At 41.1% G+C, this 72089-nt stretch overlaps 1 protein-coding gene across 1 annotated transcript; it reads left to right on the top strand.

The window, feature by feature from the left end:
• The first annotated feature begins 15461 nt into the window (after nt 1-15461).
• SRD5A2 (steroid 5 alpha-reductase 2) lies at nt 15462-64191 on the top strand. Its single transcript, XM_027554953.1, has 5 exons — nt 15462-15742; nt 45634-45797; nt 54381-54482; nt 55985-56135; nt 61935-64191. The coding sequence occupies exons 1-5, from the start codon at nt 15462-15464 to the stop codon at nt 61999-62001; spliced, it is 765 nt and encodes a 254-aa protein (XP_027410754.1). The 3' UTR covers nt 62002-64191.
• Nucleotides 64192-72089: the final 7898 nt, after the last annotated feature.

Raw genomic sequence — 72089 nt, 5'->3', positions numbered from 1 at the left:
TATCTTCAGCAAGGTAGCCTGGGATGGCAAAAATGGTCCTGCCAGTGTCTCAGTCTCCAGGAATCATTTCAACTGGTTTCTACCTCTCTGGCTGATGTTTTGAGATTACTAAGTGGGTGTCATTTACCTATGGCCCATGTGCTTTTCAATTTGGTGTTTCTATCCTGAAAGATAATGCTGTGAAAGTGCTGCACTCAATATGCACATTTGGAAAACTCAGCAGTGACCACAGGACTGGAAAAGGTCAATTTTCATTCCAGTCCCAAAGAAAGGCAATGCCAAAGAATGCTCAAACTACTGCGCAATTGCACTCATCTCACACGCTAGTAAAGTAATGCTCAAAATTCTCCAAGCAAGGCTTCAGCAATACATGAACCGTGAACTTCCAGATGTTCAAGCTGGTTTTAGAAAAGGCAGAGGAACCAGAGATCAAATTGCCAACATCCGCTGGATCATGGAAAAAGCAAGAGAGTTCCAGAAAAACATCTATTTCTGCTTTATTGACTATGCCAAAGCCTTTGAGTGTGTGGGTCACAATAAACTGTGGAAAATTCTGAAAGAGATGGAAATACCAGACCACCTGACCTGCCTCTTGAGAAACCTGTATGTAGGTCAGGAAGCAATGGTTAGAACTGGACATGGAACAACAGACTGGTTCCAAATAGGAAAAGGAGTACGTCAAGGCTGTATATTGTCACCCTGCTTATTTAACTTCTATGCAGAGTACATCATGAGAAATGCTGGGCTGGAAGAAGCACAAGCTGGAATCAAGATTGCAGGAAGAAATATCAATAACCTCAGATATGCAGATGACCCAACCTTACGGCAGAAAGTGAAGAACTAAAGAGCCTCTTGATAAAAGTGAAAGAGGAGAGTGAAAAAGTTGGCTTAATGCTCAACATTCAGAAAACTAAGATCATGGCATCTGGTCCCATCACTTCATGGGAAATAGATGGGGAAACAGTGGAAACAGTGTCAGACTTTATTTTTTGGGCTCCAAAATCACTGCAGATGGTGACTGAAGCCATGAAATTAAAAGTTGCTTACTCCTTGGAAGGAAAGTTATGACCAACCTAGATAGTATATTCAAAAGCAGAGACATTACTTTGCCAACAAAGGTCCATCTAGTCAAGGCTATGGTTTTTCCAGTAGTCATGTATGGATGTAAGAGTTAGACTGTGAAGAAAGCTGAGCGCCAAAGAATTGATGGTTTTGAATTGTGGTGTTGGAGAAGACTCTTGAGAGTCCCTTGGACTGCAAGGAGATCCAACCAGTCCATTCTAAAGGAGATCAGTCCTGGGTGTTCTTTGGAAGGACTGATGCTAGAGCTGAAACTCCAATACTTTGGCCACCTCATGCAAAGAGTTGACTCATTGGAAAAGACTCTGATGCTGGGAGGGATTGAGGGCAGGAGGAGAAGGGGACGACAGAGGATGAGATGGCTGGATGGCATAACCAACTCGATGGACATGAGTTTGAGTGAACTCCGGGAGTTGGTGATGGACAGGGAGGCCTGGCGTGCTGCAATTCATGGGGTCGCAAAGAGTCAGACATGACTGAGCAACTGAACTGAACTGAAATGAAATGATACTGATTTTAGGGGTTTGGTGAATTTGCACATGAGGCATTTAAGAGTGGGTTTTTCTAATCCCTGTAATTTTCTAACTTTTCTGAGTTTCCTCATTGGTTTTCAAAGCCAATTATTTTGGAGCCTTATCTCTCCTGTGTATGATCTAGATGTTGGGGTGCCTGATATGGAGTTTGAATCCCTCAGTCCTCAGAGAAGAGATCTCTGAGGAGTGATCATTTTTGCTTGTGAATAACCACAGTTGGGATAAGCCTTTCCCTTGGCAAGACCATCCCTCTGCATCTTCAATGTGTCTCAATTCTGTCCTTTTACACTTTCTTGTGGAGGCTCTGTTCATCTAGTTTCCAGGTCTCTTTCCAAGGGATTTATTCCAAATGTAGTTGTAGATTGGTTGGGTCCATGGGAGGAGGTGAGTTCAGGATCTTCTTACATTACCACATAGAGCCCTCCCCTCAGTGATTCATTTCACCATGAAACACATTAAGTAAATGCCATAAAGAAGTAATACCTCATTATGATTTTAGGCAAAGACTCATCAATTCACTTGACAGAACAGTTTGTAATCAGAAAATTGCACATGGAACAGATTTGCACAACTTATTTGGAAGAGCCCCAAACATTTTGCCTTGTGTACCTATGCTAAGGGTTACCCCAGTGTCTCAGTGGTAAAAGAATCCATCTGCAATACAGGAGATGCAGGAGACATGGGTTTGATCCCTGGGTTAGGAAGATCCCCTAAGAGCATGGCAACCCACTCCAGTATTCTTGCAGGAAACCATGAACAGAGGAGCTTGGCAGGCTACAGTCCATGGGATCACAAAGAGTCAGACATGAATGAAGCAACCGAGCATGCATGCATGCTCATATGCTAAGCAAGAAGGATGAAGAAGCAGCATGATTCTCTAGTCTCCTGTATATGTGTATGATTCCATACATTTCAAAATGTTCTTATATTTAGTTTTTATTTTATTTTGTTCCAATTATGTTTTTCTTTTCATTGTTGAGTACATTTTGAATGTAAGATATCCACATTCCATCAAATGTTAAAATATTTATGAACATAATGATGCAGAAAGAAAACTCTGCCTTCCAAGCTACACCAACTACCACTTATTATCAGTTTTTCTTTTCCTTTAGTGAGTACAATAAACCTTCTTTAAATTACATTGCAAGTACACATTTTGTTTATTTTTAAAAAAATCATTAACTATTGGGAACTCCCTGGTGGTCCAGTGGATAGGACTCCTTGCTTCCTCTGCAGGAAGCATGGGTTCAATTCCTGATTGGGGAACTAAGATCCTGCAAGTTCCATGGCATGGCCAAAAAATTTTTTTTAAATGCTGTATATTATGTATATAATGTTACTTCAATATGAATTGACACTTTTTTGGTGAAATTATTTGTGTATTTTGGCTTGAAATGTATCTTGATTTTTCTCATTGAAATTAATGAAATGTTTACCCATTTAACATCTTTTCAGTTAGTAGGCTTTTGAGGAATGAGTTAAAGTTGTTAGATGATAGAATCCACTGCAATCCAGGAGACTCTGGTTTGATTCCTGAGTTGGGAAGATCCCCTGGAGAAGGGATAGGTTACCCACTCCAGTATTCATGGGCTTCCTTGGTGGCTCAGACAGTAAAAAATCCTCCTGCAATGTGGGAGACCTGGATTTGGTCTCTGGGTCAGGAAGATCCCCTTGAGGAGGGCATGGCAACCCATTCCAGTATTTTTGCCTGAAGAATCCCCATGGACAAAGAAGTCTGGAGGGCTAGAGTCCATGGGGTCACAAAGAATCAGACACGACTGAGCAACTAAGCACAGGTGATAGATAGATGTCCTGGTATTTTTGTTTATAATGATTTAGCTACTATATAACAATAATTGTTAGAGCTAAGAAGTGAACTCTTCCCCCAACCTGCAAATACATTAAGTTGTATAACCACAACTGATTCGCATTGTTGTATAGCAGAAACCAACACAACATTGTAAAACAATTGTATTACAATTGTTTATTGTATTGCATTATATTGTAAAACAATTGTATTATTGTATTGTTTTACAATAATTGTAAAACAATTATCCTCCAATTAAAAAAAATCAACAGACATGAGTAAAAAAAAAACTGAAAAAAGAAGTTAGTTATACACAGAAAAAATTGTGTTATAATTTATATATATTAGTTGGTCAAGTGTAAAATCGCAAAGTATGTATTAAATAGAAATTTAAAACCAGTTATCTGATCGATTAGTTTTTGTTGCCAGTGTTCAGTATTGTTTGTTGGTGGTCAACATCCAAATCCCTCCCTTCTCTGATCTCCTTTCCAGGACTGCCCTGAAGAACATTCCCTTGCAGTTAGGGTTCTGGACATGATTTAGGTTCTTCCAGTGAGAGACACTCCCCTGAGGCTTAGAATATGAAAGGGAAATGGTCAGGCTACTTGTCCTGGTGGTGGCCATGTGAGGGCTCTGCAAAAGCAAGCCTTAGTAGCTGCCAGAACCTACTTTCCACTGTGTGTTCACCAGCTTCATGGGACATGTTAAAATGCTGATGGTGGTTTCTAGTCCTCTGCATAGCAGTTGCAGTGGTGTGACTATGAAGTCAATAATGAGGTGATTTTGAAGCCCAGTAGCAGTGTCTTGAATTTACTCCAGCCCCTTCCAACAATTTTTAAATTCCCTGCATGACAAATCTTTCTGCTAGAAATAATTCAAGTAGTTTCTATTTTCTGCACTAAACTGTGACTAACTTCCATCCCAGCATGTGCGTGCACATACACACACCCCGTGTAAATTTTAGTTCTTGTGGGATTATCAATGAAAGCTTCCTGGCCACAGCACGGTCACATGATGTACTCCGTGAAGGGTACATGATGTACCTTTGGAGAGTTTTTCTTCTAGGAACATGACTTAATCAGTGGTTGAATTCTTTTAGGAGAATGATCCCTTCATAGAGGAATCTACTTCTTATATTGCAAGAACTGCTGCTGCTGCTGCTGCTAAGTCGCTTCAGTCGTGTCCAACTCTGTGCGACCCCATAGATGGCAGCCCACCAGGCTCCCCCGTCTCTGGGATTCTCCAGGCAAGAACACTGGAGTGGGTTGCCATTTCCTTCTCCAATGCATGAAAGTGAAAAGTGAAAGTGAAGTCGCTCAGTCGTGTCGGACTCTGCGACCCCATGGACTGCAGCCTACCAGGCTCCTCCATCCATGGGATTTTCCAGGCAAGAGTACTGGAGTGGGTTGCCATTGCAAGAACTAAGGCATGGCTAAATGTAGAGCTGCTGAAATACCCTGCCTGAGAATGAAGCAGAAGAAAGCAGAGCTATTAGATGATGAGTGGGAGAGTCTAGTGATGATGTTTGGAACCTTGGATCCAGGGCTGAAGCTACCTTTGCTTGAAGCTACCTTTTGGACTTCCCAATACGAATATAAATATATAATATATATTTTTCTTGCTTAAGCTAGTTTGAGATTGGTTTCTATCACTTATATCTTAAAAACTACTGCTGATTATAGTATTATTATACCTATTTTACTAATGTAGAAAATCAGTCTCAGAAAGGTTATCAGATGCTCAAAGTAATACAACTCAATATTATGGTAGGGGAAAAAACTCATGTTTAGTTGCAAATCTATTATCTTAACAGTTATGCTATACTGCTTTTAAGGAATTCACATTATAACAGAAGAAATGGCCATGTGAACAGAAACTTGTGAGAACTGTGGTAAGTGATTTAATACAGATGCAGAAAGTACCATGAACACATGGAAGAGAGTAATTAATTCTTTCTGGGAAAGATAGGCAAGGTCAGTGTGAGCTAGGTTTGGAAGAATGCTTAGGAATTTTCCAAGCAGATAAGATGAATTTTGGTGTTACATAAATAAGAATTCCTGAATCTAAAAATTTAGATACTTCCAAGGTGGTTCCCTCTGTTTGTTTTAGCTCTTCTGTTATGACCCAGAAATCCCACTGCTGGGCATACACACTGAGTAAACCAGAATTGAAAGAGACATGTGTACCCCAATGTTAATCACAGCACTGTTTATAATAGCCAGGACATGGAAGCAACCTAGATGTCCATTAGCAGACGAATGGATAAGAAAGCTGTGGTACATATACACAATGGAGTATTACTCAGCCATTAAAAAGAATACATTTGAATCAATTCTAATGAGGGGGATGAAACTGGAGCCTATTATACAGAGTGAAGTAAGCCAGAAAGAAAAACACCAATACAGTATACTAACGCATATATATGGAATTTAGAAAGATGGTAATGATAACCCTTTATGCGAGACAGCAAAAGAGACACAGATGTATAGAACAGTCTTTTGGACTCTGTTGGAGAGGGAGAGGGTGGTATGATTTGGGAGAATGACATTGAAACATGTATAATATCATATGTGAAACGAATTGCCAGTCCACGTTCAATGAATGATACAGGATGCTTGGGGCTGGTGCACTGGGACGACCCAGAGGGATGGTATGGGGAGGGAGATGGGAGGGGGGTTCAGGATGGGGAACACATGTACACCCGTGGCAGATTCATGTCAATGTATGGCAAAACCATTACAATATTGTAAAGTAATTAGCCTCCAATTAAAATAAATAAATTTATATTAAAAAAATAAAAGTTAGTGCAGGGGGAAAAAATAAAATGCACAACCTCTAAAATAAATAAATAAATAAATATTTAGATATTTATGCCATTCACTTTGGAGAAGGCAATGGCAACCCACTCCAGTACTCTTGCCTGGAAAATCCCGTGGATGGAGGAGCCTGGTAGGCTGCAGTCCACGGGTTCGCTAAGAGTCGGACACGGCTGAGCAACTTCACTTTCACTTTTCACTTTCATGCATTGGAGAAGGAAATGGCAACCCACACCAGTGTTCTTGCCTGGAAAATCCCAGGGATGGGGAGCCTGGTGGGCTGCCATCTATGGGGTTTCACAGAGTCGGACACGACTGAAGCAACTTAGCAGCAGCAGCAGCAGCCATTCACTTATTTGTATAATCTGCCTTTTTTTTTTTTCAATTATTAATTAATTTTATTTTATTTTTAAACTTTACATAATTGTATTAGTTTTGCCAAATATCAAAATGAATCCACCACAGGTATACATGTGTTCCCCATCCTGAACCCTCCTCCCTCCTCCCTCCCCATACCATCCCTCTGGGTCGTCCCAGTGCACCAGCCCCAAGCATCCAGTATCGTGCATTGAACCTGGACTGGCATCTCGTTTCATACATGATATTTTACATGTTTCAATGCCATTCTCCCAAATCTTCCCACCCTCTCCCTCTCCCACAGAGTCCATAAGACTGTTCTATACATCAGTGTCTCTTTTGCTGTCTTGTATACAGGGTTATCGTTACCATCTTTATAATCTGCCTTTTAAAACTCCATTTCTCATAAAGCTCTATAATAACAACAAAAAATCAAAATATTAGTTTCATTGGTAAAGTTTCCTTGGAGAACACAACCTTGACCTGTAACCCTATTAGACTAACTAATACTTTTCTCTTGGATTGAACTGGCTTACCCAGAATAAGGTGGGGGAGCAAAAATACTTCAAGTCTTCCCTCTTTCAATTACAGTGCCAGAGCTTGTTTTTATAAGCAACATTCAGAAGAGAGAAGATTGCTAGTATTACAGTGGGGGCTGCTATGAAGACAAGAGACAGGACCCCAGACTGCATATGCATTTATCCTCCCCCAAATCTCACTCTCCTCCCTACTAGATACCTGATACCTAACATTTTGTGTGACTTTTTGGCTAATGTTTTTGAGATTCACCCACATTATTGTATATATGTTTCCTTTGCATTGATGAATAGTGGTCCAAAGTATAGCTATACCACAATTTTTTTTTTAATTCATTCACCTGTTGGTGAGCATTTGAGTTGCTTCCAGTTTTGGCCTATAATGAACAATGTTGCTTTAAGCATTCAATTACATGTTTTGTGTGGACATGTGTTTCCTTTCTTCTTGGGTAAATACTTAAATGAGAGGAATTACTGGATCACATGATAAATGTGTGTTTAACTTTATAAGGTACTATATACTGTTTTCCAAAGTGGTTGTGCTATTTCACACCTCAATGTGTGAGATTTCAAGTTGTTGCACATCCTTGTCAACACTTAGAACTTTCACTCTTTTAAATTGTAACCACTCTTGTGGGAATGTGGTAGTATCACATTGTGTTTTAGCTTACATCTTTCTGATGACTAATAATGTTGAGCATATTTTCATGTGTTTATTGGGTATTTGTAGATCTTCTTTGTGAAATGTCTATTAAAATATTTTGCCCATTTTAATTGTGCTTTATGTCATCTAATGATTGAATTGTAAAAGTTATTTACATACTCTGGATACAATTCCTTTGTTGAATATATGTGTGGTAAAAATGTTTTCCAAGTGTTTGGCTTGCCATTTAGTCTTCTTAACTGGATCTTTGGAAAAAGTAAAAAGTTTTTAAACTTGATGAAGTTGATATTTATAATTTTTCTTTTATACTTCACTTTTTAGAGTGTCTCGTTTAAGAAATCTTTATCTAACTCAATGTCACAAAGATTTTATGCTGTGTTCTCTTCTAGAATTTTATTAGTTTTAACTCAAACATTTAGATCTATAATCTATTTTAAAAGTTGATTTTCTATATAATATAAGGGAAGAGTTGAGGTTTATTTTTTCCATAGAAAGATCCAACTTTCCAGCACCATTTTCTCTATTGAATAGCTTTGGTAACTTTTGTTGAAAATCAAACTATAATACAAATATACAATATTTCAAACAGTATGTATGGGTGTTAAAATAGACAGACCAATGGAATGCAACAGCAGGCCCAGAAATAATCCTCTGTATATACAATCAACTGATATTTAACAAGGGAGAGAGCACTCAATTGGTAAGGGACAGTCTCTTTAATAAGTGGTACTGGGAAAGCTGGAAATGCAGAAAAATTAAATTGGACACCTTTATTATACTACTCAAAAATTAACTTGCAGTGGGTTAAGGACTATAACATAAGACCTGATGCCATAATTCCTAAAAGAAAACAGGGAAAAGCTTCTTGACATGAATCCTGGCAATTATTTTTTTTTGATATGACATCCAAAGCACAAGCAACAGAGAAAAAATTTAACAGATGGGACTACATCAAACAAAAAGTCTTCTGCACAGTAAAGGGACCAATCAACAAAATGAAGGCAACATATGGAATGGAGAAAATATATGCAGCTCATATATTGGGCAAGAGGTTAATATCCAAAATATATAAAGAACTCACACATCTTAATGATGATGACAACAGCAACAGACAACTCAATTAAAGAATGGACAGAGCAATCAAATAGAAATTTTTGCAAAAAGAAATACAAATGGCTAATAGACAAATGAGAACATGCTCAACATCACTAACCATCAAGGAAAAGAAAATCAAAACTATGATGAGATATGACCTCACACCTGCTAGAATGGTTATCATCAAGAAGAAAAGAGGTCATAAGTGTTGGCAAAGATGAGGAGAAAAGGGAACCCTTGTACACTGTTACTGGGAGTGTAAATTAAATTCAGCTACTATGGAAAACTGTATGGAGGTTCCTCAAAAATTAAAAACAGAACTGTCATAAGATCTAGCACTCTTACTTTGAGGTATATATACTAAAAGTGTGACACTGGATATCAAAAAGTTATCTGCATTCCTATGATTTTTACAGCATTATTTCTGTTTTATCAAATTTGGAAATATATCAGCCATGATTTCTTTGCCTATTTTTAATGTCCCCATCTGTCTCTCTTGTCCTTGTCTGTTACATTGTAGAGATTATGGGTTCTATTATTTTTCTCTTATGAATATCATTCCCTTTGTTTTAGATAGTGATTTCCTTGGTTGGGCTTGAACTTCAAACTTCATTTCTTCTGTCTCCATTCAGAACTTTTGTCTTCAGCTGAATTGCTTTGAGTCTGTTCTTCATGTGTGCAGATGCAGTAGACAGAATTTGTGAATTCCCGCTCTGGCTCTTTGCTTCCCAGGAATATGGTATGTTTTTTTCCCACATGTCCTCGTTGCTGCTGTGTAGACTCGTCAAATTGCACTTAGTCCAGGCTAAGAGTCTCACAGAGGAGGAAATTACGCCTATAGCTGTCCACATCCCCCTTCCGTGTGAACACAAACGCCCCATCAGTATCTGTCTGCTGCTGTTTGTTCTCCAGCAACTTCAGGTAGTTTTTCCTCTTAGATTTTTATCATTGCTTTCTGCTGTGTGTGTGTGTGAATATTAGCCCATCATGATGTCTGGCAGCAAATCTCGTTATCTTCATTTTTGAAGGATATCTTCGTTGGATATGAAATTCTTGATTTAAAAAATTTTCTTTCCGCACTTTAAATGTCTTCTGGCCTGCGTGTTTTCTGAGAAATCTGTTGTACTTATTGCCTTTGTTCCTATATGTCCTTTCTTCTGGCTGCTTTTAAGAGTTTCCCCTATATGACTGGTTCTCAGACATTTGGTTATGATCTACCTTGTGTGATTTGAGTGCATGTGTTCATCTTGGTTGAGGTTTATCAAGGTTCTTAAATCTGTAAGATGGAGTTCTAATCAAATCTGGAAAGTCTTCAAATATTATTTCTTCAATTTTTTTCTGTCTCTCTTCTTTTTATGGGATTCTATTACATATATGTTAGACTTTTTGATATCGTCCCACAGGCCACCGAATCTCCATTTATTTCCTCCTCTCCCTACAACCCCAATATAGTTTTCTCTGTGTGCTTTCTTTTAGATAGTTTTTATTACAAAGTCTTCAAATTCATTAATCTTTTGTTGTGAAACATCTAACCTATGATCAATCACACCCAGGGAATTTTTCACTTCAAACTTTTTTCATTGTTATTAATATAAATTCCATTCTTATATTTTCCATTAATCTCATTATGCTCATTTAAGAAATCCTTAAGCATACTGAGTACACTTAAAATAGGTATTTTAGAGTATTTGTCTGTTAATCCAATATCTCTCATTGGCAGGTCTGTTTCTATTGACTGGTTTTCTTCTTGGTTATGTGACACACTCTTTTTGCTTCTTGACATATGTGTGGTGAAGAATTAAATTTATCCAAAGCGTGATCGAGTCTTTATGCTAGCCACTTGTGGATAACCTCTAAACCCTTGGGATGAAGAATTTGGTTGGTCTTTCCCCGTTTTGGAAAGTGGCCTCTAAATCCTTGGAGTTTCCTGAGTAATAGGAGTATCTTTGCTATTAATGGAGGCCTTAATAGTTTATACTAAGTAGATGACTCAGAATGAGGGCTGGCTATGCCAGAATGACCAACAGTGTGATTAGAGGGTTAGCATTTTGAGCCACATATCAGCCTGACCCCTGAGGAGCGAAGGAGGCTGCAAATTGAGTCCAGTCACGTGGCCAATGATTCAACTGATTGTGAATGAAACCTTAATAAAAAATATGGACACCAAAGCTTGGATGAGCTTTCTTGGTAGGCAAGACACTGCATATTGTTACACACTGCTGTACTGAGAAGGCAGTAGATCCTGACTCCATGGGGAGAGGACAAGAAAACTTCATGTTGAGACCCCCTCCCCCTGACATAATCTCTTCTTTTGACTGGTTCTGATTCATGTCTTCTGGCTATAGTAAAGCTGTAATCATCAATATAGTGCTTTCCTGAGTTCTGTGAGTTGCTCTAGTGAATTATTAAACCTGAAGGATTAGTGGGAACCCTCATATTTGTGGTGAGTTGTTCAGAAGTATTGTGGTCTGAAGACCCCTGAACTTACTTGTGTCTGAAGTGAGGGCAGTCTTGTGGAGGACTGTGTCCTAAACCTATGAAGTTTGGCTCAACTTGAGTAGCTGGAGTTGGAAGTCAACACAACATGTCTAGCAACTTGGGGGATGCTGAACATTGTGAAGTCTACACTGTTACCTGTCTGTTTTAACTATCTTCCTTTAAAGAGGGTTCAGTTCAGTTCAGTTGCTCAGTCGTGTCCGACTCTTTGCGACCCCATGAATTGCTGCATGCCAGGCCTCCCTGTCCATCACCATCTCCTGGAGTTCACTCAAACTCATGTCCATTGAGTCGGTGATGCCATCCAGCCATCTCATCCTCTGTCGTCCCCTTTTCCTCCTGCCCCCAATCCCTCCCAGCATCAGAGTCTTTTCCAATGAGTCAACTGTTCACATGAGGTGGACAAAGTACTGGAGTTTCAGCTTTAGCATCATTCCTTCCAAAGAACACCCAGGGCTGATCTCCTTCAGAATGGACTGGCTGGATCTCCTTGCAGTCCAAGGGACTCTCAAGAGTCTTCTCCAACACCACAGGTCAAAAGCATCAATTCTTCGACACTCAGCTTTCTTCACAGTCCAACTCTCTCATCCATACATGACCACTGGAAAAACCATAGCCTTGACTAGATGGACCTTTGTTGGCAAAGTAATGTCTCTGCTTTTCAATATGCTATCTAGGTTGGTCATAACTTTTCTTCCAAGGAGTAAGCGTCTGTTGGACCTTGTTAAATTACTTGTGACTCATCTTGATCTTTTTGGGGAAGTGATTTAACATTTTGTTAGGAATGTGGTCTTCACTTTAAAAATAAATTAATTCTATCACTAAAGCATGACCTTCTGGGATCACTGCTGAATTTTCCAGGTGATTTCTCTTTCTTTCTCTGACACACACACCAGCCATACCCCAATTGCCTCTTACACCAAGCTCTCATACTCTGGACCATTATTCCCCTGTCCTAATCACCCCAGTGCCAGGTACCAGACAACTAGAATTAGCCCCTCCAATCAAGAGCAAATGGAAAATATTCAAACTAGCCAATCCTAAACCTGCTTACCTAACCCTGTCCTTTCCTTCCTGCAGAAACCACAATAAAAGATCTTGTCCACATTTTCCTCTCACTCCCTCTGCCTCCTGACTGATCCTGATTCTCCCCTGTGTGGTGTTGTGTGGCTTGCTGTGTCTCCCAATTCTAGGGATCTGTGAGTATAAACTTCCTTCATGATGGTCATTTCCGTGTCTGCTGGGTTAAAAGAAATCTTCAGTACCACTAAAACACACAAAAAGTAAATGCTGTATGACTATGTAAGTTTCAAAAGCTGGCATAAATAATTATGGTGTTACAAGTCAGGGTGGTGGTTATTCTGAGGGGGGACGTGAGGAGGCCTGAGGGGAGCTTCTGCTATGCTAGTAATCAATTTCCTGATTTAGGTGCTGGTTGCAAGAATGTATTCAGGTTGTGCAAATCAATCAAGTTGTCTATTTCTAATTTGGGCACTTTATGCATGTAATATGGAGCAGTTACATCATTGGTTCCACTCTGCCTCTCCCCATATCCCTGTCCTTTGCAGTGTAACTGCAATACTCTCCTGCTCTGACCTTGGAATCCATCATGTGACTTGATCTGGACAATAGAACAAGTAGAAAGTAAGAGTGTACTAGCTTTTGGCCTGAGCCTCAAGAGGTCTTGTGTGTTTCTTGTCGTTTTATGTTTCTGTTATTGAGATTGTATAGATGTGATGGGGCTAGCTCACTCATGCTAGGACGAGAGCCATGTGGAACAGAGCTGTCTCAGCTAAGGTTCTCCATCCAAACCCAGCCTGGAGCAGGCCTCTCTCAGTTGCAACACAGATGAATGAGTGAGCATAGTTAAGATCAGCCTAGCTTAGCCTAGAACTCCTGACCTCCATCGGACTCCCACATGCATGATCTGAAGATAATTGACTTCTTACAACAGTTTGTTATGCAGCAGAAGCTGACTGATACAGTAGTGGAAAAAGATGATGAGGACCAAAATTGGGCAAAGCTGTAAGAGGGAGAATTGAGACAGGAGAAATTTCATTAAAAAAAAAAGTATTCCATCCAACTGGGTTTGAAATGTCACATTACCTATTATCCTGATATGGTATGGTACCAAGAAATCTAGTTTCCCAGTCTGCAAGCCAGCCTCCAGGGAGGCTCCGGCTATACTGAACAGACAAGAGGAAACTGAGAACACACAGGGAGGATCTGGGTGTGGATGGAGGAGAGTGGAGGGGAAGATAAATGAGTTTATTTTCGGGTAGGGTGGAATTTGAGGTCTCTGAAGGAAGTCCAAATGGAGTTGTCCAGCAAGGAGGAAATGCAGATGAGAAGCTCCAGTCTTTGCTGGAGATCTAGGTTTGAGTCTTCTAAACTAGAAGGTAGTAAATGAGGAATCTGGAACTGGATCTGGAAAGCCAATGCAGACACAACTCTAGGTAGCTGTGAGAGCTGACGTCTGGTCACTCCATGGAGAGTGCTTCAGGTATAATGGGTGGGTCCTACATGGTGATCAACTGAAACTGCAGCATATTTACAATTTAATTTTTAACCTAACAGGAAAGTGATAAACACCTCTTCAGCAAGTAGAGGGCTCCTTGTCACATTAAAGCATTACCATACACCAGGAATCAGGAAACAGCCTCAAACTGAGCAGTTGAAACACTGTGTACCTTTCACTGGAATACCTGGTAGGAAATGGCAGGAGTGGATGGAGAAATATGAATGGGGCTCCTGAAAGGCAGTTAGTGGGCGCAAAGGGAGAAGGATTAAGAAAGCACCCAAGAAAGTGGATAGAGGGAAAAGGAAAGATTGGGGTGGAGCCTGAAGTAGGGACAAGAGGAGAAAATTAATAGGGATGAAGCAATCAAGGCAGGTGGGACAAGAAGACAAGAAGATAAACAGTAGGTGGGAAGAGGAGGCCACCCTGGGTGGAGGAAACTGGGTTAAAGAAAGAAGAGGAAAAAAGGGGCACAAAGCAGATGAAGAATACAGTCAAGGAAGCCTGGGTATGGAATCAGAGATGGGAAAAAGATATATTTTTATTTTTTGACCATGCCCAGTGGCATGCTGGATTTAGTTTCCCAACCAGGGATCAAAGTCTTGCCCCCTGCAATGCAACTGCACAGTCCTAACCACTGGACCACCAGGAAATTCTCAGAGAAGGGAAGAAGAAACAGATAATGAAGGAAAGGGTGAAGGATGAGAGAAGCGCGGCAAACAGAAGGGAGATAGGGAAAGAAATGCGTCTTAGGAGTTCAGAGCGCAGTTGCCCTTCGAATGGGAACATTATGTGGAACTCGATTCATCCATGTTAGATGAGAGACTAGCCTCTTTCATGCAGAAAGACCGCGGAGGCAGTAGGGATGGGGAGAGGCTGGTAACTCGCTGGGGGCAACACGGTGCGGAAGGGTCACTAACCAAGGAACGCGGCTCCGGGATTCAGAAAGCCTGGGGGATGCAGGAAGTGCCCGGATGCTGGGCCCAGAGTCGAAGGAAGGATGCAGGGCTGAGTGGAAGCAGGAGAAGAGCGAAGGAGCACACGGAACAGGACGGGCTGGGGAGACCCTGGTGCTGATGGTCAGTGGGTGGGGGTTGCGTGGCGACCACACAGTGTGTTTCGGCCGCAGAATCACCCTGGCTAAATCGTACCTGTGCTTTTCTCTTATTTCCTAGTCTCAGAAGTTGCAACTTCAGAGGTCGATGGGTGAAGAACAAATCTTCGAAGGGCGCTGAGAAGGGTGGCAGGCGATGGAGAGGGAGCGCGCGCGGGCGAAGGCGCTAATATGGGCTAATGGAAGGGCCCGGGACACGACGTTGGCTCCACGAAAGCCTTCGTCCATTCTCCGTCTGGCTGCTTCCAAAGTGCCAGCCTTGCGAAAGGGGCATCGCTGCAAGCCTAGCCAGGGCTGACCGCACCGGGATGGGAGGTAGGATGCAGGGGCGGGAGTCAAGCCCGAAGGGGCGGACGCGGGGTGGCGTCTAGCTCTCCATAAAGGGACCGTGGGGGCCTCGCTCTCTTCTGCGCTGCTAGCGGCCACTGGCAGGGAACACGGCGCAATGTCTGTTCGCTGCCAGCAGAGTCCGGTGCTTGCAGGCAGTGCCACTTTGGCCGCCCTGGGGGCACTGGTCCTGTACCTCGCGGAGCCCTCCGGCTACGGGAAGTACTCGGAGAACTTGATGCCGGTGGCTATCCGTCTGCCCGCCCGCGCCGCCTGGTTCCTGCAGGAACTGCCCTCCTTCGCGGTGCCCGCGGGGATACTCGCCGGGCAGCCCAGCTCTCTCCTGGGTCCGCCTGCGACTGTGCTTCTGGGCCTCTTCTGCGCACATTACTTTCACAGGTAGCGTTTTCCTTTGAGGGCGCGGAGTGGAGCGCACCTCCAGGCTCCCGGCGTCCAGGAGCGCAGCGCGCGGGGCGCCTGGAGGATCGCAGAGGGGAGGTGCGGGCGGCTGTAAGGAGCGTGGAGTGCGGGGCCAGGGGAGCATCTGACAGCGCCGGGGCTGCGGGCGGGACGCAGACTAGTGGAGAAGCGATCGCGGGCAGACGCCGCCTGCGCTCTCCACGGCTCCGAGCGCTTCTCAGGTCTGCTTCGAATCCTTTGACTTCGCTGGGGGAAGAGCGGGGCGGGAGGCGACTGGAAAGCTGTTGGCCCAGCGGTAACCTCTCCGATTCCGCGCGATCCCGTGTCACCTGTGGCGTCTTGCCCATCTCCCCTTCTCATTCCTTCTTCACCTTTTCTTTACAGGGTGCGGGGCGGCTGGTTTTGAGGTCTTGAGGGAGCCCAAGTATTGGCATGTAGCTCAGAGGCTCTGGATCAACTTATCTCGGCAGGGAGATGGGCAGAGCCAAACTTAAATGATGGGAAAGAGAATGCAATGGGAACCCCCGGGCCTGAGGAAGAGTCCCACTTCTCCTGGCCCACGGAAAAGGGACCGCGCTCACCACCAACTCGTTTCATGTTCCCCTGGTACATAAGTGTTAATGAATTGAAGTTAACTTAGAGCCCAAATGCTCTTCTGAATGAAAAAAATCCCAAGTTCAGGAGAAATTTGCCTTCTGGTCTGAGACGGAAAGAAGTAAAGAAACCGAGGGATTTCAGAATTTGGAGAAAGACTGCTCAAAAGAGACTCATAGGGGAAGGAACAAGCGCTTGATTCAGTTGCCCACCATGCCTAGTCATTTGCCACCTGCAGTCCCATTTAGCCCAGTCGTAACCTTGTGAGATATGCATTTACTGTGCCCATTTTATAGACAAAGGAACTGAGGCTGTTTAAGGTTAAGTGGCTGAATGAAGATGATACAGCTAGTGCCCAGCCAAATTAAAATCTAAGCCTGCGAAACTCCGTGGCTCAAGACCTTCCCACCATGTTAAACGGGTAGATACTCTGCAAGGAGAAAACAGAATTCATAGACAGAGAAAAGTTGCCAAACCAAACCAAGCACTGGAACAGAAGCACAGCCTTTTTTGAATAGAGAATTTATGGGATCAAAAAATCAAGGAAATCAAGGAAATCTAGGCATTAGGGTAAACAATTTGTCTCAAAGCTGAAAGGCATCATCCTCTCTCATAATGTATCATGAGGGGAAAGTGATGCCTCATTTTGGGAAAAGGAAGTGTCGAATAACAAGTTTTAAACTGTCTTTTCTTATAACCTCTTCTTATCCTCTGGATCTTTTTTATTGGTTAAGATTTGATATTTATGCAATTTTAACTGAATTCTCACTCTTCTAATAATTATTGCCAAGCAACCATTTTATAAATGGTTGTCCTTTCTGGATTTTATTTTACCCAGATTTGAGTTGTTTAATTTACACAGAAAGAAAGACATTAGATGCAGAAGGCTAGAGACCAGCTTTTGATTTCGCTTGTTTTCTGAAAGCATATTTAACAGAAAAAATGTGATTTTTATCAGAAAGTTACTTTTAGCACCATAAACAATATTTTTATGAGTTCATTTCATCTTGCAGTAAAGATTAGTGTTTTCTGACAATCCTTTTAACAAAGAATTTTAGACTTGTTTTTAAAGCCAAAAAGTACTTTTCCTTAATAAATTATGACAAGTACATTAAAAGAACCAAGGAAGTAATTACACATAAAATGAATATCGACATACTGTTCATCTTATTCAGGGGAAATTTAAAATGTAAGTAAAGGATCTGGGGACTAAGTCTGCCTGCAGGAAAATTCCCACTGAAAACACAACTTTGGGTGAATGAGTTGTCCCTAAGGAATGAAGATGTGCTGTTTTGTACATCATTCCCCTTGTGTGAACTCTTTGTTTGAGTCTGCTGGACTGTTGAATCTGTTATCATTTTGAGTGCTTACAAGGGGTTACTCCAAACACTATTTGAGTTATCTATAATCCTCATACCAGCCCATTAAGGAAGTTCTATTATCACCTCCATTTTCCAGGTGGGAAACTGGGGCCAAAAAAATGATTAAATAACTTGCCCAAGGTCACACAGTAACCAGGGACCTAGGATTTAGATCCATGGAGTTTGAATCCAGATCTCAGGCTCTTAGCTACCACGATAAACTGTTTTACATTTGTTCTTGCTGTCTTGTTCTTGCCCTTTAAAAAACTATGTTTAGGTTTAAAGTTATTTTTTAAGTTATAAAAATAATGAATGTTTACTATAGAAATTATGGAAAGTACAAAAGTAGAAAAATTGCGATAATTTCAGCACCTGAGTACATTAATTGTTAATGTTTTGGGACATTTCCATCAAGGCTTTAATTTTTATTGGTAGATTTTTACACATGCTTGCTATATGGAATATATATAGATTTTAGTTCTACCTGAGTACTGTTCATAATAAAAATTTCCCACATTATCATAGAATCTTTGTAAATATCATCTTAGTGGTTGCTTGTTATTTCACTTATCCTAAAAACAATAATTTACCTATCCATTAATTTATAGTTTTTGAAATAATTTAAATAATTTTTTTATTAAATGGGACAATTTGTCTTTTTGCCTAGCCTAGGCTAAATAAGGCTATGATGTACATTTTTGCATCTAATATTTTTTCAGAAGTCAGGACCATTCTCTTAGTCAGGATTCCCAGAAGTGGTTCAAAGATACGAGCATTTTGGCTTTAAGTTTTAGAAGTCATTTGGGTTGATAGTGAGGGCACATTAAAAAAAAAAAGCTCCAGACTGCCTTGGTTTTATCCTGTCCTGTACATAGCTATGACACAGAGAATATGATGGAGGGAGAAGTGTTCACAAGAAGGCTGGTTTATCTGTGGCTTAGACTCTTCTGCAAAATGTCCTTTGGGGACTATTCAGAAAGCAAATATGTCCCATAGGATAGAAGGTGAAACTCTTTGTACATTTCTCCATACAAGGATGACATACTAGAATGTGAATTTCACAAGGGCATAGGTGTTTGTCTCATTTGTTTAGGTTGTGTCTTGGTGTAGAAAGTGCCAGTACATAGCTGGTACTCACTAAAATTTGTTGAATGTGTGAATGAACTCTTCTTCTGACATCAGTAAAGGCAGTCAGAAATGTGGGAGAGCAAGCAATTACTTAGGAATCATTGCTGAGATTGCATGGCTAGGTCAACTCAGATCATTCTCTTCCCTTCACAATCTATTGTTGTAGATATTTGGATGGTTTAGCTACGTGGAAATGACTGCTGTGTAAGCATGTTGCCTAATCCCACGTCTAAAGTTGTTTAAAGTCAGAATTTTCTCACCTCTTGTTGACCTTGATTATAGCCTGGAACGATACTTTACCCCTACTCCCTGATTGATCATTTTGTCAACTTGCCATGGTGTTTCAGGCAATAGTCATCACACCACCTAAGCCTGGGGGAAGCTGAAGTTTTTTCAAGACTTGGGTGTGACCTTGGTGCTTAGACGAAAAAGAAAAATCTCTTTTCAAAAGAAGGTGACCATTTTGTAAAAAGCTGATGGCAGTTTGACCTTCCATGAGGCACATCCAGAAGCAGAGGGTAATGCACACATTAGAATCTATTTGAATTTGGAGAGAACTTTTCTGTAGTTTAGATGCTGAAACTAATGATGTTTTCTATTCAGCCAAGTACAACGATGGCTTCAGTAAGAGGTCTTTTTGCTTGATTGCTCAGTTCATCCTCCAGAGCATGAATCCTCCATCCTTCAAGACTCAGATCATCAGTTCCTCCAAGAAGCCTTCTCTGAGTCCTTTCTCCTTTTGTAAATCAAGATGTGGTACCATTCCTTGGGCTTTCATAGCAGCCAGGGTGGCCTTCCATGAGGCACTTCACACACTTGATCATAATTCTCTGTTTTAAAGAAATGTCACATCTGTCCAGGCTCCTCATTTTATAGAAGCAGACCACCACAGAGTTTAGTCAATTAGGGGCAAAGAAGGGACTGGAACTTGAGTCTCCTGTGCCCTGTCAGTGCTTCTCCAATCTCATGACCTGCACAGGTCTCAAATATTCAGAAGTAATCAAACCTTGTGAAGGAAATTAGTTATTGGCTGAAATCAGAACAATGATTAATGTGGACATTGGAAATCATCTTAACAAATCTCTCCTCTTACACACTGAGCAGAAAGGCCCGCGTGGAATAAACTGAATTCTTGTGGTCACTTAATCATGTGTTAAGGACATTCATGAGGCATAATTTGGATCAATTAAGATTAACTGAGAGATTCTTTAAAATGGGGGATCTTTAAAAGCAAGCTTTTTCTGTATAAAAGCTAGATAGTAGCTATTTTAGGCTTTGCAGTCATACAATCTCTGCTACAGTAGGTACTCAACTCTGCGATTGTAGCATGAAAACACAGACAGTATGTAGAGAAGTGAGTGTGGTAATGTTCTAGTAAAACTTTATTTACAAAAACAGGTAGTGGGCTGTATTTGGGCTGTGGGTCATATTTTGCCAGTCCTTCCTTAAGAAAACCATGAGTAGCATAGCTTTACATTTAGTTCTCTGTTAAATTCTATCATAAAATTGTGTTAAATCCTGTATAAAAGCAGTGGACATGGTCTAGGAAAATTCTGCTACCTTTTAATAGGAATTTGGTAGTAAATCTCATTTTCTGAGGATTCCTGGGTTCTGAGTCCTTTATTTGAACCTTTGTGGGAAATAGTAAGAGTCTTGGAGTTTACATTCTAAATGGGATGACCTCATAAGCACATCTGAAACATACACAGCTATGTTTGCCAGAGATGTAAACAAGTTTTAGAGATCTTGACCACTTTTACCATATTGAAGAAGGGACCAACTCCTTACTCATTTAAAGTCTAACTTAATGTCACTTAAAAAGAACAATCATGATAAGGAAATGGTGATCCCTGTTGGTGAAGTGATGTGTATGAAGTTACATGGTGAGGAAGGGGCAGAGTGGGGCTTGAACTTGGGTCTCCCAATTCTTTATCAGAGTTCCACGTGCTCAGAACTGTGCTAGGCCCTAGGGAGAACACACAAAAGAAGTACAATAGCTGGTCCTTGCCCTCCAGGAGGAAGGCCGGAAAACGCATCATGGTGTGTCTGACGCTCCATCTGGTGTGAAAGCTTGGTGGTAGCAATGTCAGTGTGAGAGGTCCAGGACAGGTGGGAAAACGCAAATTAAGCGACATGTGGACCATGGTCACGCTACTGAATGTGCTGAGGTCTCTGGTGCCTGTCTGAGTGTGCAGATGGGTGAGTGGGTTTTGAGGAAGCCCAATAAATAATGACACCCCTCTTCCCCACCCAAGTTCATAATCAACTAAGAGACCCAGGAATGAGGCAACTAGAGACAAATTACCACCCTTATTAGTGGTAAAGCTGGTTTGGGGCAACATAGTTTTCATTTTGGATCCTAACACTGCCCCTCAGAAACACTCAGCAACAACGATGGCTGAATACCACAGGCCTTACGCAGTACTGCCTGTTCTGGAAAGACAGCAGATTGAGAGAAGGCCTGAGCTGCAAACATTCCTTGAGAGGTCCTGCTTTCAAATTTATCATTTATTCCTCCTTTCCTGAGGGGAAATACGTGAGGGGGAGTGGAAAGGCCAGGAGGGATACTCAACTGAAGGGCTCTCAGTAAGCACGAGGGGAACAAGAATGTTTTCTGTTACCAGATAGACCATGAAAATTGTCTACCTATTGATTTTTGCCAGAGCCTGGCAACTTGGTCCTGGAATCTGGAGCACTTCCCATTTTGCTTTTTGACTCCTTGCCACATATGGCAATGGGGATATCAAAGGCTGGATTCAAGATGTTGAAAAAGTTGCTGCACTCAACCCAACAGCCTTTGAGGAGACTCAACTTAGCATAGGAGCTCTAAAGTTTAAAACCCTCTGAACTGGGGCCAGCAGTGCAATTTGCCTTCCCTTTGGTTATGGAAGGGGGATAAAGGAGGGAGAAACCAACATTTATTGAGCTCCGGGTGTTCCTGGAATTATGTTGTGTGTTTTATATCAGTTATCTCATTTTGTCCTTGAAACAATTGCTGTTATTAATGTGGTTTCACAAATAACTGCGCTCTGCCTGATTGTGGTGATTGGTGGGAGTGAAGGGGAGTGATGAGCAAGCACTTAGCTGGTCCTCAAATGATGGTCTATTCCCAGCTTTGTGAGTGGGAATGAGGTGTTCAGTCAGGGAAAGGGGGCTGTTTGGTAGCCTAGGACTTAAAATTGCCCTATGCGCCATGTGTGCTCCATCTTAGAATACTTCTCCTCTTTTTAATATCAAATCTCTCTTTTATCATGCCATAATATCTGATCCTACTATCCAAGCCTTAAATCAGTTCTTGACCATTTTCAAGATTCTCCCGTTATACTTACTTCATGTTGTCAAGGCTGATCCTAAAAGTTACTGTGAAGAAAGTAAGGCCATTTGCTTTTGACAGTTTTCCTATTTGACAATGAAAAATCCCAAATCCTTTTCTGCGTGCATTCTTTGTTTCTCGCTGCTGCCTCTATCTGTCCTCTTTCAACAGCAGCGCTGGTCTCACTTCAGTCTCCCAGTGAGTGTTCTTTACTTACTAAAAGTTCCCTATCTGATAAACAAATCTAAATACTAGTGTGTTAGGTCCTTTGTTTTCTTGTTATTGAATTTTGAAAATTCTTATATATCCTAGATACAAGTTCTTTACCAAATATGTGCTTTGCAATTAGTTTCTCCTGGTCTGCATGAGTTATCTTTTTTCATTCTCTTAACTGTATCTTTTGAAAAACAGAGGTTTTTAATTTTGATGAAGTCCAGTTTTTCTATTTCTTTTCATGCAATTAGATCTAAGAAACCTTTATCTAGTCTAAGGTCACATAGATTTTCTCTTATTTTCTTATAAAATATTTATTGCTTCAGGTTCTACATTTTTGTCTATGACCTATTTTGAGTTAATTTTTAGATAGGGTTAGAAATATGGATCAAAATTCTTTCTTTTACATATGGATAGCCCATTGTTCCAGTACCAGTTGTTAAAAATACTTTTCTTTCTCTAATGAAATTGCTCCTGCACCTCATAATATGAACAGATACTTTACTAAAGAAAACATATGAATGGCAAATAAAAACAGGGAAAGATGCTCAACATCATTAGTCATTCAGTTCAGTTCAGTTCAGTCACTTAGTCGTGTCCGATTGTTTGCAACCCCATGGACTGCGGCACACCAGGCCTCCCTGTCCATTGCTAGCTCCCGGAGTTTACTCAAACTCATGTCCTTTGAGTTGGTAATGCCATCCACCCATCTTGTCCTCTGTGGTCCCCTTTTCCTCCTGCCTTCAATTTTTCCCAGCATCAGAGTCTTTTCCAGTGATTCAGTTCTTTGCATCAGGTGGCCAAAATATTGGAGTTTCAGCTCTAGCATCAGTCCTTCCAATGAATGTTCAGGACTGATTTCCTTTAGGATGGACTGGTTGGATCTCCTTGCAGTCCAAGGGACTCTCCAGAGTCTTCTCTGACACCACAGTTCAAAAGCATCAATTCTTCAGTGCTCAGCTTTCTTTATAGTCCAACTCTCACATCCATACACACATACATACACATACAATCTCACATCTCACATCACGTAATGTGATCTCATATCACATTAGTCATTCAGTTCAGTTCAGTTCAGTCGCTCAGTCGTGTCTGACTCTTTGCAACCCCATGAATCGTAGCACGCCAGGCCTCCCTGTCCATCACCATCTCCTGGAGTTCACTCACACTCACGTCCATCGAGTTGGTGATGCCATCCAGCCATCTCATCCTCTGTTGTCCCCTTTTCCTCCTGCCCCCTATCCCTCCCAGCGTCAGTCTTTTCCAATGAGTCATTAGTCATTAGGGAAATGCGAATCAAACTACAATGGGATACCAGTATGTTTCCATTAGAATGGCTACATTAAAAAGACTGAATGTACCAAGTGCTACTGAGGAATGCAGAAGACTAGAACACTTATACATTGTTGATAGGAATGTAAAATGGCAGTCTCTTTGGAAAACATTTTGAAGTCTCTTAAACAGTTAAACATAAACATACCATGTGACCTGCCCATTCCATTGCTAGCTCTTTTTCCAAGCAACATAAAAGCATATGTTGACACAAAGACTTGTATACACATGTTTCTAGCAGCTTTATTTGTAGTAGCCCAAAACTGGAAACCACCCAAATGTCCATCAAAAAGTAAATGAGTAAATAAACTGGTATAGCCAAATAATCTAATACTACTCCACCATAAAAATGAATGAACTATTGATGTGAGCTACAAGGATGAAGCTCAGAATAATTGTTCTGGGTAAAGAAGCCAAGCAAAAAGAAGAGTGCATGCTTTATGACTCCATTAGTATACAACTCTGTGAAATCCAAACTCATCTATGGAACATGAAGTACATCAGTGATTTCCTGGGGACAAAGGGAGAGACAGAAGGATGAGATTATGAGGAGTATGAACAAAATTTTGGTGGAGATGGATATGTTCATTGTTTTGATGTCATGACAGTTTTAAAATTTATCAAACTGCATGCTTTAAATATGTGCAGTTGATTGTTAATTATATTTCAATGAAGATTAAAAAACCTATAGGTAGACCTAAGGAAAAACTGTGTGTATGTGTGGCCTTGTGTCACTGACAATTGTTTAGACTTTCTGTGAGGCGATGTTTAACAGTAGCTGAATAGCTGTTCACTTTCTTCCCCCAGGAATTTCACTTGGGGAGGATACTCAAGGGAAATAGTCCAAAAGAAAGAAACAATTTACATAAAATTATGGTGTTATGGTTCACAGCTGTAGAATACTGAAAGTTACTTAAATTCTCTACTATCAAGGGCTGATTGTAACTAATATGATTGAATATTATGTATACTTCAAAAATATTAGCTTCTTGGATCTGTGTCTGTGATGAAAATAAGTATAATGTATAAGATCATTTAGTGAAGAAATAGCGCAAAATGAATATGCTCTGAGAAATACCTGTCAACACTTATGAATTAATATATTAATTAAAGTGATGTGAATAGCTGATAATTTTGGTTTATAGATTTGCATGTAATATTTTCAAAGTGTTTAATTGTATAACTCTCACTATACCTAATAGAAGGAATAATACTGACATTATGAGATTTTAAGTTACCTTGCTAGCTATATAATTAAATGCCAGTGGAGATCAAGACATTTCTACAAGAATGGATAAACACAAGGTCCTACTGTATAGCACAAGGAACTATTGATATAAGCAATATGGTGTGATAAACCATAATGGAAAAAATATAAAAAAGAATATATATGTGTATAACTGAGTCACTTTGTGGTACAGCAGAAATTAACACAACACTATAAATCAACTATACTTCAATAAAATGATAAATTAAAAGGAAAGCTCTTTCTACAAATAAGCATTGCTTTGAGGGGAAGGTCACCACTACATGATCTCCCCCACTAAGCCACTAGGACATCACTAACTTCTGAAATTGTCATCTTTCATTTTGACCCTTTGAGTTAGGGTATTGAAGATTCCTTAAAATGCAGTTGTGTTTAAAGTTGTTGTTCTATTGCTCAGTCGCTCAATTGTGTCTGACTCTTTGTGACCCCATGGACCGCAGCACACCAGGCTTCCCTGTCCTTTACCATCTCCTGGAGCTTGCTGAAACTTATATCCAATGAGTTGGTGATGCCATCCAACCATCTCATCCTCTGTTGTCCCCTTCTCCTCCTGCCTTCAGTCTTTCCCAGCATCAGGTCTTTTCTAATGAGTCAGCTCTTCACATCAGGTGGCCAAAGTATTGAAGCTTCAACTTCAGCATCAGTCCTTCCAATTAAAAGCAGAGATTTTTGACATTTGGTTGAAATCTATCATATTGCTATTTGTCTCGCTGTTATTTGTTCATATTTTCCCTCTATCTTCCGTCTTTTGAAATGAGTGTTATTTTATTCCATTTTATATCACCATTTACTTTCAAGTGATATTATACCACTTCATGTATAGGAATATGAAATAATATACTTCCATTTCTCCCCTGTTGACCTTTATGCTATTGTGTTTGTTTTACTCCTATACATGCCATAAGAAGCTTCAACATATTGCTGTTATTTTTGTTTAAACAGTCAATTATCTTTTAAAGGGATTTAAATGATAAAATCATGTATTTGCCATTTCTGATGTTCTTTACTTTTGAACGTTGATCTATATTTCTATCTTATTTTTTATTTTGCCTGAAGAATTTAATTTTTTAGGACAGTTTTTTTCATATTTTGAATATCTGAAAATGTCTTTATATCTCCTTTGTTTCTGAAGGTATGTAATTCTAGATATAACATTTTAGATTGCAGCTATTTACTTTCAGTACTTTAAATATGTCGCTCCACTGTTATCTTGCTTACATCATTTCCAAAAAGAAACCTGTCTTTTTCCATATCTTTTTCCTCTTTTATGAAACTGTCTTACAAATCACTGATGCTTTTATCATTTTTTAAGATTTTTTTTCAGTGTGTTTCTTTTGGATAGTTTCTGTTGCTGTGTCTTCAAGTTTACAGTCTTTTATTCTGTGATATCTTATGTATTATTAATCCTGTTTCCAATCTCAGACATTACAGTTTCCATGTCTAGAAATTCGATTTTGGCCCTTTTTGCTATTTTCTATGTCTCTACTTAATTTTACATACATATGAAATACAATTATAATAGCTGCTTTAATGTTATTGTCGGGTAATTCTAACATCTGTGTTTTCCTGCTTCTTTGCATTTCTGGTAATCTGGACAGAGGAACTTGGTGCCTGGGGTCAGAAAGATCCAAACATGACTGAGCAACTAAGTAAGCTCGGCACATTGGAACTTGCTGGCTATTGCATATTTTTGTATTCCTATAAATATTCTTGAGCTTGGTTCTGGGTTGCAGTTAAGTTACTTGGAAGTAATTTGGCCCTTTCAGATCTTGATCTGATTTTCTAGGTACTTCTAGAAGAGTGCTAGTGCAAGGGCTAATTAATTCTCTCCTCTGATCCAAGGCCTTTTTGAGTACTCTACCCAGAGTCCCATGTATTACAAGTTTTTCATTCTGGCTGGTGGTAATGGGCTCTATTCCTGGACCATTGTGAATGACATCAGAATCCCTATAAACCTGGGCTACGGTATAAAGTCAAACAGCTAGAATTAGAAAACCACAGTTTTGTTTTTGCAAACAATGAGAAATAAAGGATACAAAATTGTAGCGTAGAGAAATGATGTATTTGTGTCCAACAGTGAACATGTCTTGTCCTTAGCTTAACTTAGTAAGCTTGCTCAACTTTGTACTTCGAGATGAAAACCACCCAATGTCACAATTTACAATTTGTTATTTTGGTCATGTTCATTTATCATGAGTGGCTGAGCAGGTGTGTTTACACAATGCCAAAACACACACCAAACCTGTCAACTTAAAAAGAAGAGATAAACTAGTTATTCAAATTAACTGATTAGCAGGTCAAGAGATCCATTTGCGTCTATTAGTATACTAAAATCTTGATCTTAGGAACAAACAAACATATAAATGAATAGGGTCAGTGGTCTGTAGCCTGTGTCTTTTAGGAGGTTGAACCTCAATGATGATTACTCTTTCTATCACTCAGAAGAACCCTCAGTTTCTTAAAACTTTGGTAATTAATTGGCTATTCAGACTGAACTTCTATTTTGATGTAGAGGCAGAAAGAAAGAGGAAAATTGAATGAATGAGCAATTCCAAGTTCTCTCAATACTACCAGGACAAAAATATTAAGAGACAATATAAACAGGAAACTTAAAAATGGTATACTGTTTCTTCATGAGCTGGTCATCTCAACATTTTTCATAATTTTAATATATCTATTGGATCATGACCATCAGATAATTCACACCAGATGACATTTGCAAGGGGTTGACAATGGGGCCTATCTGTTCTGGAATTTTTCCCATGGTACAACCCTTATGAAAAATGATCAACCATTCTACCGCAGGGGGAAAAAAGTAGTTTTATTGAATTGAGCCCCTTAAAAAATACTAGATTTTGCAGTCTAATTTCTCTGTGTGTACATTTGGAGAAACCAAAACATCTGGTCACTGCCAATTTGAAAAGTTTGTTAAATTTGCTATTGGAGGTTATGAAGTCAGTGGTTTTTAACCCTGGCTACACATTGGAGTCATCTGGGGGCGACTCTTAAGTGCTGCCAAGGCTCCCAATCCTATGCCCTTGATTCTGTTATTTATCTTCAGTGTGCCTCTTTACCTTTAGCATTGGGTGATTTGAATATGCAACCAGAGGTGACAGCCTCCAATGTAGACAAATTCCCGTGAAACTGGCATTTTTTTTCATACAGTGAATGCAATAGAGCAAAGTGCTCGAGAACATAAACTCTGGAAATAGTTCCATCTGGACTTGGATCTCAACTGTGATATATCATAGCTGTACCAACTGGGGCTAGTTTAATCTCACCGTGCCTTAGTTTCCTCATCTGCACAATGAGGATAATTACAACACTACCTATCTCCTAGGGTTGCTGTAAAGATTAAATGAGTTAATATGTGCAAAGTACTTAGAACAGTACCTGGAGCATAGTAAGCACTGTATAAATATTAGTTGTATGTGGTTCTTTGCTGGCAGTTCCCTTACAGGAAGTCTGAACTGAAATTAACTTCAGTGACCTAATATTACTCTAACAAGGTCACTAGTTCCCTGTAGTTGCTATAATAAATTACCACAAACTGGCTGCCTTAAAACAACAGAAATTTTTTCTGTCATCACTCTGGAGGCCAGAAGTCTGAAATTTTTTTCTCCTGTCCTTTTGGAGGCCAGAAGGCATCAGCTGGGTTCCCTGTGGAATCTCTAAAGGGACATCCTTCCTTGCCTTGTTCAGCTTCAGCAGCTGCCTACATTTCTTGAGTTATCTATGTTCTGTCTTCACAGTGCCTTTTTCTCTGGGTATCTTTCTTCTCTTTTTCTGCTCCTTGTGTAAGGATATGTATGATGGCATTTAGCATCTATTCAGATTATCCAGGATAGCTTCATCTTCTCAAGATCCTTAATTTAATCTCATCGTTTGCCATATAAGATTATTCACTCTTTTGCTATAATGAAGTAATAGTCACAAGTTCTGGGGATTAGGGCATAAACATATTTTGGGGGCCAGCCTTCAAACCACAGCACAAGGTCCATAATTAAACATAAGCTTGGATGGAATGCACCATGGGCTCATTCTGTATTTAGTCACTTTTGCACTTGACCTGTACTTCCCACTCTCTAAGATGTCCAAAACCATTACTCACATTGACAGGTGTCATCTGAGTCTATAGACAAGTGACTGTTCATCATTTCTTGGGAAGCACTTGGGGAAGTAGGCCAAGGGCTCAGAGGACTGGTTGGCCTATGCTCTTTGGCATTCAGAAAGGCTCCTACAAGGAAAGGCCTCTTGGTGAGTTCTGCTCCAAGAAAATAATTTTGGGGAAACTCTGTTTTATGATCAAATGCAACTCAAAACCTTCACCAATTCTGGTTTTAAATCTGGAAAAGTTTGATGCTCGTTTTACAAGAGAACAGTGTGGTGTTGCATTAATCAGGCTCCTTCAGTTTCAAGTGACAGGAAATTCAAGTAGGTTTAAGTAAAATCTGAATTAGTTACCTTTCATGACTGGAAAATTCTAACTTCAGGTCCAGATTGATTTAGTGGTTCCAAAGATACCATCAAGATCTGGTTTCTCTCTGTAGCTGTTGGCTCTACTTCTTTTACTGGCTCTGTTTTCAGAAAGGCTGTCATTTGGTGGTAGCAAGACAACTGTAGCACCTAAGAGTGTATATCCTCCATGGGGTCGCAAAGAGTTGGCCATGACTGAGCAACTCGGATCCAGGGCATATGGAAAAGAAGAGTTTTAGAAAAATCATAAGCAAAACCTTTTTGGAGTTTATATGCCCATCTCTGAAATAGCCAGTGTAATAGGGTTATCCTTGTTCTGATTGGCTGAGAATGGACCTTTTCACAGAGTAAGATGGGAAGGAAGTGGGTCCCTGGTGGAGAACCAGGGTAGTTACCTAAGGAGGAAGAATGAATGTTGGGTGGCAGATGCAACAAATGACTACCAGAGATGCAACAAGATCCTTGGACTAAAATGACTGAAAAACCAAACAAGGATTCTTTTGAAGGGCATGTGGAATTTTTTTCCAATTGGATATTTTGATCTTAATTTTCCTTTCCAGTTAGAAATGAGTGAGTTGTTTTGAAGCAGAAGACCCTCTTTTAAATCTCATCTCTGCTGTTCCTTTGTAACTGTGTGGCCTTAGGGAAACTACCACACCTCTGTGAACTTCGTATTCTTCACTGGCCTAGCAGTAGTAACACACACACACACACACACACACATGCACACTCAGAATAAATGCCTTCTTCTCAGGACATCAGGGTGCATTAACAGAATAAGCCTACCTGAACACAATCTGATTAGTATCAAAAAAACATCTGCCCCAGTAATTCTTTCTGTGGCCTTGAAATATGTCTGAAATCCTACCATTCAAGTATTTTCTTTGGTTTAAAGCAGCGTATCTCCAGAGAGCTAGGTAAAGAATTCCAAGCAATTTTGAAAAGTTCCAAGGAAAGGTAACAGGAAATCTTGTGTCACTGACTGCTCTTTATCTGCCATATTAGAGCAGATGAGCCAGAGAAAGCCACCTGTGAGATGATTTTTGTTACCACTTGCAAGGCAATCATTAAGACCTTGAGAAATATGCTTTCTCTGTCCTTCCACATCTATTTTAGGATTCTTGTCTCACTGTTTCTCCTTTCACTCAGGCAGGGCCTTCATGTTCTCTAGGGATACCCAATGCCATAGGGAGCCTCCACATTGAAAAGCTCTATCTAGAATTCTCCTTCCCCCAAGTGTCTCAGGTTGTGAAATGACCTCTCTTCTCCATAATTACAATTCTCATTTTCACACTGGAGCTGATGTGAGGTAGGGTGAGTGGCATCTGATTACTGTTTGTTAAAGTGTTTATGCAAAGCATGAATGAGGGACAGGCTCAACTTTCTTTCGGGGATAATATTGATATTTCATCTTCTATTTTGGTATAAGAGTTTTTGAGAAGGATACTTGGGTCTTTTTCCTAGTCACCTAGAATCAGTTGCAAATGTACTCATGCTGCTAAGTCGCTTCAGTCATGTCTGACTCTGTGCGACCCATAGACGGAAGCCCACCAGGCGCCCCGCCCCTGGGATTCTCCAGGCAAGAACACTGGAGTGGGTTGCCATTTCCTTCTCCAATGCATGAAAGTGAAAAGTGAAAAGGAAGTCGCTCAGTCGTGTCCGACTCTTAGCGACCCCATGGACTACAGCCTACCAGGCTCCTCCATCCATGGGATTTTCCAGGCAAGAGTACTGGAGTGGGGTGCCATTGCCTTCTCCAAATGTACTCATAACAGGTGCTAACTCCCACTTCTGAGAGATTATTGCCCATAGGTTTTAGGTGTCATTTAGAAGAAAATAGGAAGTAGAGCACCCTGAGAGAGTGGGACAAAAGAATGGGAGGTGTCAAGAAAAGAACTGGAAAGAAAAGATTTGAGACTGGGGAATTTGCAGGAAAAATAAATCTTTTGGGATATGGCCATGTATGTCTGTGTCATGCGTGTCTGGAATCCTGAGAATGGAGGAGAAAAGGGGAAGCAGCAGGAGAGGGACCCACAGGGGATATGCTATGAGCAGACAAAGACTAGGGCTCAAAGATCATTTTTACATTGGTCTTAGGCTGGCCCTTGGCTTTATACAGAGACACTCTAATGATATATTTCCTTGGTTTGGAAAGAAACACTTAGCCATTAAGTTCTAATATGTGCCAGTTACATTAATCGTACTGTTTCTTTCAACAACCTTCTGAGGCTGGTTGTTATTAGCCTCCTTTTATAAATGGGAAACTGAGGTTCAGAGGAGTTAAGTTGCCAAGATCATTGTGGTAGTTAAAAAAATATATCTCTAAATTTTTTTGATGTGACTTCCTTGAACAGTTGGTACCAAAGAGATGGTTATGCAAGAGTTCTTTATGTATTCTAAATTCTAGTTCTTTGTAGGATATGTGGTTTGCAGATATTTCCCCCAGTTGTGTAATTTGTCTTTTCATTCTCTTAACAGGGTCTTATGAAAACCAAAACTTCAAAACTTTTTGGTGCAGTCCAGTTTATGAATTTTTACTTTTATGGATAATTCTTTGGGATGTTCTATAGAGACAATCGATGGACATGAGTTTGAGTGAACTCTGGGAGTTGGTGATGGACAGGGAGGCCTGGCGTGCTGCGATTCATGGGCCTGCAAAGAGTCAGACACAAATGAGCAACTGAACTGAACTGAACTGATAGAGACAATCATGTCATTTTCAAACAAGAACAATTTTATTTCTTCCCTTCTGATCTGTATGTTTTTTTTTTTTCTTGCCTTATTGCTCTGATTAGAATTTCCAGCGCTTTGTTAAATGGGAGTAGAGAGATAAGACATCCTGTCTTCTTTATGATCGCAGAGGGAAAACATTTAGTCATTGATCATTAAGTATAATGTTAGCTGTAGATGAACTTTATCAAGTTCAGAAAGTTTCCCTTTATTCCTATTTCTCAGTGTTTTTATCATTAATGAGGGTTGAATTTCATCAACTTTTTTTTACAATGATTGATATGATCATAATATTCCTTTTATTTTTCTGTTAAAAAGTTGAATTGCATTGATTGATTTTGAATATTGAACCAGTCTTGCATCCCTGGAATAAATCTTACTTGCTTGATCATGTTGTATAATTATTTTTATATATTGTTGAATTCTATTTCTTAATAGTTTGTTAAAAATTTTCGTGTCTGTAATCATGGGTTTTAGTAGCTTGTAATACTTTTTTCTTTGTACTGTGTTTGTCTGGTTTTTGTGTTAGAGTAACATTAGCCTTATAAAGTGAGAAGATTGAGCAGAATTAGCATTAAATTATTTTTAAATGTTTGGTAGAATTCTCTAGTGAAACCATCTGGACCTGGATTTTTTTTTTTTTTTGAGGAGTTTTAAAGTTATGAATTAAATTTCCTTAATAGCTATAAGGCTAGTCAAATGGTCTATTTCATTAGGGCAAGTTATGATAGCTTGTGTCTGTCAAGGATTTAATCCATTTCATCTAAACTGTCGAATTTATGCATGTATCATGGCTTTCCTGATAGCTCAGTTGGTAAATAATCTGCCTGCAATGCAGGAGACCTTGGTTTGATTCCTGGATCAGGAAGATCCGCTGGAGAAGGAATAGGCTACCCACTCCAGTATTCTTGGGCTTCCCCTGTGCTCAGCTGGTGAAGAATCAGCCTGTAATGTGGAAGACCTGGCTTCAATCCCTGGGTTGGGAAGATTCCCTGGAGAAGGGAAAGGCTGCCTGCTCCAGTATTCTGGCCTGGAGAATTGCATGGACTGAATAGTCTATGGGGTTGCAAAGAGTCAGACAAGACTGAGGAGCTTTCACTTTCACATAGTTATTCATAGTATTTCATTAATATCCTTTTAATGTTTGCAGGTTCTGTTTCTTTCCTGATTATGTTTCTTTTCTCTTTATTAGTCTCATTAAAGGTAAATTTTATTCATATTTTCAAAGAATTCATTTTATTGCTATTTTAATATTTTGAATTTTATTGATTTTTTGCTCTTATCTTTATTATTACCTTCCTTGGGATTTATCATGCTCTTTTTTTCTAGGATTTTAAAGTAGGGGTTTTGAGACCTTTCCTATTTTCCATTGTATGTATTTAGTACTACAAAATTTTCTGTGAGCACTGGTGAGATGTGGCCAGATTCTGGAAATATTTTGAGGTAGAGTTAATAGGATTTGCTAAAAGATTCTATGTAGATTATGAGAGAGAAAAAGAGAGAGAGAAGGGGAAGAAGTCAATGATGATTCAGTGTCTTCAGTCCAAGCAAGTGGAAGAATGAACTGAGATGGGGCAGGTTCAGGGGTGTGCAGGTTTTGGGATGAGTGGGGAATCAGGGGTTTGGGTGTATTAAATTTATGAAATCTTTTCAACTAAATGTCTAATAGGGAGTTGGCTATATGAATCTGAGTTTAAGGACTGCAGACATCCAGCCTGGAGGCATACATTTGGGAATTGTCATGTTATAGATGATAATATTAATCAAAGGTATGAGTCTAGATGTGATCATATCTGCTACTACTGCTACTGCTAAGTCACTTCAGTCGTGTCCGACTCTGTGTGACCCCATAGACAGCAGCCCACCAGGCTCCCTCGTCCCTGGGATTCTCCAGGCAAGAACACTGGAGTGGGTTGCCATTTCCTTCTCCAATGCATGAAAGTGAAAAGTGAAAGTGAAGTTGCTCAGTTGTGTACGACCCTCAGCGACTCCATGGACTGCAGCCTTCCAGGCTCCTCCATCCATGGGATTTTCCAGGCAAGAGTACTGGAGTGGGGTGCGATTGCCTTCTCCGGTGATCATATCTACAGGGCTATAAATAAAGACAGAAAGAGTCTTTAGCCCTGGGCCACTCCACTAATTAAAAGACAAGGGACTGAAGAGAAACCAGCAAAAGAAAATGAAGAGAAGTCAGTGAGATAGGAGAAGAATCAAGAGAAAGTGGTGTGCTGGAAGCTGAATGAAGACAGTGTTTCCAGAAGGATGGAGTGATCAACTTGTCAAATAAGACAGCTGAAAATTGGCTCTTGGAACTGAAAATATGGAGGTCTCTGGAGGTCTCACCAAGATCAGTTTCTGTTGGGGAGAGGAAGGACAAAAGGAGGAACAGACATAGAGATGGCAAGTATAGACAACTCTTTTGAGGAGTTTTGCTGTAAAAGAAAGCAGGAAAATGGGGTAGTGGATAAAGGGGGAGATGGAGTTGAGGATGGAGTTATTGCTGTACATAACAGTACATATATACATGGAAGCCTTGTATTTTATATATAGAATTTGAATTCATTTTGATTGACAATGAAATCTAAAATTTCATAAGTGAAAAGTCTTCAATAGGCTTGATAATCTCAGCAATAGCACTTATGTTTGAAGAAGACTTAGTTAAATATGAGATGGTCTATGCAAGATGTATAATTTTAAAGTTTTTTCTTTAGTTTAATTTGAATGTGCAGTTGCAGTTAACCCTTTCCAATAAGCATCCCCCCAAATGAATATTTGCTTAGCAGTGATAGAAAACTTTATATTTACATAGTGCTTATCAGACTTTGATTCAGAACAAACACAGAGGAATGAACATTTACAATAAAAAGTGTAGGAGGGAATTAAAGTGAAGAGGTTCCAAACCCCAGGGAAACTGAGTCTCAGGTCATGCCAGGATCTGAAGGTAAAACTCCCCTGCAAACCTCCACAGCACTAATGCTCAGCCTCCTGGGTGTTCTCTCCTCCTCTCTTCGTTGTTCTTAGCACATTCTGCACTGAAACTCTCATTTTAGACTGCTCCCAGCTTTCCAAGAGCAAAGTTTTTCCAATCAGAATGATTTGATTTGTTCTCCAGGACTCCTGGGTTTCCAGAGCTTTTTGCCCGTGCGGCTAGGCTGCATTTACCAGTCACTGTTGCAGCTGGGTGGTGCCAAAGGAATGAAAGTGGGATTAATATATGCTACTTCTAGTCTGCAGCCTGGCCCTTAAGAAAACCTTTACACAATTCTCCATGCTGTTTCTGTCTGCTGGCCAGAGGAAGAAGATGCCTTGAAAGAGCCTGGATCCTCAATGATTATGGAGCAGAGTATTGTGAACAGCACTGTGCTATGACACAAGCAAGGAATGAGCTTTTAATATGTGGAACCTCTTGGGAGTTGTTTCTTATAGTAGTGAGCCTGTCCTGAGTAATATGTACTCCTTTGGATGAAATGTGATTGAGTATTGACTTTTTGTTTAGATTCTTAGAAAGTTCAGACGGGGTCATACGTGGTTTAAAGAGTGGATGCATGGTTTAACTTGGAAAATGGCTGTGTGCACTATGTCCTGGGTTTTCAAAAGGCAAGGACTTTGCCTTTGGGCCTGTTTTGGGGGTATTGATGGCACTTACAGTGCCACATTGGGAGGCCAACAACTTTTTCTTTTAATAGCCTTTAGAACCACTATACATACACATGTATCATTATAGTTTTGATGAAGTCCAATACATCTATTTTTTTCCTTCTTGGCTTTTGAAGGATCATTTTCTCTGGTAAAAAATTGTTTGACAGTTGTTTTTTTGTTTTTTTTTTGTCAGACTACTGAATATTTCTTTCCATTGCCTGCTTGCCTTCATGATTATTCTATTGAATGCGATGAGTTTCTTCTCTATTGCTGTTTTCAAGATTCTCTCTTTGGCTTTCATCAGTTTAACCATGATATACATAAACTTTGGTATCTGTAAGTCTATCCATGTGGCATTCACTGAACTTGGATGTGTTGATTAGTGTTTGTCATCAAATTTAAAAGTTTTTGGACATTACTTCTTCAAATATTCTTTCTGCCCCTTTGTCATTGTTCTCTCTGTGTCCTACAGATTTCTGAACCTCTGTTTATTTTTCTCTATTCCTCAAACTGGAATAATTCAATTAAACTGTCTTCAACTTCATTGATTCTTTCTTCTGCCTGCTCAAGTCTACTGCTAAGTCCCTCTAGTGAATTTTTCATTTCCGTTGTTATACTTTTCAACTTCAGATTTTTATTTGGTTCCATTTTATAATTTCTAACTCTATTGGTATTCTCTATTTGATAGTCTCTCATTCTTATAAATTCATTTAAGTCTTTAGACATGGTTTCTTTTAGCTCTTTGAACATATTTAAAATAATTAATTTAAAAATTTTGCCTAGTAAATCCAGTGTCTGGTCTTCTCAGAGACAATGTTAGTTGGTTGCATTTTCCCCAATGAATGGCTCATAGTTTCTTGTTTCTTTGAATGTTCTGTAGTTTATTGTTGAAAACTATAATACTATGTAACTACTCTGGTAATCAAATTCTCTCTGCCTCCTAAGGTTTTTTGTTGTTACTGTTTGCCTAGTAGCTTTTCTGAACTTATTCTTTGAAGCCTTTGTCCTCCTTGATGTGGCTGAAGTCACTACTTGGTTTTCTTAGTGACTAGTTAATGATCAGTGACTAGTTAATGATTTTCTAAAATACCTGAAACCAAAGTCTCCCAGTTTTTGCCAAGATCCTCTGTGTGCATCTTAGAGAAGTCCTTTAACAACCACCCATGTAGTTTACAATTCTGCTTTGGCTTCACTTACTACTTGCTCAGGCCTCAAAGTCAATCAGAAGTGAGAGCTTAGGAAATTTTCAGGTCTTTTAAAAAATATTTATTTATTTATCCACGGCTATGCGGGGTCTTCACTGCTGCACGTGGGCCCTCTTGAGTTGCAGGGAGCAAAGGTTACTTGCAGTGGCTTCTCTTGTTGCAGAGCATGGGCTCAGTAGTTGTAGGCTTCATTGCCACGTGGCATGTAGAATCTTCCCTAATCAGGGATCGAACCAGTTTCCTCTGCATTGGCAGTTGGATTCTCAACCACTGAAACATCAAGGAAACCCCAAGTCTTCTTTTAAGCATATGCATGATAATGTATGATATTATGAAAGCTCCTATGGGCATCTCATTTCTCAGTCTTTCTTTTTACGCTTTTTGATTAGTCTAATATTGTCCCATCTGTTATCCACTGCTGCAGGCCACTGTGGTGCTAAAATATTTTAAAAAACACTCCCCAAACCCAGAAACTTTTAGCACTGGGTAAGTCTGAGTGAGGGGGACTAAAAATAAGTCTTTTGAGTGGAATCATCACAAGGGAACCACCAAACAAGTAAGATAATGACTTCTCTTTGGAAGTGAGGCTCTGAAAGACCTCAAGCCCTGTTTTGCTGCCTCCAAACCCAGGAATGGATGCTGTTACTTTTCAAGGCTGTGCAGAGCTGGAAAGGGGAAGATGGGATTAAGGTCAGTTAAAAATACCACAAAGCTTGTTATCCTTCCTGAGATTCAATCTTTTTCTTACTCTTTCTTACTTACTTACTTTCTTACTCTTTCTTACTCTTTCTTGCTCCCTGTGTTGCTGCAAGCCTTGGTTGGTACCCAGAGCTCTTGAACAGTGTGGCTGTTAGGGGCACTGATCCTCCAAGCAATTGAAAATCCATGCATAACTCATAGGCAGTCCTCCATGTCCACAGTTCCCCAGTACATGCCCTTCCTCCTTATCTGAGGTACTGCATCCATGAATTCAACCAACTTTACATAGTGTGGTACTGTAGTATTTCTAGTGAAAAAAATTTGTAGGTGAGTTGACCCAGGCAGTTCCCACCCCCATTGTTCAAAGGTCAACAGTATTTCTAACATTTGGGAGTGTGTGTTTAACAAGTTGGTTTTAAAGTTCACATGAAGAATGAACAATGAAGGGCATCTTGAAAATCATTAGGAAGAGTAATGATATAAGAATAGCCCCAGCTAGTATTAAAACATATTTTGTTTTAAAAAAGATTTATTTATTTATGTATTTGTGGCCACACTGGGTCTTTGCTGCTGCATACAGGCTTTCTCTACTTGCGGCCAGCAGGGGCTACTCTTCGTTGTGGTGTGTGCCCTTCTCATTGTGGTGGCTTGTCTTGTCATGGAGCATGGGCTCTAGGTGCATGGGCTTCAGTAATTGTGGCACACAGGCTTAGTTGCTCTTTGGCATGTGTGGGATCTTCTCAGACCAAGGATTGAACCTGTGTCCCCTGAACTGATGGGCTTTCCTGGTGCCTCAGATGGTAAAGAATCTGCCTGCAATGCAGAAGACCCAGGTTCCATCCTTGAGTTGGGAAGATCTGCTGGAGAAGGGAATGGCTACCCACTCCAGTGTTCTTGCCTGGAGAATTCCATGGACAGAGGAGCCTGGTGGGCTACTGTCCATATTGTCCGTGGGATCACAAAGAGTTGGACTTGATGGAGGAACTAACACTTTGACTTTCACTTTCCCCTGCATTGGCAGTTGGATTCTTAACCACAAAACCACAAGGGAAGTCCAAGACAAATTTTAAAAGTACAATTATTAAAAGTGTAGTACTGTTGCTGCTGCTGCTGCTGCTGCTGAGTCGCTTCAGTCGTTTCCAACTCTGTGCGATCCCATAGATGGCAGCCCACCAGGCTCCCCCGTCCCTGGGATTCTCCAGGCAAGAACACTGGAGTGGGTTGCCATCTCCTTCTCCAATGCATGAAAGTGAAAAGTGAAAGTGAAGTCACTCAGTGGTGTCCGACCCTCAGCAACCCCATGGACTGCAGCCCACCAGGCTCCTCTGTCCATGGGATTTTCCAGGCAAGAGTACTGGAGTGGGGTGCCATTGCCTTCTCCGAGTGTAGTACTGGCTATAGATAAATCAATGGAACAGAAACATGAGTCTAGAAGAGGGACCAATGTGTATGATAAATTCGTGTATAGTACCAATGGCAGTATGTGTCCATGAGAAAGAGATATTTAGTATATTTACTAGCATTAGGAAAAAAGTTAACATTGTACAGGAGGTGGTGACCAAAATCATCTCAAAGGAAAAGAAATGCAAGAAGGCAAAATTGTAGTCTGATGAAGCCTTACAAATACCTGAGAAAAGAAGAGAAGTGAAAGGCAAAGGAGAAAGGGAAAGACATACCCAACTGGATGCAGTGTTCCAGAAAAGAGCAAGGAGAGAAAAGAAAGCCTTCTTAAGTGAACAAAGCAAATAAATAGAGCAAAACAATAGAATGGGAAAGACCAGCGATCCCTTCAAGAAAACTAGAGACCAAGGGAATATTTCATGCAAAGATGGGCTCAATACAGGACAGAAATGGTATGGACCTAACAGAAGCAGAAGATATTAAGAAAAGATGGTAAGAATACACAGAAGAATAGTATGAAAAAGGTCTTAATGACCCAAGTAACCATGACGTCGTGGTCACTCACTTAGAGCCAGACATCCTGGAATGTGAATTCAAGTGGGCCTTAGAAAGCATCACTACGAACAAAGCTAGTGGAGGTGATGGAATTCCAGTTGAGCTATTTCAAAGCCTAAAAGATGATTCTCTTAAAGTGCTGCACTCAATATGCCAAAAAATTTGGAAAACTCAGCAGTGGCCACAGGACTGGAAGAGGTTGGTTTTCATTCCAATCTCAAAGAAAGACAATGCCAAAGAATGTTCAAACTACCACACAATTGTACTCATTTCACATGCTAGCAAAGTAATGCTCAAAATTCTTCAAGCCAGGCTTCAACAGTATGTGAATTGAGAACTTCCAGATGTTTAAGCTGGATTTAGAAAAGTCAGAGGAACCAGAGATCAAATTGCCAACATCTGTGGGGTCATAGAGAAATCAAGAGAATTTCAGAAAACATCTATTTCTGCTTTATTGACTACACTAAAGCCTTTTACTGTGTGGATCACAACAAACTGTGGAAAATTCTTCAAGAGATGGGAACACCAGACCACCTTACCTGCCTCCTGAGAAATCTGTATGCAGGTCAAGAAGCAACAGTTAGAACTGGACATGGAACAATGGACTGATTCCAAATTGGGAAAGGAGTACATCAAGTCTGTATATTGTCACCCTGTTTATTAAACTTCTATGTAGAGTACAGCATGTGAAATGCCAGGCTAGATGAATCACAAGTTGGAATCAAGATTACCAGGAGAAATATCAGTAACCTCAGATATGCAGATGATATTACCCTAATGGCAGGAAGCAAAGAGGAACTAAAGAGCCTCTTGATGAGGATAGAAGAGGGGAGTGAAAAAGCTGAATTAAAACTCAGCATTCAGAAAACTAAGATCATGGCATCCAGTCCCATCAGTTCAGTTCAATTCAGTTCAGTCACTCAGTAGTGTCTGACTCTTTGTGACCCCATGCACTGCAGCACGCCAGGCCACCCTGTCCATCACCAACTCCCAGAGTTCACTCAAACTCATGTCCATTGAGTCGGTGATGCCATCCAACCATCTCATCCTCTGTAATCTCCTTCTCCTCCTGCCCTCAATCTTTCCCAGCATCAGGGTCTTCTCCAGTGAGTCAGCTCTTCGCATCAGGTGGCCAAAATGTTGGCGTTTCAGCTTCAGCATCAGTCCTTCCAGTGAACACTCAGGACTGATTTCCTTTAGGATGGACTGGTTGGATCTCCTTGTAGTCCAAAGGACTCTCAAGAGTCTTCTCCAACACCACAATTCAAAATCATCAATTCTTTGGTGCTCAGCTTTCTTTATAATCCAACTCTCACATTCATACATGACTACTGGAAAAACGATAGCTTTGACTAAAGCGACTTTTGTTGGCAAAGTAATGTCTGCTTTTTAATATGCTGTCTAGGTTGGTCATAACTTTCCTTCCAAGGAGTAAGCGTCTTTTAATTTCATGGCAGCAGTCACCATCTACAGTGATTTTGGAGCCCAGAAAAATAAAGTCTGACACTGTTTCCCCAGTGATGGGACATCACTTCATGGCAGATAGATGGGGAAAATGGGAACAGAGGCAGAATATATTTTCTTAAGCTCCAAAATCACAGCAAACAGTGACTGCAGCCATGAAATTAAAAGATGCTTGTTCCTTGGAAGAAAAGTTATGACAAACCTTGACAGCATAATAAAAAGAAGAGATATCACCTTGCTGATAAAAGTCCGTAATAGTCAAAGCTACGGTTTTTCCAGTAGTCATGTTCGGATGTGCGTGCTGGGTCATAAAGAAAGCTGAGCACTAAAGAATTGATGCTTTTGAACTGTTGTGCTGGAGAAGACTCCTGAAAGTCCCTTGGACAAGAAGGATATCAAACCAGTCAATCTTAAAGGAAATCAACCCTGAATATTCATTGGAAGGACTAATGCTGAAGCTGAAACTGCAGTACTTTGGTCACCTGATGCAAAGAATTGACTCACTGGAAAAGACCTTGATGCTAGGAAAGATGGAGAGCGTGAGGAGATGGGGGTGACAGAGGATGAGATGGTTGGATGGTATCATCGACAGAATGGACATGAGTTTTGCAAACTCTGGGAGATAGTGAAGGACAGGCAAGCCTGGTGTGCTGCAGTCTATCGGGTCACAAAGAGTCAGACACAATTTAGCGACTGAACAACAATAACAACCAATGGCAATGTGTGTCACAACCAATGGCAACGTGTGTCAGTGAGAAAGAGATATTTAGTATATTCACTAGCATTAGAGGAAAAGAATTACATTTGATTCTTATTTAACTTCTTGCAACAAAATAAATTCCAAAGGTTTAAACATAAAATGAAAAATCATTAAAATAATGGAAAAATAATCTTTGAATACATAAAACACTATGCAAGCAACCCACATATGCATCAAAGTAAAATAGATAAGCACATGTGATATATTCACACATGACAATAATATACAACAATGAAAATTAATGAACTATAGCTACACACAATGACATGCTTGAGTCTTAGAAACGTAATGATGTGTTTCCTTTCATATGGAATTAAATGTGAGCAAACTATATTTTTAGGGGTGCATGCAAATGAGGCAAAATTGTAAAGAAGCAAAAGGACATGATTATTACAGGAATCAGGGTGGTGGTTCCCTCTTGTGTGATGGTGGTACTGTTAACAGGAAGGACCTATAGGAGGCTTCTGGGGGATGGCCATGTTCCATTTCTTGACTTGGTTAAGTCAAGTCTTGGTTAATGACTTTATGGGTATATATTTGATAGTAATTCATTGATCTATTAATATAGGTTTACAGACTTTCCTGTATGATGGTTATATTGCACCATCAAGGGAGAAAAATAAAAAGCATGATGTAGTTTGATGTTTGCCATTTAGCATTATATCTTGGGCAAATTCTTATTTTGAAGTTATTTTTATTTCTTAATGTCCTCCTGGATTCCCTTATATTCACAGTTCCTAGCATTTAGAGGAATCTCTTATTTATTTTTTTCAAGGGGATCTGCAGCCCACTTTCTGGGGAATGCTATAATACCAGGAGTTAAATCATACTCAGTTCAGTTCAGTTCAGGTCAGATGCTCAGTCGTGTCCGACTCTTCACGACCCCATGAATCGCAGCACGCCAGGCCTCCCTGTCCATCACCAACTCCCAGAGTTCACTCAGACTCACGTCCATCGAGTCAGTGATACCATCCAGCCATCTCATCCTCTGTTGTCCCCTTCTCCTCCTGCCCTCAATCCCTCCCAGCATCAGAGTCTTTTCCAATGAGTCAACTCTTCACATGAGGTGGCCAAAGTTCTGGAGTTTCAGCTTCAGCATCATTCCCTCCAAAGAAATCCCAGGGCTGATCTGCTTCAGAATGGACTGGTTGGATCTCCTTGCAGTCCAAGGGACTCTCAAGAGTCTTCTCCAACACCACAGTTCAAAAACATCAATTCTTCGGCTCTCAGCCTTCTTCACAGTCCAACTCTCACATCCATACATGACCACAGGAAAAACCATAACCTTGACTAGACAGACCTTTGTTGGCAAAGTAATGTCTCTGCTGTGTAATATGCTATCTAGGTTGGTCATAACTTTTCTTCCAAGGAGTAAGCGTCTTTTCATTTCATGGCTGCAGTCACCATCTGCAGTGGTTTTGGAACTCCCAAAAATAAAGTCTGACATTGTTTCTACTGTTTCCCCATCTATTTCCCATGAAGTGATGGGACCAGATGCCATGATCTTTGTTTTCTGAATGTTGAGCTTTAAGCCAACTTTTTCACTCTCCTCTTTCATTTTTATCAAGAGGCTCTTTAGTTCCTCTTCACTTTCTGCCATAAGGGTGGTGTCATCTGCATATCTGAAGTTATTGATATTTCTCCTGGCAATCTTGATTCCAGCTTGTGTTTCTTCCAGTCCAGCGTTTCTCATGATGTACTCTGCATATAAGTTAAATAAGCAGGGTGACATTATACAGCCTTGACGTACTCCTTTTCCTATTTGGAACCAGTCTGTTGTTCCATGTCCAGTTCTAACTTTTGCTTCTTGACCTGCATACAAATTTCTCAAGAGGCAGGTCAGGTGATCTGGTATTCCCATCTCTTTGAGAATTTTCCACAGTTTATTGTGACCCACACACTCAAAGGCTTTGGCATAGTCAATAAAGCAGAAATAGATGTTTTTCTGGAACTCTCTTGCTTTTTCCATGATCCAGCGGATGTTGGCAACTTGATCTCTGATTGCTCTGCCTTTTCTAAAACCAGCTTGAACATCAGGAAGTTCACAGTTCACGTATTGCTGAAGCCTGGCTTGGAGAATTTTGAGCATTACTTTACTAGCACTTGAGATGAGTGCAATTGTGTGGTAGTTTGAGCATTCTTTGGCATTGCCTTTCTTTGGGATTGGAATGAAAACTGACATTTTCCAGTCCTGTGGCCACTGCTGAGTTTTCCAAATTTGCTGGCATATTGAGTGAACCACTTTCACAGCATCATCTTTCAGGATTTGAAATAGCTCCACTGGAGTTCCATCACCTCCACTAGCTTTGTTTGTAGAGATGCTTTCTAAGGCCCACTTGACTTCACATTCCAGGATGTCTGGCTCTAGGTCAGTGATCATACCATCGTGATTATCTGGGTCATGAAGATCTTTTTTGTACAGTTCTTCTGTGTATTCTTGCCACCTCTTCTTAATATCTTCTGCTTCTGTTAGGTCCATACCATTTCTGTCCTTTATCGAGCCCATCTTTGCAAGAAATGTCCCCTTGGTATCTCTAATTTTCTTGAAGAGATCTCTAGTCTTTACCATTCTGTTGTTTTCCTCTATTTCTTTGCACTGATCACTGAGGAAGGCTTTCTTGTCTCTTCTTGCTATTCTTTGGAACTCTGCATTCAGATGCTTACATCTTTCCTTTTCTCCTTTGCTTTTCACTTCTCTTCTTTTCACAGCTATTTGTAAGGCCTCTCCAGACAGCCATTTTGCTTTTTTTGCATTTCTTTTCCATGGGGATGGTCTTGATCCCTGTCTCCTGTACAATGTCACGAACCTCATTCCGTAGTTCATCAGGCACTCTATCTATCAGATCTAGGCCTTTAAATCTATTTCTCACATCCACTGTATAATCATAAGGGATTTGATTTAGGTCATACCTGAATGGTCTAGTGGTTTTCCCTACTTCAATTTAAGTCTGAATTTGGTAATAAGGAGTTCATGATCTGAGCCACAGTCAGTTCCTGGTCTTGTTTTTGTTGACTGTATAGAGCTTCTCCATCTTTGGCTGCAAAGAATATAATCACTTTCTGGGGAATGCTATAATACCAGGAGTTAAATCATACTAGAAAGACATATGGAAAGACATATGATTGTATGGCTGCTATAAAAATTCCATTGCACTGCTGCATGGGATAAGCCTGGCTCTATCCTCCTCCAATACAATCTGGATTTCACTTCCAGATCTATACAAAGATGATTTCCAGTCCTGGGTTTACAGGATTGAATTTATTAATTTATAAGGATGAAATTTGCCTTTCAAAGCTGTTGTAATGATGGCTACTATGAATTTTAATGAAACAAGACAAATCATAGCATAGATGATTGCTCTAGAACCAGCTATTACAAGTCCTGGTGGCTTACATGGTAAAGAATCTGCCTGCAGTGTGCAAGACCTGGGTTCCATCCCTAGTTGGGAAGATCCCTTGGAAAAGAGAATGGCAACCAGTCCAGTATTCTTGCCTGGAGAAATCCATGGACTGAGGAGCCTCGTGAGCTACAGTCTATGCGATCACAAAAAGTTGGACACGTCTGAGCTACTAACACACACAGAACTAGATATTAATAATAATGTCTCTCATTGCATACATTTAAGGGAAATGGTTTTTAAAAATGGGTTTAATGCGATTGCCTGTTGTTTCATCTCATTACTTGATATTTTTTTAACAATGGATCCTGACCTTTCTCCCCCGTATACCCCAGGACATTTGTTTATTCACTGCTCACTAGAGGGAGGCCGTTTCCAGTTGTATTCCTTTTCAGAGGCTTTGTCTTCTGCATGGGAAATGGACTCCTCCAAGGCTACTATCTGGTTTACTGTGCTGAATACCCTGCTGAGTGGTACACAGACATACGGTTTAGCCTGGGTAAGTAAACCTGACTGCTTCTAACCCACACCCTAGTTAACGCCTCTTTCTACAGGCTATATCGCCATCACCTCTCCCCACCCTATTATAATAAAAACTCAAGGATTCCATTCCCATTCCCCTACCATGACCATCTCCACACTGGTCTTTTCTCTGTATAGCAGCCAGAGAGATCTTTTAAAAACACTATGGTATTCCCCATCTCAAAATCCTCCAACACATTTCTGTTACTCTCAAGATAAAATACAAATTCCTTACCACTGCCTGCGAAACCCAAATGTTCTTGGTCCTGTCCTGACTTCACTTCCTGTCTCCATCCGTCTTGTTTACTGTCCTGCAGCCTCAGTGGCCTTCCTGCTGGACCTGAAATGGTCAGGTTTGTCCTGTCTCAGCGCTGCTGTATAGACTACACCCTCTGTCTGGAATGCTCAACCCCTATATACTCGGGGAGCTGGTCTTTCCTTTTATTTAGGTCTCTGTCAGTTCACATCTCCTCATTGAGACTTCTTGACCACCTATCTAAAATAGTAGAAAACAATGATCTTTGAATATTTTTCATTATCTGCAAAAGGAATTAAATTTTTTTTTAAATAAAGTAAAGGTTCAACTGTGCATTATTCTTGCTCAAAGGAAAAAAGGCAGAGATTATCCTTAGTCCCTCTCTTTACATTACACATCTTCTCTCCATCAGCTTAGAATAGCTCCCTCTAGTTCTAAAACATGTGCCAACTGAGCTCAGTTCTCCATAACCACACTAACTTCATTCTGGTCTGAACCAGGATGACCTCTTGCCTGGACTGCCACAGTGACCTTTAAGTTAACCTTCCTACTTCAAGTCCTGGCCTTCAGTAGCCCCTTCTTCACACAGCAGTCAGGACGAACATTTGAACACTCAAATAGCCAGAGTATTAGTTGCATGAATACTGGTACATACACACAGTGGAATATTCTGAAGCCTCATAAAAACAACCAAAGCAAAACAAAAGCAAAGAATGTCTTTTTCATGTGAAGACATCTCTAGAACACATGGTTAAGTAAAAATAAAGTGTGCATAGTGTATACACCATGCTGCTTTTTGTGTAGAAATAGGACACTGTGCGTATTTAAAAGTGGAAGAGGAAATATTGGATTGATAAAAAAAAAAAGAAACTATTTTTTAAAAAGAGTATCTCTAGGGTTTAGAGTAAAGAAAATGGGATGGTGGGCAGAAATCTTCTTTTAAGATAGCTTTGTCCTTTAAATCATGAAACTTCATAACTTAATTAAAAATCCACATAAAGTTCCTCAACATTGAGAACAAATAAATAAATGTACCTAACTGTATATTAAACTGGTACCATAACCACACAGGAAAAAGATTTATGCCAATTTATAGGAAATATAGAGAATAAAGAAATAAGTTAAATGCCACCATGAGGAAATAAGCTAGTCTTATCTAGAAAGGGGGACATTTGAGGGACCACTGTCCAGTCTTTGAGGAGTTTATTCAAGATGGCAGAGTAGAAGGACATGCACTCATCTTCTCCTATGAGAACTCTAAAATTAAAACTCGTGGCTGAACAACCATGGACAGGAGAATGTCGGATCCCACCAAAAAAAGATACCCCACGTCCAAGGGCAAAGGAGAAGCCCCAGTAAGATGGTAGGAGGGGTGAAATCACGTTTAGAATCAAACCCCATGCCACCAGAGATGCTTGGAGGGCTCAAACAAAACCTTGTGTGCACCAGGACACCACACAGAGACCGAGCCAGACTTGCCTTTCAGGGTTTTGAAAAGCAGGTATGGGTCAGCAGTGGCCTGCTGCAGGGGCAGGTGCTCTGGGTGCCAGCAGACTTGGGTGTGGCATAAGCCCTCTTGGAGGAGATCGCCATTAACCCCACCATAGAGCCTCCAGAACTTCCACAGGACTGGGGAAACAGACTCTTGTAGGGCACAAACAAAACATTGTGTGCACCAGGACCCAGGAGAAAGGAGCAGTGACCCCACAAGAGAATGACCCAGACTTGCCCATGAGTGTCCAGGAATCTCCAGCAGAGATGTGGGTCAGCGGTGGCCTGCTGCAGCATCAGGGGCACTGAGTGTGGCAGTGCTTGCATGGGACCTTTTGAAGGAGATCACCATTATCTCCATTACCTCCACCATGGTTTGGTCTCAGGTCAAACAACAGGTAGGGAACAGAGTCCCACCCATCAACGGAAAATTGGATTAAACATTTACTGAGCATGGCCCTGCCCATCAGAATGAGACCCAGTTTCCCCCACAGTCAGTCTCTCCCATCAGGAAGCTTCCATAAGTCTCTTATCCTTATCGATTAGAGGGCAGTCAGAATGAAGACCAATATCACAGAAAATTAGTCAAACTGATCACATGGACAACAGCCCTGTCTAACTCAATGAAACTATGAGCCATGCCCTACAAGGTCACCCAAGATGGATGGGTCATGGTGGAGAGTTCTGACAAAATGTGGCCCACTGGAGAAGGGAATGCGAAACCACTTCAGTATTCTTGCCTTGAGAACTCCATGAACAGTATGAAAAAGGTAAAAAGATAGGACACTGAAAGATGAACTCCCGAAGTTGGTAGGTGCCCAATATGCTACTGGAGAAGAGTGGAGAAATAACTTCAGAAAGAATGAAGAGATGGAGCCAAAGTGGAAAAAAAAAAAAAAAAAAAAAGCCCAGTTATGGATGTGACTGGTGTTGGGAAATAAAGTCCGATGCTGTAAAGAACAATATTGCATAGGAACCTGGAATGTTACGTCTATGAATCAAGGTATATTGGAAGTGGTCAAACAGGAGATGGCAAGAGTGAATGTCGACATTTTAGGAATCAGTGAACTAAAATGGACTGGAATGGGTGAATTTAACTCAGTTGACCATTATATCTACTATTGTGAAGAATCCCTTAGAAGAAATGGACTAGCCATCATAGTCGACAAAAGAGCCCAAAATGCAGTTCTTGGATACAATCTCAAAATAACAGAATGTCTCTGTTTCCAAGGCAAACCATTCAATATCACAGTAATCCAAGTCTATGCCCCAACAAGCAATGCTGAAGAAGTTGAAGTTGAATGGTTCTATGAAGACCTACAAGATCTTCTAGAACTAACACCCAAAAAGTATCCTTTTCATCATAGGGGACTGGAATGCAAAAGTAGGAAGTCAAAAAATACCTGGAGTAATAGGCAAATTTGGCCTTGGACTACAAAATGAAGCAGGGTTAAGGCTAACAGAGTTTTGCAACTGAACGCACTGGTCATAGCAAACATCCTCTTCCAACAGCATAAGAGCAAACTCTACATGTGAACATCACCAGATGGTCAATGCCAACATCAGATTGATTATATTCTTTGCAGCCAAAGATGGAGAAGCTCTATACAGTCAGCAAAACAAGACCTGGAGCTGACTGTGGCTCAGATCATGAACTCCTTACTGAAAAATTCAGACTTAAATTGAAGAAAGTAGGGAAAACCACTAGATCATTCAGGCATAACCTTATTATACAGTGGATGTGACAGATAGATTCAAGGGATTAGGTCTGATAGACTGCCTGAAGAACTATGGATGGAGGTTTGTGACATTGTACAAGAGGCAGGGATCAAGACCATTCCCAAGAAAAAGAAATGCAAGAAGGCAAAATGGTTGTCTGAGGAGGCCTTACAAATAGCTGAGAAAAGAAAAGAAGCTAAAGGCAAAGGAGAAAAGGAAAGATATACCCATCTGAATGTAGAATTCCAAAGAATAGCAAGGAGAGATAAGAAAGCCTTCCTCAGTGATCACTGCAAAGAAATAGAGGAAAACAATAGAATGGGAAAGACCAGAGATCTGTTCAAGAAAATTAAATATACTAAGGGGATATTTCATGAAAAGATGGGCACAATAAAGGACAGAAATGGTATGGACCTAACAGAAGCAGAAGATATTAAGAAGAGGTGGCAAGAATACACAGAAGAACTATACAAAAAAGATCTTCATGACCCAGATAACCACGATGGTGGGATCACTCACCTAGAGCCAGATATTCTGGAATGCGAAGTCAAGTGGGCCTTAGGAAGCATCACTATGAACAAAGCTAGTGGAGGTGATGGAATTCCAGTTGAGCTATTTTAAATCCTAAAAGATGATGCTGTGAAAGTGCTTCACTGAATATGTCAGCAAATTTGGAAAACTCAGCAGTGGCCACAGGACTGGAAAAGGTCAGTTTTCATTCCAATCCCAAAGAAAGGCAATGCCAAAGAGTGTTCAAACTACCACACAATTGCACTCATGTCACACGCTAGCAAAGTAATGCTCAAAATTCTCCAAGCCAGGCTTCAACAGTAGGTGAACCGTGAACTTCCAGGTGTTCAAGCTGGATTTAGAAATGGCAGAGGAACCAGAGATCAAATTGCCAACATCCGTTGGATCATTGAAAAAGCAAGAGAGTTCCAGAAGAACATCTGCTTTATTGATTATGCCAAAGCCTTTGACTGTGTGGATTACAACAAACTGTGGAAAATTCTTCAAAAGATGGGAACACCAGACCACCTTACCTGCCTCCTGAGAAATCTGTATGCAGGTCAAGAAGCAACAGTTAGAACTGGACATGGAACAGCAGACTGGTTCCAAATCAGCAAAGAAGTATGTATATTGTCACCCTGCTTATTTAACTTATGCAGAGTACATCATGTGAAATGTCAGGCTGGACAAGGCACAAGCTGGAATCAAGATTGCCAGGAGAAATATCAATAACCTCAGATAGATGACACCACCCTTATGTCAGAAAGAGAAGAAGAACTAAATAGCCTCTTGATGAAAGTGAAAGAGGAGAGTGAAAAAGTTGGCTTAAAACTCAGCATTCAGAAAACTAAGATCATGGCATATGGTCCCATCACTTCATGGCATATAGATGGGGAAACAATGGAAAACAGTGAGAGATTTTACTTTCTTGGGCTCCAAAATCACTGCAGATGGTGACTGTAGCCATAAAATTAAAAGATGCTTTTTCCTTGGAAGAAAAGGTATGACCAACCTAGACAGCATATTAAAAAGCAGAGACATTACTTTGCTGACAAATGTTCATCTAGTCAAATCTAGGGTTTTTCCTGTAGTCATGTATGGATGTGAGAGTTGGATTATAAAGTTAAGCACTAAAGAATTGATGGTTTTGAACTGTGGTGTTGGAGAAGACTCTTGAGTGTCCCTTGGACTATAAGGAGATCCAACCAGTCCTTCCTAAAGAAAATCAGTCCTGAAAATTCATTGGAAGGACTGATGGTGAAGCTGAAACTCCAATACTTTGGCCACCTGATGCGAAGAGCTGACTCCTTGGAGAATACCCTGATGCTGGGAAAGATTGAAGGCAGGAGGAGAAGGGGATGACAGAGGATGAGATGGTTGGATGGCATCACCGATTCAATGGACCTGAGTTTGGGCAAGCTCTGGGACCTTGTGATGGACAGGCGAGCCTGGCGTGCTGCAGTCTATGGGGTTGCAAAGAATCGGCAGGACTAAGTGACTGAAATGATATGAACTGTTCAGTCTTTTCAAGAAGTCAGTGTCCTGAAAAAAAATAAAAGGTAGGAATCTGGGCTAGATATAAATGTCCTTAAAGGATGTAATGACCAGATGTTAGATGTGTGCCTGTTTGGGACTTTGGTTTACACAAACCAGCTAGAAGCAGAGTTCTGGGAATATTGAGGAAACTGAATATGCCGAGGTATTACATAACATGAAGATCTCAAGGATATAAAATATGAATATGCCGAGGTATTACATAACATGAAGATCTCAAGGATATAAAATAAACACTAAGAGTGTTTATTGGCGGTAGGAACAAAGTGTCTTGTTTTTCTTATTTTTGCTAATAAGCATTTCATCTTCCACAGACATATGTACTTCTTTTGTAATAAACTGACATCAGATCCTATTCTCCCCTGCTTAAAACCTGCCAGTGGCTTCCTGTTGCTCTTAAAAATCCAAACTTCTCACCATGGCCCATAGAGCCCAATGAAATTTTGAAATTATCAGCCTATTCTCATCTCCTTATCCCCCACCTCCTGCCATCTATCTTAAAGCATTAACTGCAGCACCTTCCTTCTGTTTCTTAGACATACTAAACCTATACTATCCTTAGGACCTTTGCATCTGTTAGTTCCTCTACCAGAAAGCTCTCCCCGCAAATACCGATCTTTGTATTCTCATTATTCAAATCATAGGGCAGATGCCAAATCTTCAGAAAAGCTTTCCCTACTGAACTCATCTAAAGTAGAGACACCTCCTCTTCACCCCAATTCACTCTCTGTTTCATCATCCTACTTTGATTTTCTGCTTTGTAGTGATATGTGATTTAAATTTTTTCATTATTTTAATTCATTTCTGTGTTTCTCCACTGAAATGTAATCTCTATGAGAACAGACACCTTGACTGCTTTTCTCACTACTACGTCCCTGGTGTTTAAGACAGTGCTTGGTACATAGTAAGACCTCAGCAAATGTTATTTGAATAAATGAATGAAAGAGTAAACACGTGAATGAATCTCATATTATCCTTGTAAGATAGGTGCTGTTAGATTCTACGTTTTACAGATAAGAAAACTGAGGCTCAGAGAAGTTAAGTGACTTGTCCAGGGACACACAGACATCACATCGAAGGTGCCTGCATTCTCATTGCTGTGTGTGCTATTCCGCCCCTCTCCCATTCCCTGGTGCTCCCTCCACTGGTGTCCCTTCCCTCCAGGATAATAATCTTTTGACTAGACAAGATTAAAAATGATTGCTTCATATCATAGCAAATGAGGTGAGAGTAGACGTGACTGCTTTTAATTCAACTGTTCTTGCTTTTTGCCTGTTGTAATTTGATCAGCACACATGCACTTGGCTGAGAGCCGGGCTTGGGCATCTATGGCATAAGACCTAGCATACAGAGTCCTGGCTCTCCTCATCTCAGACTTTTCTGTGCCTGTGAATGTGGAAGAGGAGTGTGCAGTGTGAAAATTGGTTTGCTAGGTGCCAAGCTCTCTAACTACTTCCACAAGAGTAGATATATCAGTCATTCCTGCTCTGAGCAATAAGTCACAGAAAACTTTTCAGTTCAGTTCAGTTCAGTCGCTCAGTCATGTCAGACTCTTTCTGACATCATGAACTGCAGCATGCTAGGCTTCCCTGTCCATCACCAACTCCTGGAGTTTACCCAGACTCATGTCCATTGAGTCGGTGATGCCATCCAACCATCTCATCCTCTGTCGTCCTCTTCTCCTCCTGCCCTCAATCTTTCCCAGCATCAAGGTCTTTTCAAATGAGTCAGTTCTTCACATCAGGTGGCCAAAGGATTGGAGTTTCAGCTTCAACATCAGTCCTTCCAATGAACACCCAGGACTGATCTCCTTTAGGATGGACTGGTTGGATCTCCATGCAGTCCAAGGGACTCTCAAGAGTCTTCTCCAACACCACAGTTCAAAAGCATCAATTCTTTGGTGTTCAGCTTTCTTTATAGTCTAACTCTCACATCCATACATGACTACTGGAAAAACCATAGTCTTGACTAGATGACCTTTGTCAGCAAAGTAATGTCTCTGCTTTTTAATATGCTGTCTAGGTTGTCCATAACTTTCCTTCCAAGGATTAAGCATCTTTTAACTTCATGGCTGCAATCACCATCTGCAGTGATTTTGGAGCCCCCCAAAATAAAGTCAGCCACTGTTTCCTCTGTTTTCCCATCTATTTTCCATGAAATGATGGGACCGGATGCCATGATCTTAGTTTTCTGAATGTTGAGCTTTAAACCAACTCTTAGTAATTTAAATAATTAAGAATTTATATTTCTCACATAACAAGATTGTCCAAAGGTAGGTGGTTTCTGCATTCCTTCAGCTGCTTCCTGGTGTCACTAAGATCTCAGGCACTTTCTGCTCCACTGTTCTGAACATATTTATCTTATGTCCTCATGACAGTCACCACATGGTTGCAAGACATTTCCTGTAGCTCCAGGCATCACACCTGCAACGAAGGAAGAGGGAGGCACTAGAGGCACTGGTCCCACCTGCCCCCTTTATCAGAAAACCAAAAGAGTTCCAAGGAAACCTCCAGAAAGCTTTCCTTTACACCGTCTCAGCAGAACTAGGTCACAAGACCTCTTCTCAGCCTTCTAGCCTCTAGAGTGGGGGTGGTCAAGGAGGAGGGATTTTAATTGGTGGTTAAGTTTGCTGACCATGGTTTGATTGTTTTTGAATGAGCTGAAGGCTTGCTATTTATTCATTCATTTACTTGCTTATGTACTTATTTATTTAAATGTCAGATGATGGTGAGGGCTCCCTCTCCTCTCTCACTCATCTCTATCACCTGACACTGTGCATTTTCAGTCTTTTGGCCTGTGAAACAGCATAGCTCTTTCATTCAAATTTGGGACCAGGGTACATTGCTCCCTCCCTCCTTTCTTGCTTTAGTAGCATTCTTAGAATTTGAGGTCAAATGCCCTTCCCTTCATTTTTTAGAAAACAACCAAACTAAACAAACAAACAAAAAAACAAACCACAAAACACTTTGATTGTGAGAAAACACCAAAAACAGCACACATTGTTAACTTCTCCCTCTCTTCTTTGCCAAGGTATCTTCTTATTCATTTTGGGAATGGGAATCAACATTCACAGTGACTATATATTGCGCCAGCTCAGGAAGCCTGGAGAAATCATCTATAGGATTCCACAAGGTAACGTCTCCCCTGCCCTCCAGATTCTCACTCTGCCTTGAGAGCCTGTCCCAGGAGTTTCACTATGAGTAACAAAAGAGAGGGCACAGATGATGCAGTCTATCCCAGCAGGTCCCTGGCTTCTCCTCCATGTCCCATCCTGCCCCACGATACATTTGTGTTCCTGGTCTGAACCTGAAAGAGCGAGAGAAGAGCCCCCAGGCAGGTTCGCAATCGCGACACCCTCAGTGTGGGGAGTGAGGGGTTGGGGTCAGGAGGAAGTAGGCTGTCACTTGTTGCAGTTTATCATGTGCTGTATGAGGCTCTCCAGAGAAGCAGAACCGATTGAATTAGGCTTCCCAGGTGGTTCACTGATAAAGAACCCACCTGCCAGTGCAGGAGACACAGGAGGACAGGGGTTTGATCCCTGGGCCTGGAAGGAGGAAATGGCAACCTCCTTGACGAGGCAATGGCAACCTACTCCAGTATTCTTGCCTGGAAAAATCTCACGGACAGAGGACCATGGTGGGCTATAGTCATGGGGTTGCAAAAGAGTCGGACACGACTGAAAATACACACACACACACAACTGATCAATAAAGAGATTTATTATGAGGAATTGGCTCACAGGACTGTGGAGGTTAAGAAATCCCAGAATCTGCCATCTACAAGGTGGAGTCCCCAGAGAATAGGTGGTGTAATTTCTAGTTCTCAAGGCCTGAGAACTAGGAGAGCTTCTGTGTAAGTTCCAGTCTGAGTGCAGGAAACCAATGTTCAACTCAAAACCAGAGAACGAATTCTCCCTCGGCCAATTTTTGTTTTGTTCAAGCCTCCAGAGGATTGACTCTTCTCAATCTGGGGCTGGGCATGGGGTGGGGAGACAATCTGCTTTACTCAGTCTGTTGACTCAACTGTTTATTTGATCCAGACACTGTCACGGACATACCCAGAAATAATGATCAATCAAGAATCTGGGCACCACATGGCCCAGTCAAGATGACACACAAGAAATTAACAATCATTTGTATGTAGAGTGCTGATCCTTCCTAGGTTAGCGAATAAAGCCATATCATGCATAACCAACACATGTGTCCTCTTCAAGAAGTCTCACTAGACTTAACTAGTGAGTAGTCAGGGGGTAGCATTTGTTTATTTCCTGCCACTTGTGTGTTCTTAAAGATGTAGAGAACCATATTTACTTCATCAAAACTTAGGATGGGAAGCCTTACCAGTACAAGTGCATTTTCAGAGATAAAGGTGCAGAATATTTGAAGTTCTAACTATTCCCAAGTAACCAGGGTGTGAGGTTGACATATAAGCAGGATGTTCTGAGGGCCACAGGAGGCCGACACTGTTTTCCCTGCTCCCCAAGAGGATTGCACCAAACTCCCCCGACTCTGAAGGCGGTCTCCAGCCCCGCATTTGACCTAGGTGCCCTTATGTGTTTTGGAACAAAGCAGAGGGGTTCTCACATGGCAATAATGGAGCGCAGGGGACTGACTTGTTGATTCTTCCGCACGCAGGTGGCTTGTTCACGTATGTTTCTGGAGCCAATTTCCTCGGTGAGATCATTGAATGGATCGGCTATGCCCTGGCCTCTTGGTCCCTCCCAGCACTTGCATTTGCATTTTTCTCACTTTGTTTCCTTGGGCTGCGAGCTTTTCATCATCATAGGTAAACTTTTCAATTAAGGTGGCAGCATCCACATGGCTTTCTTCTCCAAACAGGCTTTTCTTAAAACACGGACTCAGATTTAGAAACCTAAAAGATTTATTTTTAACAAGGTAAGGTTGACACAGTAACCCAGATGGGCCAATTCTGACGTCTCAGATTTTCACTGAAGTTGGAATTTAGCTGGGTGGCAGCATCAGCGACACTTTTTACCTTCCTAGGAGCAAACACAATTCCACATAGACAGGGGCACTGAGGGGACTCGCGAAGCCACGTGCCTGTTGAAGAAGGCTTTCCAGAGAGGAGCACTTGGTTTCCATGTGAGGTAGTTGACTGGGCCCTGTGCCCGCCTATCAGGCTTATCTGGCAATGGCTGCTGTTTGGCTGTGGGCTACAGGTAAGAGTCAGGAGGTACAAGGGGTGCTTCAGTTCACCTCGGCCACACTCTCTAAGTGTGTTCCATGGCTGGGACCCCAGGTCGCACTTTCCAGAGCTTCCCAGGCAGTTCTGAGGCACAGTTTGGATGGAGAGTCAGTGGGGAAAAGCACTAGCTCTGAACCTAGTGTGGCTGCTATTTTTTTTTTTTTTTTTCCAGCTGGGCGCTTTTTATTTTATTTTATTTTTTTAAATTTTATTTTATTTTTAAACTTTACATAATTGTATTAGTTTTCTAGGTTTGGTGCTAACAGTTCAGGTAATCACAGAGCCCTGGAAACTCCAGAATTCTTTTCTTGGAGTCTACATAATACCAGGGTTTATTCCTCCTTCCCGTGCCCCCACCTTCTATAGATCATAACCCAGGTCATTGCTGGCTTCCTGGGAAGATCATCAGTTCAGTTCAGTTCAGTTGCTCAGTCGTGTCCCACTCTGAGACCCAATGAACTGCCACACACCAGCTTCCCTGTCTATCACCAGCTCCCGGAGCTTGCTCAAACTCACGTCCATCGAGTCAGTGATGCCATCTAACCATCTCATCCTCTGTTCTCCCCTTCTCCTCCTGCCTTCAATCTTTCCCAGCATCAGGTCTTTTCCAATGAGTCAGTTCTTCCTATCAGGCCAAAGTATTGGAGTTCATCTTCAGCATCAGTCCTTCCAATGAATATTCAGAATTTTAGGATTGACTGGTTGGATCTCCTTGTAGTCCAAGGGACTCTCAAGAGTCTTCTCCAACACCACAGTTCAAAACCATCAATTCTTTGGTGCTCAGTTTTCTTTATAGTCCAACTTTCACATCCATACATGACTACTGGAAAAACCATAGCTTTGACTAGAAGAACCTTTGTTGGCAAAATAATGTCTCTGTTTTTTAATATGCTGTCTAGGTTGGTCATACCTTTTCTTCCAAGGAGCAAGCGTCTTTTAATTTTATGGCTACAGTCATCATCTGCAGTGATTTTGGAGCCCCCAAAAATAAAGTCTGTCACTGTTTTCCATTGTTTCCCCATCTATTTGCCAGGAAGTGATGGGACCATAAGCCATGATCTTAGTTTTCTGAATGCTGAGTTTTAAGCCAACTTTTTAATTCTCCTCTTTCACTTTCATCAAGAGCCTCTTTAGTTCTCTTTCTATCTAAGTGTGGTGTCATCTGAGTATCTGAGGTTATTGATATTTCTCCTGGCAATCTTGATTCCAGCTTGTGCCTTGTCCAGCCTGACATTTCACATGGTGTAGTCTGCATATAAGTTAAATAAGCAGGGTGACAATATATGTACTTCTTTCCTGATTTGGAACCAGTCTGTTGTTCCATGTCCAGTTCTAACTGTTGCCTCTTGACCTGCATACAGATTTCTCAGGAGGCAGGTAAGGTGGTCTGGTGTTCCCATCTCTTGGAGAATTTTCCACAGTTTGTTGTGATCCACACAGTCAAAGGCTTTGGCATAGTCAATAAAGCAGAAGTAGATGTTTTTCTGGAACTCTCTTGCTTTTTTGATGATCCAACGGATGTTGGCAATTTGATTTCTGGTTCCTCTGCCATTTCGGAATCCAGCTTGAACATCTGGAAGCTCACAGTTAATGTACTGTTGAAGCCTATCTTGAAGAATTTGGGGCATTATTTTGCTATTGTGTGACATGAGTGCAATTGTGTGGTAGTTTGAGCATTCTTTGACATTGCCTTTCTTTGGGATTGGAATGAAAACTGACCTTTTCCAGTCCTGTGGCCATTGCTGAGTTTTCCAAATTTGCTGGCATGTTGAGTACAACACTTTCACAGTATCATCTTTCAGGATTTGAAAGAGCTCAATTGGAATTCCATCACCTCCACTAGCTTTGTTCGTAGTGATGCTTCCTAAGGCCCACTTGACTTCACATTCCAGGATGTTTGGCTCTAGGTGAGTGATCACACCATCGTGGTTATCTGGGTCATGAAGATCTTTTTTGTATAGTTCTTCTGTGTATTCTTGCCACCTCTTCTTAATATCTTCTGCTTCTGTTAGGTCCATACAATTTCCATCCTTTATTGTGCCCATCTTTGCAAGAAATGTCCCCTTGGTATCTCTAATTTTCTTGAAGAGATCTTTGGTCATTCCCCTGTTTTCCTCTGATCACTGAGGAAGGCTTTTTTTAATCTCTCCTTGCTATTCTTTGGAACTCTGCATTCAGATGGGTATATCTTTCCTTTTCTCCTTTGCCTTTAGTTTCTTTTCTTTTCTCAGCTATTTGTAAGCCCTCCTCAGACAACCATTTTGCCTTTTTGCATTTCTTTTTCTTGGGGATGGTCTTGATCCCTGCCTTTTGTACAATGTCACAAACCTCCACCCGTAGTTCTTCAGGCACTCTATCAGATCTAATCCCTTGAATCTATTTGTCACGTCTACTGTATAATCATAAGGAATTTGACTGAGGTCATTCCTGAATGGTCTAGTGGTTTTCCCTACTTTCTTCAATTTAAGTCTGAATTTTTCAGTAAGGAGTTCATGATCTGAGCCACAGTGAGCTCCGGGTCTTGTTTTTGCTGACTGTATAGAGCTTCTCCATCTTTGGCTGAAAAGAATATAATCAATCTGATTTCGGTGTTGACCATCTGGTGATGGTCACATGTAGAGTTTTCTCTTGTGCTGTTGGAACAGAGGGTTTGCTATGACCAGTGCGTTCAGTTGCAAAACTCTGTTAGCCTTTGCCCTGCTTCATTCCGTAATCCAAGGCCAAATTTGCCTATTACTCCAGGTATTTCTTGACTTCCTACTTTTGCATTCCAGTCCCCTATAATGAAAAGGACATCTTTTTGGGGGTGTTAGTTCTAGAAGGTCTTTTAGGTCTTCATAGAACCGTTCAACTTCAACTTCTTCAGCATTGCTTGTTGGAGCATAGACTTGGATTACTGTGATATTGAATGGTTTGCCTTGGAAATTAACAGAGATCATTCTGTCATTTTTGAGACTGTACCCAAGAACTGCATTTTGGGCTCTTTTGTTGTCTATGATGGCTACTCCATTTCTTCTAAGGGATACTTGCTCACAGTAGTAGATATAATGGTCATCTGAATTAAATTCACCCATTCCAGTCCATTTTAGTTCACTGATTCCTAAACTGTCAATGTTCACTCTTGCCATCTCCTGTTTGACCACTTCCAATTTACCTTGATTCATGGACCTAACATTCCAGGTTCCTATGCAATGTTGTTCTTTACAGCATCGGACTTTACTTCCATCACCAGTCACATCCACAACTGGGTGGTGTTTTTGCTTTAGCTCTGTCTCTTCATTCTTTCTGTGTTTTTTTCTCCTGGGAAGATAGGGTCATCCATTCAGTGTGATACCTGTGTGGGACACTTTCAGGACTGTGTCATCTGCTGGAGGACTACACTCTGCTGGGGAATTCTGGGAACTGCAGGAGACAGTGGACAGAGGAGCCTGGCAGGCTATAGTTCATAGGGTCACAAAGAATTGGACATGACTGAAGAGACTTAGCATTCACCTACTGGTCTAGCCTAAAGCTTTACCAGCTTCCACCTCCCTCCGAATCCATGCACCTGCAATAGAGTGGGGAAAAAAAGTTAAGTATCACTGAAAGTGAAAGGAATACACACTAAATTGCTATCAGGCTTTAAGACAAGTTTCAGATCCCTTTTATGAAATGGGGCTAGAGGAAAGAGAAAGCCTGTTGTTCCTGGACACATAGTGGGGTGGGGAGTGGGGAGGATGCCCAAAGGGAGAACAGGCTTGGAATCAGGATCCTGAAGGAAACACTTAGGCTCCTGTATAGGCATTTTAGTCCAGCTAATGATCAATTTCATAGTCTTGAAGGCTTAACTAAGAATGGGTTCTTTTCCTTGGAATGGGATTTATGCAGAGACCGTCTAGAAATGAATGAAACAGCAACTCTCCTCATGACTTATTTCTACCCCCTCCTGGGCTTGGTAGAGAAGGGCACCGGTGGGGTCCCCAGCCTGGAAGGGGGTCAGTGAAATAATTCTGCCCCATTCAGGTAGGTCTGTTGCCCATCCTGTAAGGACAGGGCAGCAGTCAGTAGAAGACTGATGAGTATGGACTGTGCTGGGCCTGGTCAGGGGAGGCCACAGTTCTGCCAGAGGGTTCTAGCTAGTACAACAACAAAATCCAAACTGAAGCCCTGTCCTGCTGTGTTGACTGCTTCAGAGGGAAGGCTGGAGGGCGTCATTTTTATAAGGCTAATTGGGGTTTGTGAAAGGCAGCTCAGCAGACCCCACATCACTGCATGGAAAACCAGCCACCTCCTGTGACATATCAACACTGTCTGCCATTTCAAACTATGATACTTGAACAGAGTGTATCAGTTTAATTATAGCTTAAGAGCTACCAGCTTCAACTAGTTAAGAGAGCAGCCTGGTCACTTAAAGAGAAAGCCGTTTTTACAAGATGTATTAGTCTCCCTTGACTGCCCAAAGAGGAACTAACTGAGTGGCTTAAAGAACAGAATGTATTCTCTCGCAGTTCTGGAGGCAGAAGTCGGAAATCAAGGTGTGGGAGGACTACACTCTCTCTGAAGGCTCAAGGGAAGAATCCTTCCTTGTCTCTTCCTAGCTTCTGGCAGTGGCCGGCATTCCTTGGTGTTCGTGGCTTGTAGCTGCATCCCCATCATCCCTGCCTCTGTCTTCACAAGGCTTCCCCCCACCCCACACCGTGTGTCTGTCTCTGTGTGTCTTCTCCCCTTCTCGTGAGAACACCAGTCATATTGGATTAAGGGCCCACCCTGCTCCAGTACGACCTTATCTTAACAAATTGTATCTGCAATGACCCTATTTTCAAAATAAGGTCACCTTCTCAGGTACTGGAAGTTAGAACTTCAGCCTATGTTTTAGGGGACACACAATTCAATAGACAATACAAAGTAACATTTCTTTTTTCTTTTGGCATTCCCCCAGGCCTTGTGAAGGGATATTTTACCTGGAAACCTGACCAGTTCTCTACAGTTAACCTTGACCATGCTCTTTGTGACCTCTGGTTCCTGTATGCCTCAGTTGAATCCATCGAGTACTTCTTTCTGGCTATTATATATTCTTTACTGGGTAAAATATACATAACAAAATTTCCCATTTTAACCATATTAAATATATAACTCAGTGGCATCAGGTACGCTCATCATGTGGTACAGCCACTACTGCTGGTCTCTGGCTATTGTTTTTTATTTCCCAACATGAGAAGCTTCAACATTTGCAAGAGATAGGATGCTGGAGGGAGGAAGAAAATAGACAGATGGCCACCTGGAAGAGTCAGGCCCCGAATAATTGCAGGCTGATTTGTAACAGGGACTTCAAACAGATCAAACCTCAACCAGTGACCGCTGCTTGATTGTATTTATAATCATTCCTCTCTTGTCTTTTAGATTCTACCTCAAGATGTTTGATGACTACCCCAAGTCTCGAAGAGCCCTCATTCCATTCATCTTTTAAAGAAACCAAAGAACAAGGGAACAAAGCTCCCACGATCCTGTTGAAAATCATCAAGCTGCTGAACCTGTAACTTTTAAAGTCCTACTGTGTATGTGTAATAGTAGCATGGTGTCCTGGCAGCTGGCCTGAGGAGTCTGCATGGGCCCCCTACTGTCTCCTCCCAACCCCCTGGGGGTCTCTGTGCTGCTCTCCTGTTGAAGAATAAGGCCCCACCTTTCAATGCAGAGATATCTGCTTCTTAGCTCTTCCTCCTAGAAAGTACAAACTTTCCTATGTGTTTTTTTCTTTGACTGACCCAAGTACATGTGGCTTTATACCTACTCTATATCAGTGTTAAGACTTTCTGCAGTCGAGAAAGCTTAGAGTTGAGGGCATTGCTTATAGAATTTATTAAAGGTACACATTTGACTCCTATACAAGTTAGCAGCAATTTAAATTCTGAAGCTGCACAGACCCAGAGCAATTCTCCTCCCAAATGAAAACCTACTCACCTCTCCCATTTCCTTAGTTAACTATGAAAGATGTGAAATGATTAAGTAGACTTTGAGCAGAGGAGCCCTCTCTTCATTCTGCTGAAAATGCAATAATACATTGACCCCATTTCAAATTTGTGTGTTGTCTTAGTGCCTCTGTCTTCCTGAAGATTTCACAGTTCCCATTAGAAATATCATACATAGGCTAACAGATAACTGGTGTGGATTTTATCAAAGGTCAGGTTTTAATGACCGCAAAGAAGAAGAGATGACTCTGGTTGACCACAGAGGGAGAGAGAAAGTATTTTACATATAGACTGCAAGCTCTCATGTTTTTGGAAACTGGTGTGTGTATGTGCTTAGTTGCTCAGTCGTGTCTCTTTGTGACCCCATGAACTACAGCCCTCCAGACTCTGTCCATGGAGATTCTTCAGGCAAGAATACTGGAGTGGGTTGCCATACCCTTCTCCAGAGGATCTTCTCAACCCAGGAACTGAACCCAGGTCTCCTGCATTGCAGGCAGATTCTTTATCTGAGCCACCAGAGAAGCCCTGGAAACTGGTGGAAATAGCCAAATAATGAGTGTCAGACAATGGAAAGTACCGAATTAGAGTGCACGCTGTTTCCCCTGACCAGACGTGTACAGTGATGGTGAAGCATCTCAGAAGCACCCAGCATCTCTTCCCTTCTGGAGTTTCTGCACCACAGTCCCCAGGATCTATTCAAGAAGGAATCCCCAAGAGGTGCCTTGAACTTCAGTCCTTAGAAGTCCTGGGAGACGAGGCTGGAATTCACAACCAGAGGGACACCTCTAGGCAGACAACCTGCTTTGTTTGGCCCCAACAGTGTTTTACACATAGTTTGGTTTTCTTTTTCTTTTTACATTAAAAGTCTTGAAAATTTAAAAATTAGGAGGTTTCTTCATTTTCCAGTTTCTTTTAGAACATTGGAGAATCTGGGCCTATGGAGCCTGCCAAGGACTGGGACTGGTCAGCTGGTAGACATAAGAATTTGCAACCTCAGTGGAAGGGGTCACCTTCAAGTGGATGCTGAAACTTTGGGCTCTCTAAGGAAGGGACTGAACCCTCCTAATCAGAATGCATGATGATATTTGTCTCTGTAGGTCTAGGTTTGTGTCCAGAATTGGTAATCTTTAGCAAATCTCTTTGAGAAGTCAGCACCAGTTTCATCAGATGTAGTGTTAAGTGCAGAAATTCACTAGACAAAATACACTCAAAAGATCTGAAGATGTATATGACTGAAAAATACATGTTATAATCATGTATATACATGTTTTGCTGTTTAAATGACTCTTGAATTATGGATAAGTAATTTTTAAAATTAAAAGACCCCCAAACTTATAAAGATTTTCATTAAGTGTTGAGCTGTGTTTGTTCCCTTTTATTCTGTGGGTTTTTTTTTCCCCCTGAGTGTTGCTTCCTTTTTTTCCTTCTCTATTTTGCCAATTTGAAATTCAGGGTCCTGAGCTGAAAATAAAAGAGAAATATGACTTATAGAGCTTGTCAACCACAGCTTAGAACTCCAAGCAGGTGCAATAAAGGTGCAGGAGAATGTACTAAGGCTGGATGCCCCTCCAAGTGTTCAGGAATACACAGAGGAGTAGGGAAACCACACTCGGTGAAATCAACCTTAAGGTGTAGGTTGGCCTCTGTGAAATGACTTCCGGTTCTCTCTGTGACACTTAAAACTGCCTTTATGAGATCCTTTATCTTATTACTATATATAATACCCAGACCAGCCCTTGATTTGTAATAAATGCTCAATAAATGATAACTATTATTTGCTCAGTGTGTGCAATCTCAGGACAAAACTGCAGTTTCATGTTCTTGCCACTAGAGGGTGTTCTTTAGAATTTTATTTAGGACAACTCTGATTTATTATACTTAGGTCTAACTCACATGTTTGAAATTTAAGGAACTCTTATAATTACAATTTATCATGATTTCTTAATTTAAATATAGGGTAGAATAAACTTCATATAATTTTGTTTTTAGATTTTCTTTTGATGTGGACCATTTTTAAAGTCTTTATTGAATTTATTACAATATTAATGGCACCCCACTCCAGTACTCTTGCCTGGAGAGTCCCATGGACAGAGGAGCCTGGTGGGCTGCAGTCCATGGGGTCGCTAAGAGTCGGACACGACTGAGCGACTGCACTTTCACTTTTCACTTTCATGCATTGGAGAAGGAAATGGCAACCCACTCCAGTGTTCTTGCCTGGAGAATCCCAGGGACGGGGGAGCTTGGTGGGCTGCCCTCTCTGGGGTCGCACAGAGTCGGACACGACTGAAGCAACTTAGCAGCAGCAGCAGCAGTTTATGCTTTGGTTTTGTTGTTGCAGTTGTCACTGTTTCTCATGCTTTGATTTTTGTGGCTGCAAGGCATGTTGGCTCTTAGCTCCCTGACCAGGACTTGAACTAGCACCCCCCGCATTGGGAGGTGAAGTCTTAATCACTGGACCCCCAGGGAAGTCCCAACTTCATGTAATTTTAAATATTCTCTTGATAACCGAGGTATTCTCAGTGCTCTAGGGCTATTGTTTTCAACTCAATTTCTCTGTTTAGGTCTAGGATATGCATGCAGAAGGAATACAATAAAAGTCTGAAGGTATGCTCATCCCTAAACATATTTCCCTTTTCTTCTAACACTGAAGTGCAACAAAAATATGGTTATTTTAGGTGGAGTGTTTTTTCTTTTCAAATCAGGGCTAAAATATGACTGGCTTAGTTAACCAGCTACTCTCTTGCTCTTGCTGAAATGTTCATGGAGGCAATGTTTTCCTACTGACCTGTAGGAGGTGTTGTAATGTTTTGTTTGCTTTCTGAGTTAAGGAGATAAAGCACATTTAGGACATCAGCTAGTTCCACCCCTTCGTGTTACAGATGGAGACACTAAAACCCAGTGTTAAATGCCTTCCAAGGTGTTGCACAGCTGGTCTTATCTTGTCTGTTTAAGGGTCAGAAGTCTTTTTTTCTTCGTTAAGCACAGCAGGCTTTTATAAGAGAGATCCAGTAGAACCTTCCTAGATAGGTGTGGATTTAAGGCCTGAACACAGTTGGCAATCGCTTATTGATACTTAGATGTGAAAATGGTGAGGGGTGGGGACATAGTGTTGAATTTGACATGATTCTTGCCCTTTACGGGCTGCCATTTGGATTTCAGAAGAGTTACGGCAGGAGAAAACTAGCCAGAGCTTAATTGCAGTGCCACAGTTCAGATGCACAGATTGTTACGGGCTTTGGGGGAACCTGTTCCCCTCACTCTGTAGGGAGGATCCAGCTGCTGCCCTTATCTTGAACCTATTTGATAAAATGAAGGTGCAGGAGAGGGGAAACGTGTGTTCAGTAAATGTCACAACTTTCCCCCTCCCTAACACTTACCTTCACAAGGAGCAATATCGGTTCTGCCCTGTTCAGAAGGAGAAAAGACTGCTAATGAGAAGTTTGCGATTAAATAGTGATTTAGGTGGTTTAAACTCTTTCAAAAACCGATTAATAAACCTATGATTTTACTGTCCCACGGTTTTGCAATAACTGTCTTGACTTTTTGTGGTAACCTCATGACAACTCGCCAAGAAGCAAGGGAGAAAACTCTGGGCTTATGAAGGGATGGATTTGTGAGGAGTCATTTCCCTTCTTGCCCAGCTTTGTGATTATCTACTAGGCTGTGGGCTGAGGTCCAGGCATGGCAAATACGCAGGGTAACAATACATGTAAAGTAAAACCTTCTAGAAAAGGCTGCTGATTGTTTTATAGCATCTATACTCTCCCATGATAAAAGAGGCATGGTGCCAGACAGTCATGTAGGTGCTTGGGTGATTTAATAGCCATTGAGTGGATTTAATTTCTAAACAAGAGATTCGCTCTTTTTCTCTATAAGTCCACTGGGCTGTGATCTTAAAAGGTTCTGTGTCATTTGTATCGTGTCCTCTTTCTCCCCATTAACCACAGCTTAGGGTCTGGATGAGTGAAATACTCTCTGGGGAAAGGTCAGAGTGTGTACTATACCGTCTTAATGCCTTTCGTCCTAACCTTTGTGGGTACATGGCTTGGCTTTGCTCAGTGTAGTCAGAGTCCAGGTGAAGGATTTCCATTATCCTCTCCACCTGACAGGCTGGCTGGGAGGAGGGGAGAACAGAGAGAGAAAGCGGGGGCAAGGTAGGGTTTCGTGAGGAGTGGGGTGGAAATGGGGGATGCTTGGCAGGGAAGTGAGGCAAATGGCCTTGGGAGCAGGGCCTTCTCCTGACAGAATGGCTTCTTCCTTTCCCTGGTGTCCAGGTGTCCAGGTCTTTCTAAGCCAGATCCTTGCCTTATCCTCCCAGGGGGAAAAAAATTCCTTCTGAGAGAGAAAGCAAGCCCTTCTCAGAGCTCCTTTTTTATAAGGGAAGAAGCTGAGTTTCTTAAAACATAAGCCATATGGCTGTGCCTCGAGATAAATAGTTTAATTGTATTTCTGTCCGCTCACCTCATAAAGATGGTTTTAAGTCCGCAGAGCAGTGTCACTTGTCAGAAAGAGGTGAAGGAACTGTTCCGAGAAGCGCGTGGCAGCATCCAAGTTCTGGGAGGCCAGTGTGGGGAGAGGACAGCAGCCAGAGGAACGAGAGTGGGCAGGTTTTCCTTCTGCACCGTCTTTGTTTTCCTTTACTTCAGAGGCCCCGAAGAACACGATCCTTTTGTGGTGCATTTTTCAGCACTGACTAGAAAGCAAGTACCATAAAAATCAATTAAATTTTATTAATCCATTAATTCATTTTGTTAATTAATTCTTTAATGTAAGATTCTTACACTATAGAGGTATAGACATAAGTGTAAACTGTGTTAAGTTAAAGATACATATTGTACAAACTCTAGGGCAACAATTTAACAAAGAGATATAAATAATAAACTAATAGAAAAATGAAAAGCAATCACAAAAAACAGTTAATCCTTAATCCCCAAATAACGCAGGAAAAGTAGAAGAAATGAAAACAAAGGAAAAAAAAAAAAAACAGAAGGGAAAAATAGCAGATAGTGAGATGGTATTTGCAGGGAGCCTGAGAAGGGTTCGGAGGGGCTGTCACATCAACTGAGCCCTCACTATGTCCATTATGAAACTAGAGATGAACTTTAAATATAGGCAAAACTCTCAACATATTTTATTGAAAATTTGAGATAGAAAAATGTAAAAGAAGAAATCAAGTCCTGTAGCCTTCTATACAGTAGTCATTTGGACTCTAGGGGCTCTACCTAATCCTTATCTGGTCTTCTTAAGTGCAACTGAAGTCTACTCTTCGCTGACATATGATGCATTCCTATTCTGAAATTTGTAGGTGCTGGGAATGCTCTAACTCTCCACCCTCCAACTTGGCAACTAGCAGGATTACCGGCAGAGCCTAAAGTAGCTGAAACACCACCACACTTTGTCAACTGTTCTAATGCACTCTCCTCCATCCTAAAAGCCATACAAATATGTTAGGTAAAAGCAGATTTGTTCTGCCCTGTAACAAATCTGTCTTGATAGAGTCATTATCTTGCTTTTTAGCCTGTAAGAACTGTAGGGAAAACCCAGATGCCTGGTGATTGCTGAAGACACATCATAGCAAATTTTTCATTCATTAAGCAAATTTATACTGAGAAAACTGGATATCTATATGCAGGAGAAGGGATTTGAATCCTTACCTTGTACAACAGACAAAAATTAACTCAAAGTGAATCATAAAGCTAAATGTAAGAGATTAAATTATAAAACCCATAGAAGCAAACACAGGAATAAATCTTTATAGTGTTGGATTAGGCAGTGATTTCTTTGATACGATGCCAAAGGCACAAGGAATAATAAAGAAGATTGGCACCTGAACTTCATCAGAATCAAAATCTTTTGTACCTCAAAGTTCAATTCAGTCACTCAGTCGTGTCTGACTCTTTGGGACCCCATAGACTGCAGCATGCCAGGCCTCCCTGTCCATCACCAACTCTCGGAGCTTACTCAAGCTCACGTCCATTGAGTCGGTGATGCCATCCAACCATCTCATCCTCTGTTGTCCCCTTCTCCTCCTGCCTTCAATCATTCCCAGCATCAGGGTCTTTTCCAATGAGTCAGTTCTTCGCATCAGGTGGCCAAAGTATTGGAGTTTCAGCTTCAGCATCACTCCTTCCAATGAATATTCAGGACTGATTTCCTTTAGGATGGACTGGTTGGATCTCCTTGCTGTCTAAGGGACTCTCAAGAGTCTTCTCCAACACCACAGTTCAAAAGCATCAATTCTTTGACGCTCAGCTTTTCTTTCAAAGAACACCACCAAAAAGTAAAAAGGCAACCCACAGACTGGGGGAAAATATTTGTCAGTCATGTATCTGATAAGGGGCTTATATCCAGAATATAAAAACCTCTTACAATTCAATAATAAAAGGACAGATAACCCAGTTAAAAATGGACAAGGATTTCAAAAGACATTTCTTTAGAAAACATATACAAATGCCCAAAAAGGACATAGAGAGAAGCTCAACATTAATAGTCATTAGGGAAATGCAATCACAATCACAATTAGATGCTTTTCACACCCACTAAAACGATGATAATAAAAAAGGTAATAACGAGGGTTGATGAGGATGTAAAGAAATCAGAGCCCTTGAACATTTGCTGGTGGGAAGATAAAATGGTGCAGCGTCTTTGGAAAACAGTTCGGTGGTTCCTGAAATGTTCCTGAAAATGTTAAAGATAGGTTACCCAATAAGTCAGTAATTCTACTCTTAGGTATTTACCTTCTTTTAGTTGGGTTAAAGCAGCAAGTAACCCGCAAAGACAACTGATTAAATACCTCTTGGCAAGAATTAGTTTGACTGAATCCTTTACACAAGGTTGTAGAGGAGGAACCCGAAGAGAGGAAAGACTCAGCAGTGTCTGGAGTGCCCTCTGGTGGGTACTGTTTAGAAGTGCAGTAGGTGCTGTGGGCACCTGGGGACTGGGATGAGAATTAGGGCACCCCATGGACTGGGGAGAGAGGCCAGAAAAAAAGCAAGGGGTAAATCTTAAGGGAGAGAGATTTGACTAGCTATAGGAAGACAAAGAACCTGGCTGTGAGTTCCCCATCGCTGGAGTGTTCAACAGGAGAATGGAAGATAATTTGGGGAAGGTCAGGTTGAATTGAAAACGAAGATCATGGCATCTGGTCCCATCACTTCATGGGAAATAGATGGGGAAACAGTGGAAACAGTGGCTGACTTTATTTGGGGGGGGGGCTCCAAAATCACTGCAGATGGTGACTGCAGCCATGAAATTAAAAGACGCTTATTCCTTGGAAGAAAAGTTATGACCAACCTAGATAGCATATTACAAAGCAGAGACATTACTTTGCCAATTAAGGTCCATCTAGTCAAGGCTATGGTTTTTCCAGTGGTCATGTATGGATGTGAGAGTTGGATTGTGAAGAAAGCTGAGCACCGAAAAATTGATGCTTTTGAAGTGTGGTGTTGGAGAAGACTCTTGAGAGTCCCTTGGACTGCAAGGAGATCCAACCAGTCCATCCTAAAGGAGATCAGTCCTGGGATTTCTTTGGAGGGAATGATGCTGAAGCTGAAACTCCAGGACTTTGGCCATCTCATGCAAAGAGTTGACTCATTGGAAAAGACTGATGCTGGGAGGGATTGGGGGCAGGAGGAGAAGGGGACAACAGAGGATGAGATGACTGGATGGCATCACTGACTCAATGGACATGAGTCTGAGTGAACTCTGGGAGTTGGCGATGGACAGGGATGCCTGGCGTGCTGTGATTCATGGAGTCGCAAAGAGTCGGACACAACTGAGCGACTGAACTGAACTGAACTGAGGTTGAATTGAAGCTAGGGTTTCAGCTAATGTTCTCTAAGCCCTCTTCAAAGTTTACGACTCTAAGTGCTAGGCTGCTGCTGCTGCTGCTGCTAAGTCGCTTCAGTCGTGTCCGACTCCATGCAACCCCATAGACGGCAGCCCACCAGGCTCCCCCATCCCTGGGATTCTCCAGGAAAGAACACTGGAGTGGGTTACCATTTCCTTCTCCAAGGCATGAAAATGAAAAGTAAAAATGAAGTAGCTCAGTTATGTCCGACTCTTAGCGACCTATGGACTGTATCCTACCAGGGTCCTCCACCCATGGGATTTTCCAGTACTGGAGTGGGTTGCCATTGCCTTCTCTGAAGTGCTAGGCATTGAAGACAAAATTCCTGGTTGACAAATTTTGCTGGGCTAGCCTAGCCTAAGGTTCCAACTGGTACCATAAGAAATCAATCTAGTCCCACCTAGTAGCTCTCAAGGCATCAATAATTCAGTTGCACTGGGCTTTGAGTCTAACACCTGGATGTGAGCGGATGGAAAAATGCAGGGCTCAAGCAGTTTACCTCAATTCCAGGGAGAGCCTTATCTCTGGAGCACCAGATTCTGGGCAACAGCTACAGAAGTTCTGCCTACAGAAGTGAGGTTAGTGCTCCCAAACACTTGCACTACTTGAATTTAAAGGAACTAGTGGAGAAAAGAAGATGGAGAAACTGTGATAGAGGAGAAGCAACTCTAAGAAAAATATGGGTGACTTGATTATGTTAATCACTTTATTAGACAAATTTTTTTTTTCATACATTTTTAGGAGAAAGAAGATCGTAAGAAAGCAAAATGGTATTAGAGATGTCTTTTCCTTATCAACTCGATAAGGAATCATTTATTTACAAAAAAAACTGCCTCTGTTTTGAGTATATGTATGATGAGTTTGCTATACTTCAGTGAAACTACAACTCCAATCATGATACAGAATGTCTCCTCATCCTAAAGATTCCTTATGCCACTATGTAGTCCACTCTTCCCTCCAACCCTAGTCACAGACAACCACCAAAGTGATTTTCTTCACCATAATTTTGTTCTTTAGTCGCTAAGTCGTGTCCAACTCTGTAGCCCCACAGACTGTAGCTCCGCGGGCTCCCCATGGGATTCTCCAGGGAGGAACACTGGAGGGGGTTGCCAATTCCTTCTGCTGGGTATCTTTCCAACCTAGGGATCAAACCCGGGTCTCCTGCTTTGCAGGCAGACAGATTCTTTACTGTTGGAGTCACCAGACTGGTTGGATGACAGCAAGGGAGCCCATCCTTCTGAGACTGCCTGTGCTGAGTTGCGTCCACCTCTTCGTCGTTTGCATTTTATCTAAATGGAATCATACAGGATGTACTCCATTCTGTGTTGGTTTCTGCACTGGGCATCACAAGGCAGTCACGAGACTCAACCATGTGCTTGTGCGGATCCGCAGAGATGAGGACCATTCCACTATTTGGAAGCATCTTCATTTCATCTTCATTCTTGCAAAGCATTTTTGTGGTATATAGAATTCTTAGTAAACAGGTTTTTTTTTTTAAACTCTCAGTGCTGTAAAGATGTTTTTCCCTGTATATTGACCTCTCCTGATGAGAAGTTGTGATCATTCAAATAATTGTTGAATGCTGTGTTTATGTGTCATTTTTTTCAGAGATCGTACTTCCCGATTTTCTCTTTATCTTTGGTTTTCAACTGTTTGAGAAATGATGTATCTAGGTGTGGTTCTCTTCAACTTTATCCTGTTTGGGGTTCATGAAACTACGGAATTTTTGAATTTAAATTA

The sequence above is a fragment of the Bos indicus x Bos taurus genome, chromosome 11, assembly GCF_003369695.1.
Source record: "Bos indicus x Bos taurus breed Angus x Brahman F1 hybrid chromosome 11, Bos_hybrid_MaternalHap_v2.0, whole genome shotgun sequence".
NCBI lineage: Eukaryota > Metazoa > Chordata > Mammalia > Artiodactyla > Bovidae > Bos > Bos indicus x Bos taurus.
The sequence above is the reverse complement of the archived record's forward strand: the minus strand, read 5'-3'. Positions and strand labels throughout refer to the sequence as shown.

Excerpts from the sequence above, each read along its gene's own strand:
- SRD5A2 (XM_027554953.1), top strand. The coding sequence starts at position 15,462 with ATGTCTGTTCGCTGCCAGCAGAGTCCGGTGCTTGCAGGCAGTGCCACT. Across the intron at positions 15,743-45,633 it reads TGCGCACATTACTTTCACAG|GACATTTGTTTATTCACTGC; the intron begins GTAGCGTTTTCC and ends CGTATACCCCAG. Across the intron at positions 54,483-55,984 it reads CATCTATAGGATTCCACAAG|GTGGCTTGTTCACGTATGTT; the intron begins GTAACGTCTCCC and ends TTCCGCACGCAG.